The sequence below is a fragment of the Peromyscus leucopus genome, chromosome 4 (assembly GCF_004664715.2).
Source record: "Peromyscus leucopus breed LL Stock chromosome 4, UCI_PerLeu_2.1, whole genome shotgun sequence".
Lineage (NCBI taxonomy): Eukaryota > Metazoa > Chordata > Mammalia > Rodentia > Cricetidae > Peromyscus > Peromyscus leucopus.
In genome coordinates, this window is record NC_051066.1 from 23793370 (window position 1) to 23865458 (window position 72089).

The following is a 72089-nucleotide window of genomic DNA, read 5'->3' on the forward strand; positions in this document are numbered from 1 at the left end:
AAATAACACTGTGAAAATATAACTAAAGGATCATTGCATCCTTAGGGTGAAAGTGCCTCCCCTTAAAGTTATACCTAAGACACTATGCTATCATACTGTGTTCCTTCTCAAGCATCCTAACTTAAGATAGCACCAAACATTCTATGTCTAAGTCACATTCTCAGAGTATGTTATAACATTTTTTAAAGACTTGCCTTATTTATTTTATTTTATTTTATTTTACAATACTATTCAGTTCTACATAACAGCCACAGATTCCCTTGTTCTCCCCCTTCCTGCCCCCTCCCTTTTCCCCCAGCCACCCCCCCCATTCCCACCTCCTCCAGAGCAGGGTCTCCCCCGAGGACTGAGATCGACCTGATAGACTCAGTCCAGGCAGGTCCAGTCCCCTCCTCCCAGATTGAGCCAAGCATCCCTGCAGAAGTCCCAGGTTTCAAACAGCTAACTCATGTAATGAGCCCAGGACCTGGTACCACTGCCTAGATGCCTCCCAAACAGATCAAGCCAATCAACTTACCTATTCAGAGGGCCTGATCCAGCTGGGGGCCCCTCAGCCTTTGGTTCATAGTTCATGTGTTTCCATTCGTTTGGCTATTTGTCCCTGTGCTTTATCCAAGATGGCTCAGCCGTTAAAGGCTAGGCTCACAACCAAAAATATAAACAAAAGGTTTAAAACTAGTTAAAGTTGAATTTAGAGGAGAGGAGTTATATCAAATCTTCATAGCCTAACTGCTGACTTTTCATCCTGCACTGTACTGAAAGTGGTTTGTGATATTTGGTCTCGATAGTATGATCTTATTAGAGACCTGGCTTGAGTACCACAGAAAGGCCTTGTTACCTACCTCACACTGTGGAATAATGATTTGTGATTACAATGTTCATATTTATAAAATCCACTTTCAAATGTTGCCAGTATTGAAGTTATTGTGCGTTGTAGAAAAGAATTCTTAGTATGTAAATTTTAGAAAAATGGTGATATAAATCTACTTTTAAATGATTTAATAAAATGAATAATAGTAGAGAAAAGGCATCTGCTTGCAGCCTGTTGGTGCTGATCCCGTAAATGGAATGTTCTCAATGAGATTAATATCATCATACTGATAGTCTGTAGTGTCTGAGAAGAATTCCTTGATACAGTCTTCTGGAAAGATTATTACATATATCAACAGGGACCATTACAATCTCCACTGTTTAACTTCCATCTTTATTTCAAATCCCTGAACATGTTTTATGTCTGGCCTTTAAGTTAGTAACTGGAAAGAGCACATGATCAAATTCCTCTTTAACTGACACTATGCTGTATCTGTTTTGCCATATCATGTTAGCAGAAAGGGTCATTTGCTTCCTGCCTTTGAGGGCCTCTGACCATGTGTATCTTTTTGCACTCTCCTGAGATGCATTCAGAGGGGTCAGATGCTGAGCACACAGACTGATGGCATGAACCAGGTGTGAGAAATGGAGGCTGCTGGTACAGTTGAGCCCTTGATGCACTGGTTATTTCTGTCAGCTGCCATGATTAAGTATGCCACTTTTTCTAAGTCATTCTTTCCCAGAAGGCTCCTGGAGGATTACTTTGTGGTTCTTCTTGACACCTTTAAACTTTCAGTAGCCATTATACTTACACTTTTTTTTTATCCTGTCATAACATTTTCCATCAGAATTATATTGATTTCTTTTGTGAAAAATATAGTAATCCTCACAGCGACTGAGTTTTTCTATTTCTGCCAGAAAGAAAACTATTAAAATGCTTACACGTCTCCTTCCAACTGATACTATGCATTTAAAATGCTTTTGTGGTAATAAATACCACACAGACATATGTATCCAGTAAAGGCCTTCCATTTTTATGACACTTGCTTCTCAAGAGCAGACATATTCTTTAAAGAAAAAAAAAAGTAGCTAGCTTTGCATTGATTGACATTTGTTTACTTAACTCTCTCCTTTTGAAAGCCTGCACACCTATTTCAACCTTGAACAGTTTCCAACTGTGGTATACTGGAACATTTTTTCATTTATTAAGTTCAGTGTTGCCAACCCAAACAAAGTATAATCAGCGATGATCCGAGCAGACCAAGCTGTCTAGCACCATACAATGTATCTGCATACTAATTTCCAAATTCCCTCACATTTCCAGAGAACTAATGGGATCATTTTCATTCTGTTACAGCAACTCAACAGTTACTGAATCACCATCTGTGTTTTCGTTAACCTGAATCAGATATGAATTCTGTTATTGCAAGGTAGAGCAGCTTGTTTAATGATTCTTAATCTTTTCTTTAATTAAATCATGCAGCCAACCTGAAAAATCTATCTTAATGCAAATTAGGAGCTTTTTTGGCATTCGCTTACAGTAATGCACTAATAAGGTTAATTTATGAAGGTTCTCTTCCAGTCTGTACAGATGATATTTGTTCACTGCATATTTTTAGCATATTGTCCCTTTTTGTAATATTTTAAGTAATAAAAACATAGTTATTTTTCACTTACACAAATGAGAGATACTGTAAGCAGCACTCTCTGCTAACCAAAACTAAGTATGAAAAACAGGAAGACTCTTAGGTAACAGGAGGATTCAGCTTGCTGAATTTCAAATGCTAGTTGTCTGGAGATAACTGTCTCTCTCACCATTTTTGGTTCCAAAAGTCTGAGAGTGGAGGGAACTGAGCAATGTGATGAGGGGTTCCTTGAATTATTTTTATTCTTCTGGATATGAGTTCAGATGAAATATAACAAAACATTACAAATAATCACACCAGAATTTCCATTAGGTAATTAATGCTAATTACATCTTAAAAATCCCCAAATTTCTCCTTTTCTTAATAAGTACCATTTTCAAATAGGCATTATATTTAATATTCCTTATGGTAGGTGTCATGTTGTGTATGATAAAAAAATCATTGAGATGGAATGTATGATATGTCATACAGATAAACCAAATGGCATATAGTATAATGCAGTGGGATTAAAAGTGAACAAATTAAAAATAATTCTAATCTTACAGTCCCAAAAATTACCTATATGTTGTTTCCCTGTGATCTTGTCTCTAATAATATGTGACAAAAAGACTCAGGTCACAATGAATTTGCAATCAGCAGTTGTATTTTCTGTATTTCTTTCAAATCTAGAGGTCTCATTTGGATAAATGATGGTACAGATTATTAAGAAAAGATAACTGATAACACTATATATTTGTTGTGTAAGTGTAAGAGTTGATTGAGAGCAATACATTTACATGACTATAATATAAGATGGTAATATGAACAAGATACAACACTTGCTCTTAAACACTTCAGAATTTCCTGCAGTGGATTTTAGCTGTACTCTTGTATTCTAATGTGGTTTTCAGTCACGTGTCAGCATTTATTAGAGCATTAATGACTCCCTTATAGTTTTTTCCCCAATTTTCATGACTTCTCTATAGTTCAGTGGTCATTTAGTAGAAATGGATGAAATTTTCAATAAGATTATTAGTAAATGTCTTCTATACCACAGACTATGAAACAGCCTATACTAGGATGTTTTTAACTGATGAAGTAGAATTATGAACTATGTAAGATTTTTAAATTAAACTCATTATCATCTCTATTTCTATGATATGTAGGCTCAACTTCTAAATAATTGCCAGATTAAGTGTATTTTAATATTACAATATGTTTCTTTATAATATAACCGGGTATTGATTATTTTCAAAATACAATTTTCAAACAGGTTATTTTCTATTACATGGAAATGAAAGTTTAGAAAAACCACTTTGGCATATTTCATTGTGGATTTTTGAAGTATGAGTATGTCATCTATTCCCAAAAGCACTGGGAAACTGTGGGAGTAAAAGATGAGTGGTATGGCCTTAAGAACAGCAATAAATTGTAAAAGATGGTGCGTTGGTTATGACCAACCCCTTAAGCTTCCTTCCATGACACACAGTATAAATATATGCAAATCTTGACCCATAGTTTTATATCTCCTTGACTCTGAAAAGATCAAAACAAGCTGATAAATGGAGTGACAAATGTGTTCTTGCCTTTAACTTCTAAGGTCCAGGATGATTATTGAATCTATTTATTATACCCTCAGGTAGAAATAAGTCCAGAGGGAAATGCGCACGAACAAAACAGCATCAGTCACCTGAAGACTAATTATATGGTTTAATTATAATTAGAACTTAAGCAGGACACTGATGTACAATTGCCACCAGCAAGCATAGTAAAATATTTCAAATTCTTTGGATCTGAGATTAGAAGATCTATGGACATTAGAGATGCTCTTTGGCACCAAGGGGAGCATTACATTTGGCATCAAATGCCATAGGAATAGTTTTACTCAACAAATTGGTGAGTTACACTACATTTTTATTTCTTTGAGGCAGAAACTATAAAATACTGAATTATTACTTCACAGCAAAGCTGCTATTTAAAAAATTCAACTAATATTGACTGCTGTCAGATCAGTTTCTAGATTTATTGGCTTAAGAAGTAGATATAAACTGAGGTGAAGGCAAGGTCAGGTCAATATTTATCTTGTGAATCAATAGATTTGGATACGAATAAAAAGTAACGCTAAATACATGTGCATGGTTGGTGGGAAGATGAAACAGCAGATCAGAAAGTTTGTAGCTGGGAAATTTCCTTAGCACGTTTAACTTGTCAGACTTGAGGGTTATTGGATATGATTTACCCTAAGGGTATAAAGGAGTCATAATTCTAAGTAACAGTACCAAGAATATAGGATACATAATGGAGACATGCAATATTTGTGTCTCCAGAAGACAATCATTGCATTATTAGCTATTAAAATTCTTTTTCATGTTAGCTCTTATTTATGTCTTAGGAGAAAACAGAAACAAGTAGGAGGATACTGAGTTCTAACTTGGAATTATGCTCAATTTTTAAACCAGTGTCACTTGAAATATTGTTTCTCAGAATGAGCTATAATTTCTTGGATACTTATTTATCATTTTCCTAACAGCTCACTTCTGTGCTAAGATACCCCATATACTCTAGATATACAACTCTTTAATTACTTAAAGGGGATATTGTTTTCTGTATTTCCTAAGCACATTGTCACAAATTCTTTTTTTTTTTTGGGGGGGAGGGGTTTCGAGACAGGGTTTCTCTGTGTAGATTTGCGCCTTTCCTAGAACTCACTTGGTAGCCCAGGCTGGCCTCGAACTCACAGAGATCCACCTGGCTCTGCCTCCCAAGTGCTGGGATTAAAGGCATGTGCCACTAACGTCCGGCACATTCTCACAAATTCTAAGTTCCTCATATCAGTTCCAGATAAAATATAGTTGTCCAATATTTACTGAGTTTTAAGTAGAGAAATATATAAGAAAAAATGAAAATAACAAGTATTTCAGAATCCCCAGGTTCTATCTCCCCTGTTTTGGCGAGAGGCACCACACTGAAGACTTTAAAAAGCATCACATGGTGAAACAGAAATTGACATATTACAAGGAGCTCAGTGATACAAGAAAACATACTTTTGTGTTCTACAAAATAGAAATGGAGAATGAAATGGAGAATAGATCCATAACCCATCCTGTGTCAGTGTATCAAGAGAAGAAAGAAGAGATAAAATTCTAATCTATTACTGTGTTCTGAGAATCTGGTAAGAAATTATCATAGGAAAAATACTTTGAAAAAAATCATGGGAGGAACAACTGCAATTTTAAATATGGATGTATATGGAAAAGTCTTTAGAAGTCTAAGTCCAAAACTATCAGTTTTAGATAATTTGTAGCCAATAGAAAATTTATTCTGGGACCTGGGAAATGATGCAGCAGGTGAGAATGCTATCTGTGCAAGCCAGACTACCTGAGTTCCTTTCCCAGAACCCATATAAAGACCTGGATGGAATGGTATGAGGATGTAGATACAGCATGCCTGTGGTGAGGTGGGAGGTGCAAACTGTATTGTCATGAAGATAGCAGCAGAAACAAGAGACCCTGCCTTGGCAAAGTAGAAAGCAAGAACTGAATTCTGAAAGTTGCCCTCTGACCTCCACATGCTCATCTTAACACTCATATACCTGAAGTCTCTTTCTCCCTCCCTCCCTCTCTCCTTCCCTCCCTTCTTCTCCCTTCCTACTTCCCACCTCTCCCCTGACATACACACACATTAAAGAAAGAAATGAAGAATTTTTTTTTAAATTTAAATTACCTATTTGTTCATTCTTCTCTTGTTACATTGACACAGGCAGGGATGTAGGTCTATTCTCTGTTTCATTATCCAGAACTAGAATCCCTGGGTGAAGCTGCTTTTCCACACCACCTTTTTTACATTATGTTCTATATCATGTCTGTAAGTTTGTTGAAGCCAGAATCCATGATTTATGTCACCTGTTAGCTTCACTGCCAAAAAAATGTACCTTCCAAGTAGTAGGCTCTTCATCAATGTATATGGAAAGTTGAATGAAACGCTCAGGAAAATTTCATTTGTATATTATTTTGTTATAGTCTTCAGTAAGAATTTGTTAGTTAACGGATGCCCTGACAGAATGTCTTATTAATTGGATGTCAATGAAAAGAAGATATTAATGATTATTTAGAGTGAAACTTAAATTAACTAAACATCTTATGTGTTTCCATAGCATTTTTCCATATGACTATATGATAATGTACATTACAATGTATACGAAGACTTTACCTATTTACTTCTTATATTAAATTATCTTCTCAAGAATGGATTATGTTTTCTTCTGTGCTTTGTAGGACCTAGTATATTAGTTTTTCATTCAGTTTTCTCTTGTAATAATAGATACTGCACACTGGATAAATTAAAAAAACAAGAATTATTTTAATTTTATAATTTAATTTAATTTTACATATCAGCCACGGATTCCCCTGTCCTCCCTCCTCCCACCCCCCTGCCCTCACCCAACCCACCCCCCATTCCCTTCTCCTCCAAGGCAAGGACTCCCCTGGGGATTCAGCTCAGCCTGGTAGATTCAGTCGAGGTAGGTCCAGTAACCTCCTCCCTTCACCCAGGCTGAGCAAAGTGTCATTGCATAGGCCCCAGGTTCCAAACAGCCAGCTCATGCACTAAGGACAGGTCCTGGTCCCACTGTCTGGGGGCCTCCCAAACAGTTTAAGCTAATGGACTGTCTCACTTATCCGGAGGGCCTGATCCAGTTCCATGGGGATTCCTCAGCTATTTGTTCACAGTTCATGTGTTTCCACTAGTTTAGCTACTTGTCCCTGTGCTTTTTCCAATCATATTCTCAGTATCTCTTGCTCATATAATCCCTCCTCTCTCTCACCGATTGGACTCCTGGAGCTCCACCTGGGGCCTGGCTCTAGACCTCTGCATCTGCTTCCATCAGAAAATCTCTCTGCCCTCTCTTATACATAGATCCCAGAACACTGAGGGGAGGAGTATGATACAGACCTCCCATTTAAAGTTGAAAATTCAGAGGGCCTGATCCAGTTGGGACCTCCTCAGCTATTGGTTCATAGCTCATGTGTTTCTACTAGTTTGGCTATTTGTCCCTGTGCTTTTTCCAATCATAGTCTCAACAATTCTCGTTCATACAATCCCTCCTCTTTCTCGCTGATTGGACTCCTGGAGCTCTACCTGGGGCCTGGCTGTAGATCTCTGCATCTGCTTCCATCAGTCATTGGATGAGAGTTCTACCATGACAGTTAGAGTGTTTGGCCATCCTATCACCTGAGTAGGTCAGTTTGGGCTTTTTCTCGACCATTGCCAGTAGTCTAAAAACAAGACTTCTTAACTGCCTTACAGTTCTGAGCCAGAAGTTTAAAAGCACAGTACTAGTGGCTGGTGAGGCTGTTTCTGTTGTTTAATATAGCAGAAGGGAAAGTTAATCTATATGGGCACAGAAAGAAAAATTCTAGCCCAACTATACTATCAGGAGCCCATGCCGATAATAATCTACTCATTCCTATGATAATGGTAATAACCCATCCATGAGAGCAAAAACAGCTTATCAAGATAGCCATTTGAAGGTGCTTGTTGCCAAAACCTGAATTCAGTCCCTGGAACCCAGATAATAGAATTAGACAACAAACCATCACAAGTTATCCTCTGATCTGCACACGTCTTGGGTCATGTAGATGCCCTCCCCTCCAACAACCGTCATGACCCACCACCTCTTAACTATTGCAAAATAGTTATAATGAATTTTGTTCTGGAGGGGATATTAAAACATAGCACCTCCCATGTACTGTTGGCTCAATAGTTGGTGAAAAAAAAACAGAAGTATTAAATAAAAATTTGCATTAAAAGAATTATTAAAGTGAAAAGTACTCTACCTGAAAGGGAAACATTTTAGGACTGTTTTGTTGCTGTGAAGACACTTCTAGTTAATATGTGAAAAATGGGAGTAAAAGATACAAGGCTGTAAATTCCCATTATTAATGTATCTCTTTTATTTTGTTCTCACAGACATATTTATCAGGATCTTTTGCACATACTAGATTCACATTTAAAATTTTAATTTAATCAACTATGCCTTAGTGTGGACACTAGTAACTTTGACATGTACATTTAACTCCATAATCCCCATACACAACAACAGAAACCTGAGTGTATTGAGAAAGTGAGATGGTAATACAGAAGGTAGGGAGACAAGAAATAAAAAGGAAAAAGCAACTGTTTGATAGTTCAGAAGCTAAGACTGGTCCAGAATATAGTCCCAGTGTGCTTTCTACAAAACATTCGTGCTGCAGTGAAAGGTGATGATTCTCTGCTCTTTACAGTATGACCTAGGACAGAGCAACCATTTTTTTTTTTTTTGAGATAGGTTTCCACTGTTTAGTCCTGGATGGCCTATAACTCAAAGAGATTCACCTGCCTCTGTCTCCTGAGTACTGTCATTAAAGATATGCACTACCACTCACAGGCCAACCATTTTATTTACTATCTAAATAAAGAAATATTTTCAAGAACTAGAGAGAATCTCATAAGCAAAGATTTCATATTAGTATTGAAACTCTGCTGTAACTGTCTGGTCAAGTGATAGTTGGTTATATGTAGACCACTGGTGTATGGATATTTATGGTGATCCTTTTAAATTTTGAGTTTGGTTCTCCACTGCTTGTCCTGTGTATAAGAATTTCTAAAACTGGACTGGAACTCCACATTTGAGCAAGTGTTCCAAAAGGTATCAATGAACATTGATACTAGAGAAATTAGAATCCAAGCAATGTTTACCTCACAGTGAAGAGACTGATGACACATTTTATTTATGCTCACCAAGGGCATATACTTGTCCTTAGCATACCCAGAAATGTGTCATGATTCACTGAGACCTGCAAGTTCGTAAGGTAGAATTTTCAGTAAAACCTCTAACATCCTTTGATGTATTACAGACTCCTGTTTTACAAATGTAGTGCATAACATCTGCCTGAAAAGATATGGTAACTCAGGTCTTAATATAAACTGCAATGTTCTTCTTTATGCCACTGAAACCTCTAAGCAAACAGCATGGGAATTAAATGAGTAGGATTTAAGTAAAAGGATTTACTATTGCTTCTACTCCAAGTCTAGGAAACCCAGAACAGTCACTATAACTTAAATGGAGACAAATTTTATCCTTATATATTTAATTAAAAACTCCTGAAAGCACGTGTCTTAAGATCACATTTATAAGTAAATATAGAGGCTTAACTGTTCTATCACATATTTTAACTTAAAAATACATGTGAAAAGATTCAAAAAAATTATTATATTCAGAAATATTGTTCAGTCTCTGCTTGTTGCAACTGTTGCTCCTGTTTTAGGCAGACAGCAAATTCTAGACTGCAAATGGAGAAGATTACATCAGCCAGAATGAAAAAAGAATTAATTTCATTTATATTCAACTTTTCTAAAACATGACTCTTTTATTGTGGTTTTTCTGAAGAAGACGTATCTGCCAAGATATAAGCAAGGGTAAAACAACCTTCTGGAACAAGACGAAGGTTGTTTCTTAGCATCAGTTGTGACATATGCAGATTTCTATTTAAAATGAAAACATTGGAATTATAGCTGAAAGGATTAAATATTATTTGACCCAAAATAAAAGAAATAAATTTACCATTGTAATTTTTCAACACTGAAGGGATTGTTTCTCGTCCAGAACAAAAAGGCCCATTTGTTTGATATCATTTTGATGAATTATTAATTTTATCACAGCTAAGATGACAGCTAATATTAGAACATTGAATTATTAATTTTCAAATGTGCAATAAAAGCAGAATAAACATAAACTGAGATGTGTTTATGCTTGGGTTGCATTGCTTATGTATTCTATTTAAGAAAACTATCAAAGGAAACAGAAGGAGTTAAAAATCTTGTCAACACTTCTGACGAACTCTTTTCCTTTTTCCTTTTCACGCCACTTTAAAATATAATGCTCAAATAGCATTATGTGTTAACAAATAGTAAATGTGATTACTGAATGCTAAAAATATACATTGTCCATATCATAGATCATCTTTGTGTAGTCTTGATTAAAATAGCAAAGTACTTTCTAATGTCTCCAAGATTATTTCATTTGGAAATAAAAGATACTACTTGAGACTAACATAAAATAGTGGTGTGGCATTTTGGTCTGGTACAGTTATCCCTGATACTTCATGGACAAAAATCAGAGTTCCATTCTTCCTCACATGCTCATTGATGTGTAAGTTCAGTCTAAAGATCAAGGCTAGATGATGTAGCTCTCTTGTGTTGAGGGAGATTTTGATTGTGTTCTCAACAATCTCTTGATAGATATCCTTGAGCCTTTGAGCTTTCAAAGTCTTTAAAATGAGCACTCTGTAAGAGAATATCACTATGGTGTCACCTCCATAATTACTCGAAGAACACAGAACACAGTTGCTGACCACAGTCAGGGATAATAAGGAATGATGAGATTCGGGCTTCATGGGAACCCGAGTAATGGGCAAAAAATTTAAGAACTAATTTCATGGCAGGAGAAATGAAGCACTTGTTCATCACAGAGTTCACAGGAAGAAAATCTAGATGAAAGATGGATTTGCTCCAGCCAAAACACAACATGCCTTTGTTTCTTTGTTGCAATATTTTTCAAATTTAGATCCAAGGATGAAAGAACGAAAAATTCTCAAATTTTAGGATTTTTTCCCCTTTTAGAGGGACCCAATGATAAAATTGTATTTACCTAATTCAGATATGAATGATTTTACCCAGAATAGCATTTGTGATTAAAAAATATTCAGAGTAATGATGTTTAATCAATATTTTTATATCTCATCATTGTCATGTGTTCTCCATTTTAGGGTTCCATGTAAGCTGCTGGAAGACTATTAATAAAGTGTATTATGGTATCTAATAATAAAAATCATTATCTATGAAATACACATTATTCAATAACTAATTTACTAGTAATGTAATTTACACATGAAGCAGAATGTCCTGAGATACTTTGGTCCCTTCCAATTTAATATATTTTGAATAATACATTCCCTATTTATCTATAAATACTCTTAAAAAAAGTAATACTCTTAGAGAATATCTAATATTAGATCTAATGTTATACATATTAGAGCTTTTGATTGAATATTAGAGCTCTTATAGAATATCTAATATTAAATATTAGATTTAATATTAGATATTGTATAAGATTTAATAATAGATATTGTATAAGGGTATCATGCACTAAAAGTATCGAGGGTTTCTAATACTATACAACTAGTGTGGATTAAAATGAACATCTATATGAAACTGGATGTCCCCCTTTCTTATGTAATAAACCATCCTCCTGAAAGTTCAATATGAATATTAGGTTTCTAATATCTAAAAATTCTTAAACTATAAACTGTGAAGGCAAACTTGCTGTGGGATGTTCTGTATGTCCTGTGGGAGCCCTTCTTGGGTTCCTTGTGGCGTTACCCAGCAGGTCCGTATAGAGGATGCTTAGGACCATGGGCCTGAGTGCAGGTGTCTGAGATGGTCTGCACTTGGCTGTGCTGGGGGATGGTCTGTATGTCAAGTTGTTCTGATTGGTTAATAAATAAAACCTGATCGGCTGTGGCTAGGTAGGAAGGATAGGCGGGACTAACAGAGAGGAGAAATAAAAGGACAGGAAGGCAGAAGGAGACACTGCAGCTGCCTCCATGACCAGAGACACTGCAGCCGCCGCCATGACCAGCAGCATGTGAAGACGCCGATAAGCCACCAGCCACGTGGCGAGGTATAGATTTGTAGAAATGCGTTACTTTAAGATATAAGAATAGTTAACAAGAAGCCTGCCACGGCCATACAGTTTGTAAGCAATATAAGTCTCTGTGTTTACTTGGTTGGGTCTGAGCGGCTGTGGGACTGGCGGGTGACAGAGATTTGTCCTGACTGTGGGCAAGGCGAAAAACTCTAGCTACACAAACTTAATTTAGTATTTGTTTTAAAGGCTCTATGTTATTAAGTAAAGGAAGCCTCCAAAGCACCACCTAAGCTGGACACTTTAATTATCATACTTTTACTTGTGATGGAGATGAGGCATATGAGAACATGAAACTGTGAACTGCAATTACTGGATCTCTCAATCACGATATTGTTCATGTAAGATCATATAGTCTTAGACATATTGATGTGGCATACAATATTAAAACTGTTGGAAATTAAAAGGAAAAGAGACTGTCAGGTTATGGGCCTCCTGCTTTCAACAAAACGATGAAATTTGTGTGAAGTTTTGAGTTATTTCCATTGGAGTGCAGTGAGTTTGTGCTAACTCTCCCACTTGATTTCCACTACCAAGCACAGCCTCGACATTTCTTTCTGCATCCTTCCTCAAAGGCTCCACAGCAGCAGGAGCACTGAGTGTTCTCAGGAAGACCTGGGGTTCTTCCTAATTCTAAGTCCTGACTCATGCTTCAAGACCATCAAGGCTACTCTGCCTGTGACCTTTAGAGATGTTTACTTTGTTCACCACAGCATTCTCAAATTCAGATCATGCCCTTACCTTTATCTCACATATATGCATATATATATATATATGAATATATATATCACATATGTGATATTTGTATACCTTTATTTTTGTTACTTTTTCTGACTTCTAATTTTTCATTTTCTTCCTATTAACCTCTTTTAGAATCTCAGTTTTACACATTTTACTTACAAATTCATGTCTTATTTTTCTTTTCGTATAGCCCCCTGAATTCAATTAGTATTGCCCATATATACATGGGTATTGGGCTATCCACTGGATCATTGGCAACCTACAGTGGTTACATATGCCCCCCAAATTATTCTCTGCCCCTAGCATCCATCTACTATCAGTATCTACACAGCTTAGGATGGGACCTTGTGAAACTCTTTTCCCATCCATAATGGGATGTTGACTACACTGATCTTGTGCAGGTCTTCTTTATAACCACAGCTGCTGTAGGTTCATGAGACTCATGGCTATGCCATGCCCTGAAGACAGCGTTTCACAGAAACTCCTTTCATCCTTTGGTTCTATGTTTTTTTTTCTGTCACCCTTTTGTTATGTTCTCCCCTTCATCCCTCCCTCCTCGCCCCCCCTGTGCGCACGTGTGTGTGTGTGTGTGTGTGTGTGTGTCTGTGTCTCTCTCTGTGTGTGTGTGTGTGTGTGTGTGTGTGTGTGTGTGTGTGTGTGTGTGTGTGTGTGTAGTGATATGTATGTATGCAGTGATGATATGCATGGCTCATTTAGGGATGACTGAGCACTTACAGTGAGTTATTCTCAACATTTCAACCAATTATGCATATTTACACTGGGGCTACTCACTGGGAAAAAAAAAACCTTCTCTCATTGAAGTTAAATGAAGCACAACACATCTATAAATATAAACATGGATATTGAGATGGAAGTTTGACACAATCACCATTTAGCAAAACAATGATAGTATAATTACCCTTAGGGCCTATGAATCCTGGAGGCATGGGATTTTTGAGCAGGTTTACAGTACCAGGTATAAATTTCTTCCTGTTCAGCGGTCCTCAAATCTGATTAGAGAATGATTGTTTGCCCCAGCAAAGTTGTGCCACTACTGCACAAATGGTAACATCTTGCCAGGAAAATTGATATTATAGCATGTGATGGCCAACCTTGGGTAAGATCACTCATGGCTTCTCCCCAACAGCTCTTACAAAATCTTCCAGGGTTTTGAAAGCTAGCCAGCCAGGAGGTAGTTTCCTCGCCAATTAAAATTGATTTCTCTGTATCTTGCAACCAAATGTGTGGTGTTTTCAGAAGTACAGCCTTGCCATCCATTTGCAGTTGGCAACAAATATCAATTACAATAGCCTGCATTGTTGGCAGGGTGGTCTCTGGGGTCTCCCTGACCAATAACTCAAATGGAAATGTCTAATATCTGACATTGAGTGTTTTTTTAAGATTTACTTTTTATTTACTTTTTGAGTGTTTTGCCTGCATTTGTATATATACACCACATGTCTCCCTGTTGCCTATAGAGGCTGGAAGAGAGGGACAGATTTCCCTACAACCATAGTTACAGATGGTTGTGGGCCACCATGTGGGTACTAGGAACTGAACCCTGAACCTCTGCAAGAACAGCAAGTAACTCTTCACTACTGAGCCATCTGTCTAGTCTTGCCATTGAAGTTTTGTATTTGTTTGCTTGCCTGTTTGGGGAAGGTGTTATAAGATAGTGGTTTTCCATATGGAGTTTTCATGCTCTGCTTATTTTGTTTAATCCGCACCCTCCAACACACAGTCATCTCCCCAATCCTCCATTTCCTTTCTTACTGAAACGTCCTCCTACAATACTCTTTTCTTCATTTTCATTTTAGCTATGTGCTGTACTATTCCTCAGTTCCTTAAGTACTCTCCATATAGCAGCTGATTTCTAACTTGCTGGTTTCCACAGATGCTCCAAGTAAAACATAAAGCTCAAGGTTTGAGGCTAAGATCCACATATGAGAGAACATGTGGCATTTATATTTCTGGGTCTATGTTGCTTCATTCAGTATTTTTTATGGTTCCATCCATTTGCCTGCAAAATTTGTAATTTCACTTTTCTTTAAAGCTGAGTAAAATTTCATTGTGTATATGTACCACATTTTGTTATCCATTCATCAGTTGATAGGCATCTGGGCTGTTTCCATTTTCTAGCTATTTATAATTGAACAGCAATGAAAAGGAATGTATTAATATTCTGTAATAGGATATAAACTTCTTTGGATATATGGGATGTGTGGTAGAACCTTTCTAACTTGGGGAGAAACCTCTAGACTGATTTCCAAACTGGCTTAAACTAATTTATACTCCCACCAACAATATATAAGGGTTTGCATTTCACAACATCTGTGCCACCATCTGTTGTCATTCTTGATGATGGCCATACTGACTGGGGTGAAATGGAATCTTAAAGTAGTTTTGATCTGCATTTCCCTTATAGTTAAGGATATTGAAGATTTAAAGAAGTGTTTCCTAGAATCCATATTCATTTCTCTGTAGACCAATTCAACTGGATTTTTTATTTTCTTTGATGCTTAGTTTTTGAAATCTTTATGCATCCTAGATACTGATCCTCTGTTATATGTAGAGCTGGCAGATCTTTTTTTCCTATATTATGGGTCTGCTTTCACTCAACTGGCAGTTTCCATGGCTGTGTAGAAGCAATGAAATGTCATTAGGTCCCATTTGTCACCTGTTATCTCTCTTGTGCTCCTGGGGTCATATTTAGAAAGATTCTACTTGTGCCTATGTTGAAGCATAGTGCTTTTATCTCCAGCAGATTCGGAGTTTTTGGTTTTTTGTTGAACTGCTTGGTCCATTGGAATTCAGTTTTGTTCAAGGTAAGAGATAGGGATCTAGATTTATTCGTCACATGCAATTTTTCTAGCACTATGTTGAAGATGCCAATGCATTTTTGTCAAAAGCAGTTAGGTATAGTTGTGCATATTCCTATCTAGGTTCTCTATTCTACTATGTTGACACATGAATCTGTTTTTGTGCAAGGGCGATGCTGTTTTATTACTCTCACTCTAGAATATTTTTAAATCAGTCGTAGTGATACCTTCTTCATTGTTCTTTGTGTTCAGAATTGCTTTTGCTGTCCTTTGGTGCTCCCAGCTATATTTTTAAATAGTATTTTTTCTCTATCTGTGAAAAAATGTCCTGGAATTTTACTGAATGTATGGATTGGTTTTGATCGGATAGTCATTTTCGTAATATTTATTCTTCCTTTCTATGAGCACAGAAGGTTTTTCTACTTTTCTAGCATCTTTTTCAATTTCTTCCAGGTTTCAAAGTCTCCATTGCAGAAGTCTTTTATTTGTTCCTTGGTCATTCCTAGGCAATACATGTTACTTTTCTTTTAGTGGCCACACTAAATGGATTTTTTCCATAACTTTTCTCCATATATTTATCATTGTTATATACAAAGACAACTAATTTTTGTGAGTTAATTTTGTATCACATCAACATTACTCAAAGTATTATTACCTCTAAGAGTGCTTTTTTGGTATATTATTTAGGATATGTTATATATAGAATCATGTTATCTTCAAATGGGGGTAATTTGACTTTTTTCTTATTTGTTTCCATTTTATTGACTTATCTTTTTTTAATTACTCTAGTGAAGACCTCAAGCTTTAAACTGAACATGAGTAAAGAGAGTAGACATCCTTGTCTTATTCCTAATTTTAGTTGAAATGCTTTGAATCTTTCCCTATTTTGTATAATATTGGGTTTATGTTTGTCATCCATCCCCTTTATTATATTAAGATATGCTCTCTCCATCTCTAGTCTCTTCTGGATTTTGATCATGAAGTGATATTAGATTGTATTAAAGGCCTTTTCTGTATCTATTGAGATAATAATGTGAAGTCTGTCTTTATGTCTATTTATACGATGCATTGCTTTTATTAATTTATAAGTGGCAAACTATCCTTGCATTTCTAGTTTGAAACCAATTTAATCAGATGACTGATAGCATCTTAAATTCATCTTTCTAATTGGGATGTTCATTAGGGAGACCACTCTGTAATTTTGTATGTATATGCATTTATTTAGTTTTGGCATCAGGATTTAACTGAAATCATACAAAAAAAGAGTTTGGAAGCATGCCTTCTTTTTTCTATTTCATGGGGTAATTTTATTATTATTGGTGTCAGTTAACCTTTGAAGATCTAGTAAAATTCTGCAATAAATAAATCCGGGCTTTTTTTTTTTTTTTTTTTTTTTTTTTACTTTGGAGACTCATTAGGGCTACCTCATTTTTTTTTTTTTTTTTTTTTTTTTTTTTTTTTGCTGGTTATAGACCTGTTTCAATTACTTAGTTCATTTTCTTTAATTTTGGTAAGTCATAGCTATCTAAAAATTTGTCCATCATTTTATTGGATTACAGATTTTTAATGTGTGGCCTTGTGCTTTCCTGGATTTCATTGTCATTTCTTGTACTATCTCCCTGTTTATACCTAATTCTGTTCGTTTGGGTCTTCCTTTTCCTCTGGTTAATTTGACTAAGAGTTTTTATTTTTAATCCTGTTTTCTTTTAAAGGACCTACTCTACCTTTCAATAACCTTAGTAGTTTTTCATTTTTATTTTATTAATTCTTGACTTTTTCACATATTTCTCCCTATCTACTGCTTAAAAGTTTAGTTTTCTGTCTCCCCACAACCACTTCCCCACCTCAAGTTTCATCATTAAGCTACTTATTTGAGAGCTCTCAGATTTTGTTTTCTATGTAGTCATATTGAGCTAAAAACTTTAGGATTGCCCATTATATTTCAAATATTTTAGTATGTTATGTTATCATTTTCATTCAGTCCTGGGAATTTTTTATTCCGGTCTTAATTTCTTCAATGATTTATTCATCATTCATCATGTGTCATTCAGTCTCCTTTATTTTGTTTGCTTTCTGGAGTTTATCTTGCTGTTGATGGAGAGATTTCTTCCATTGTGGATAGAATATGGGATGCTATTTCAATTTAACTATTTTTTTTTTGATACTTGCCTTGTGTCTTGATATGTGGTTTATTTTGGAGAAGGTTCCATAATCTGAGAAGAATATGCTTTTGTGTAATATTCTGTAAGTGTTTGTTAAATCCATGGATTTATAAGGCTTCATTAAGGTACATTGTTTCTCTTTTTTTTCCTGCATGTTCTACTGGTGCTCAAGGGATATCTAAATCTCTGTTTATCAATGTGTTGTTTCTGTATGGCTTAATGTTTAGTAATGTCTGTTTTGTGAAACTGAATGTACTGATTATCCCTTTCTTAGCATTAACAACTTGTAGATTTTCATCTAAGTTTGAGGTCCTGTGAGATTTTCCCTATCTACATTGGTGTGTCAATTGGTATTTTCATTTTTTCAGGTTATGTTTTGGCAACCATATTGTTGCAATTTCCTGGGTACAGCTTCCCGGTCATATGTAGCAGACACTATCTAGAAGCAGGTGCTCTGGCTCCGACAATCTTTCTGTTCTCTCTTCTATGAGGTTCCCTGAGCCTTTGGAATAGGAGTTAAATTTGCACACTTACCAGTTGTGCCTTGGGGCCCAATGGCCATTATCCTATGCATGTTTGACAAACTGTGGATCTTGTAGTAGTTTTTGTCAACTGTGAAAAGAAGCTTCCATGATGAGGATTGAGAATTACATTTACCTGTGGATAAAGATAAGTTCTTATAATGAAGTTAGAAATTATACTGATTTAGGGAATTAGCAACCACAGGTTTGCCTCTAGGGACTATGAACTCACTAGCTATGGGCAGTGGGTTAACTATAGTATCTGGGAATAATTTCCTCCTATTCAGTGAACCTTAAGTTCAATTAGATGAGTTGGTTACTCCCAGGATAGAAGTGCCACTGTTGCACCTGATGGGATGGATATCTTGCCATTTTGATCAGTTGTTCTTCATAGATATTACAGCTGTATTGGACTATTGATTACTTTTCTCCACTGATACCTTGTATAGCTCTTTCTGGTACTATGAAACTAGTCTTCATAAAGAAGGCTTTCAGGACAGTTTCAGCTTGTTTCTTCCAAGTCCTCTTTCTGAATTATGCAATATCTTCAGCAATAGTATCTTACCTTCGAGTTCTGGGAGGCAATCAAGGACAACGGTAATAGACTATATTGTCTGGGGAGTGGCTTGGACTCCTGACCAAGAGCTTAAAAGGTAAGTTAAAGCACCATTATCAAGACTCAGGGAACAATGGTAGTAATGCTTTTGATTTGGAAACTAAAGTTTGCATCATATATGTATCACTAAATGTGCATCCCACATTCAATTTTGTGGTGTCAGGGTTGGCTTACTTTACTTCCCCATTTCTTGTCTTATTTGAACACATTGGATTGTAGAGCAGCACATGGCATAAATCTTGACACGTGCATATATTATTAGGTTTATATTCTTGCACTCCTGTATTTCGGCTTGAGAACATACCTTAAACATAGATGCATTTCAAAGAAGATCAGAGGCCTGTAGAATAATTGGAATTAGGCCCATTTATTGGAGTCAATACAAACTTAATTTAAGTGAAATCAAACTTCAAGACCCATAGCGCATGCCTGGCAGCAAATGCCTGTCATAAGGCACTGCCTTTGTAGGTCGTTTTAATACTAAGTAAGTATTATAAAGAGCACTAACTGATTTCTCTTTTCTTTTATTTTCTAATTCTCTCAAAAGAGATTGGTGATTGGCTGGAAAAGTCTTATTACTTCAATGACCATAATGAAAATGTTAAAAGTGTTACCTCCTTAATCGATTACTAAATCACAAGATGTTAAGCTATGTCATGTTGACTCTTGGTTTTCATAAATTCTCTTAGACAGTCCTTCTAAGATATCCATACTGTATACATGCATTAGAATGGCTATTTATATTTCTGCAGAATTACATATTCCAGTTGTAACCAAACTCACTTCTAATCATTGAAGTTGAAAATATTCAGCTGGACCTATAAGGATGATATCAGTTCAAAAACTGCTGCCTACCATCTGGGAATGCAGAAAGGTTTGGGGATAACAATAAACTGAACAGAAAAACAAATGGTAAAGATTGAACTTCTCTTAAATACCATCCAGTGTTTCTCAAAGAAGTGTGCCATTTATTTCTTTAAACACATTTAGTACAACATTCTTGAAGCCTAGGAACTTTTGACCATTCAAAACAGGATGTTATTCTCTTACATCTGCTGCCAGAGAGACTGGAAAAGCAATAGTCTTAAAGGAAGTGTAAACATCTTTTATTTAGCTAAATGAAGTGTGAACTAGCATTGCTATGTTAAATAAACCAGTACACACACACACACACACACACACACACACACACACACACACACACACACATCCCTATCTTTTGGTTCTGGCTGAGAAATGGGAAATTTGGAGGACTCACATGCACAGTTTTATGTCTTGTTTGTACTGTGAAAGATAAAACTTAACAGAATTCATTTTGTAATCATTATATTTCAGTTATAAAAGGAACATATAGTCCATTTTTGTGAAAAACTGAATGATCTATCAAAATTAACTGATTTTATTTTCAAAGTCATTTTATAACCTCTATTAAACAATAAAATTTACACTAATTTTGAGTGTTTAAAGAGCATTTTCTCAGACAGAGATGCTAGATCCTCAAACAGGCCTTAATGAGTTGAGAAGAGAACTAATATCAAGCATGCATTTTTTTAACACTGTGGTTTAGAAACTAGAAATCAACAGCAAGAGGGAATCTTGAAAATTTAGACTATTCCTAAAAGGAAAGTAATCTACTTTCCCAGTATGGTTTATGATGTAACCGTGACACGGGGAACTTAAGCAGTTTGTGAAGATAAAATTGAAAATGACAGAAGAAAAATTTTACCTCCCTCAATTCATATTCCTCAAAGTAAAAATCTTTTTCACATTTTTTAGTGTGAAATAGGACAGGTGTCAATGAAATTATTTAGACTCATAAAGGAATTCAAGTCTGAATCCCATGGTGTTGTAGCATAGTAGGAGGCAATAAAATTACCATGTTTCATATAGCTTATCCACCCATTGACTATTCAGGTTTTTCTATCTAATTATGAAAACCATTTGTGGTGTTCATAGAAGGACTGGCATGCTCCATGGAGGCCGGTAGCAGACCCAGAATGGCCCTCTAAAGCTGAAAGGGGTCGCAGAGCTCAATGGGAGGAAGCAAAAGGAAACAAACATAGGAACACGATGCTAGAGGGGATGATGACAAGCAAGTGGAGCAAGAAAGAGGAGGGGAAGCTTGACTAGACATAGGCATGCCTTCCCGGGCAGTCTTGAGGAAGACACAGGAGAAATGGCCAATCCAAAGAATCAGGAGAAGGCACCAAAAACCTACAAGCAGGGAGTAGAGACATTCAACTGAAACCTGGACGTGCTCACAGAGCGACTCTACAGCATTCTCACAGTCAGCAGGACCCAGTGAATACCCAGCCAGGCTGGCAGCCAGGGCAGCAAAGGCTAAGCCTATGTTGTTCCCATTGCTTTCTAGAAAGTTCTGCACTGTCCCCGGGCATCTGCTGACATCGAGCTGTGTGAAACTGTCCTGGCACCACATGACAAACTCTAGGATAGGAAGCTCCTCCCAGCATTATACCACCAGACCACCACAGGAGGCTTGACTCCACGGTGGTTCTCCATCTGGGCCAGGAGACCACACAGCTTGTAGAACAGAACAGCCACCTAAGGCAAGAATGGTGCAGTCTGCTCTCCTTCTGAGGATCACACGTTCTTTGTATTCTAGTAACCTCATCTCTGTGAGAATTAAGTATTGCTTTGAAGACTACAGTCCCTGACTGAACCCAACACATCTAAAGGCATGATTCTTTTTGCTGCCTCATCTTTTTCCACAACTCAACAGCTACCAGGAATGTGCTTAGTCTCCTCCCATACTGACCACCTCAAAACAGACGACTTACATGTTTAATTTTGAACCTTGCTACTGCTTGGAAAATATCATCTGCCCTCCAGTACCAGATCATACTCTTTGGAAAACAAGTCATTCAGTTTTATAAAGAGCAGTCAAATATGTGTCTCAAACAACAGCCATGTGGGCTGTCCTATTTGTTGGCTCTGGGTTTTTTTTTCTCCTTGTTTTCCTATCCCTTTATTTGGGCCCTGGAGTATTTGAGAATAAAGCCCACCCAGGCTGTGACAGGCTTCAGTTCGATCGCTAGCTGGAAACATGAAGAAAATCCACAGTGATGGAAACCTTTTCAAGTTGAACTTCTGTCAAGCAGTTGTAGGAGCTTGTGGTTTTGTGGTAAAATTTGTCAGAGAAGTTGTGGAAGTGGCTAAGTGCTGTATGTGGTAAATGACTACACCATGGTTCACAAGGGTGTGTGAAGGATGTCTCCTTCCTACCCGTCAGTTTTTGATCTCTTCTGAAGTCCAAAAAGGTCTGTCCATTATTTGACAATCAATATCACATGCCAAATTTTTATTTTATAAATTTTGTCATTGTTGCCTGTGAAATAAAGAATACAATTTGCTATCTATAACTATAGCTTCCTGATAGAAATTATTTTGCTGAAAAGTTCATTGATTTAATTGGCACATAAGTTTTTATTAAGAAGTTCGCTTTGAGGCATTAGATAATTATGAACAAGGACTAATTCTGAGGTAAGGGCTTAGGACACATGTTGATTTATAGCTAAGCTAAAGAAAAATAATTAAAATAAAGCAAAACAAATATGGCATCTGAATTTTTAAGTGACCGTGTTAAATTACATTTTGAAAAAAAAGCTCATAAATTGGAACACCCAAAGCATTCCGCATGGTAAAAGAGCAAAAAGCAGTGGTATGCTATTCTCTGAGAGACAGCGAGAGAGAAGACATTCTTCTGGATAATGAAAAAAATTTTAAGTATCAGCATCATAAAATTGATATTTAGTATACTAGGAAATAATTGTATTCATTCAGTTAAAGGATAAATAAGATAATTGAGAGTAGTGTGGTGATTTTCATTGTTTGGCTGATAGAGTAAACAGAGAAAGTTGAATGCAGACAATAGGAAAGTAGGGCTGAACAGACAACTATTTTAAAAAATGAATCTCTTAAATACTATATGTAAATACACACATATATATATGTATAGGTATATATATAATGACTTATCTCACTTTCAAATGACCATGTTAAATATATATAAATGTTTATTATGTATATATACATAATATATATTTATAATATATACATGCATGACTATAACACACAACCATATATTATATGTGCACATATATGTATGTAATAGATGCATCTTCATTATCTCTTCAGACCATGGTGGTGAGCTTTATCTCAAACCATCATTATCCTCTATGATTTCTGGTTCAACCATGGTGATTATTTTGTCACTTCTGAACCTTTGAATTGACAGTCTTGGGATTCTTTCATATTAAGACCCTCTACCTAGATAGTATGTCTTCTCTACCTCATGCTTCTAATTGCAGGTCTCCTGATGAAGTTGGTTCTGGTAAGTAATGAATGTTAGATGTTCCTGTTAAATATCCCCACCACTCAGTGGTCACTTTCTCTGTATTACCATGTTCATTTCCATTACACTCAAGAGCGTTAGTATGAAGGAAAACAGAAAACACTCCTGTCCACTGAAGCAGGGGTCTTGGTTTGTTTTCTTTTATATTCCAAGTATCGTTGTTTGTAAATGTCAGCAGCTCAATATATGCCAGTATGGTAGGATGACTCACATGACTGGTCTTTTTAATTTTGATTTTAATTTTATTTTATGAGTATATGTGTATACTCATATGCCTGGTATGTGTATACCATGTCTTGTTCCCTGTGAAAGCCAGAAGAGGGCAATGGATACCCTGGAGCTAGAATTACAGAGAGTTGTAATTATACAGAAAGCTGAAACCTGGTCCTTTGCAAGGGCTGCAAGGGCTGCTAACCACTGAACCATCTTTCCAGTACCTGATGAGTCTTTACATCTTTCCTAATAAATATATCCACCATTGTAAAGTTAATAAAAGAACAATTTTGGTCTACTTGAGTCTCCGCTAGAAGTGAGTGCTTGGTTATGAAATCACATATTTAATAGGAAAGGTTCATTCCCTCATATTGATAGTCTTTTCTGATTCCAGTGGTCGTGCATGGATAGTAGCATAAGTTCAACAGCATTTGAGAATACACAAGTCCTGTCTGAGGACAATTGAATCATCATCATTAGGGTGGTATTCACAGTTCCAAATGAATTTTACACAGCAATTTTCAGATACCATACATATACTTACCTAGTGTTTAAATATATTTCTAAAATCTGCTACTCAATCAGCTGCTTGTTTCTAGACAAAGATTCTTGGGAAGTTTACTCTCCTTCCTAAGACAATAAAATATTAGTGGCGGAAATCTATTAAAATGGTTTATTTGTGAGCCACCATGTGGGTGCTGGGAATTGAACTCATGACCTCTGGAAGAGCAGACAGTGCTCTTAACCCCTCAGCCATGAGGAGGGTTTGTATGAGTGAGAATTGTTGAGATCAAGGTTGGATAAAGCACAGGGACAAATAGCCAAATGAATGGAAACACATGCACTATGAACCAATAGCTGAGGAGCCCCCAACTGGATCAGGCCCTCTGGATAAGTGAGACAGTTGATCAGCTTGATCTGTCTGGGAGGCATCCAGGCAGTGGGACCAGGTCCTGTATTTAGTGCATGAGTTGGCTGTTTGAAACCTGGGGCTTATACAGAGACACTTGGCTCAGCCTGGGAGGAGGGACTGGACCTGCCTGGACTGAATCTACCAGGTTGAACTCAGTCCTCAGGGGAGTCTTTGCCCTGGAGGAGATGGGAATTGGGGGTGGGCTAGGGGAAGGCGAGGGGAGGGGGAGAGGGCGGGAGAACAAGGGAATCCGTGACTGATATGTAAAATTAAATTAAATTATAAAATTAAAAAATATATAATAATACATGAAAAAAATGGTTCATTTGTATATTCAGAGGAACTTGAGCTGTTAATATTTTCAATAACTGTGTAAGCTCTTGTTTTTGTTTTATCTTCTATTGCTGTTAAGTTCACACTGCTTTTGGTGCTTTTGTATCCTTTTGCCTTGGATCTAATATATAGACTAGCTTTTAAAATGTAATTACATTAGACATAATCACAAAATTACCAAAATTCTGCTGGTATTCTTTAGTCTGCTCCTGATTCCAGTGGTCCTGCATGGATAGTAGCATAAGTTCAACAGCATTTGAGAATACACAAGTCCTGTCTGAGGGCAATTGAATTTTTCCTTATTCAAATGTGGTGGAAGATGAAAGTGGATGAGGGAGCTTGGATGTTACTCTCCGTAGAAGAAAAAGCACCTTTATGAATGTCTGCATACAAAGTGGATTCATCAGAACTGGGGGAAATGGCTGTTCCACACCAATAGGTCCAGCACTCCGGAGGTTTATGGCAGGAGAACCCAAACTCAGGGTAAACCTTGGATACCAAGTATCAAAGAGAAAGTATAGAAGAGGGGAAAAGCTGATTCTGCTTTTGATGTTTCCTGGTGAGCTAGAACCTTTGCATTCAGAAGAGCTAACTTACAGTTAAATGCAAGAATTTAAGACTATGTCCACACACTTTGTTTGCCACCTTTTGTTATTTTATTAATAAACCTCAAAGTGCATAACAAAATATAATTTATTTTTGCAAGATTTCCCTCTGAATGAATTTAAATGAACTGGGTGTCCATTGAGATTTTAATATAGCTCTGTTTCAGTTCCTCAGCTTTATTCCTGGACATGTACATATCATCACTGATTTCTGATACATTCCTGATAAACATTTATATGATTATAATTCTGAACTATGGAGAATCGTTATCCTTCTATTCAGTTTATTGTGATTTCCACCAACACCAGAATCTCAGGCCTGCTTCCCTTCTCAACCCTTGCCTTATTCCTTTGTGCGACTTTTCCTTTTAGTTACATATCGTCATTTAATAGGATGATTACAGTTACCAAACCTTAGGCTTAAAGAATGAAAACAGTGGGGCGGTGGTGGCAAACACCTTTAATCCCAGCACTCGGGAGGCAGAGCCAGGCTGATCTTTGTGAGTTTGAGGCCAGCCTGGTCTACAGAGCAAGATCCAGGACAGGTACCAGAACTATATAGAGAAACCCTGTCTTTAAAAAAACCAAAAGAGAGAGAGAGAGAGAGAGAGAGAGAGAGAGAGAGAGAGAGAGAGAGAGAGAGAGAGAGAGAGAGAGAGAGAAGAGGAAAAAAAGAATGAAAACAATGTTTCTATGTTCGAGGGACTTATGCAAAATTCCTGGAGAATTTTCTTGACAGATGAGTGATTTTAAAATTTACCGTATTTTCTGCTGGGCTGAGGTGGTGATTCACACCTTTAATTCCATCACTCAGGAGGCAGAGACAGGAAGATCTCTGAGTCTGAGACCAGTCTGGTCTACAGAGTGATTTCTAGGACATCCAGTACTGCACAGAGAGACTGTGTCTCAAAAATTCGAAAGAAAAAAAAGTCTTTTCACAGTCCTTTGCATTCTTTTCTTGACCTAGTGTTAATAATGCCAAATGGGAATATGGGGAACTACAAAGAAAAGAACATTCCAGTTCTTAGAAGCTAAAGAAATCTGGATTTGGGCCCTTTCAGTTACTATACTTGAAGTTTTATGATGACTATCTCAACATTTCTAATCCTGTTGATTAATTCATAAAAATGCAATTAATAATTCATGTTTAATAGCATTCATTATATTTTAAAAATATGTAAAATTTTAAATATGGTCAAAATTTGCTGTTGCTTATGTAGATCAAATTTCCTAAAATTGTAATAAAATAATCCAAACATGGCAAGAGACTGTATAACAAGTATAACGATGACTAGTCTAAATATTTATTAAAGGTAATAATCCATTTGTACATGTGAGATGTTTTCTTAATTTATATTTTTTGGGGGTGGTGGTGGTGGTTTTTTGAGACAGGGTTTCTTTGTGTAGCCTTTGCTGTCCTGGAAAACACTCTGTAGATCAGGCTGGCCTTGAACTCATAGAGACCACCTGCCTTTGCCTCCCAAGTGCTAGGATTAAAGGCGTGCACCATCACCAATGAGCTATTTTTTCTTAAGTTCTTTAATGCTAACTCCATGAGTGTTAGAGTTCCTGACATACTGACATAGATTTTTATATTAACATGGACTTTTTTTCTGCTTCTCTTCTTTCTTGCTCTTTTTATTCATATAAAGATAAAATGGGGGATAAAGGCTGGTAGGTGTGTTTCTGTATTTTACATTTCCATCAAAGTTCAACACAATCATTTCTACCTCTTTCTCAGGGTAAGTCTGAATATCAATAATACAATGTCTCATAACTAAACCCTTCTAGAAAGTACAATGTAAATATAAATGATTGTAATTTAATTTTCAAATATTGTTTATGATAGTTAACCTAATCTATGTTATTAATACAAAAGTAAAATACTATAAGAAAAAAGGAAGTTAAAATGTCTGTATATGGACAGCTGTTTAGTCTTTAGGAGTTTCATAAGTTTTTCTTAATAATAGGTCTATTCCAGGTTCATTAGGTCTCCTTTAAAATAGGTGGACCTTCTAGAAAAAGAGAACTTCTGGCACTGACACTCTTCTTAAGGAAAATACAAACAAACAAACAAACAAACAAACAAAAAAACCTACCCTAGATTCTGTATGCATTAGGAAGACCTTAGTAAGTACTGACTCAAATATGTTTGTCTTACCTCTTCCCTCTCTTAGACTGGACTCCTGGATCTCGGCCTGGTACTTGGTTGTAGATCTCTGTATCTGCTTCTATCAGTTACTGGATGAAGGCTCTATGATGAGTTATGGTATTCACCAATCTGATTACTGGGGTAGGCTAGCTCAGGTACCCTTTCCACTATTGCTAGTAGTCTAAGCTGGGGGCATCCTTGTGGATTCCTGGGAAATTCCCTAGCAACAAGTTTGCTAGTGGGAACTCATGAACTTTAGACCAACAGCTAAAGAGCCTGCATCTGACTGGACTAGGCCCACTGCATAAGTGAAACAGTTGTGCAGTTTGGTCTGCTTAAAGGGCCCTGGGCAATGGGATCAGGATCTATCCCTGGTGCATGAGCTAGCTTTTTGGAGCCCATTGCCTATGGTGGGACACATTTCACAGCCTTGATGCCATGAAGAGGGGCTTGGACATGCCTCAACTAAATGTACCAGGCTTTGTACTCCCAATGGGAGGCTATATCTTTTCGGAGGAGGAGATGGGGTGTGGGGTTGAGGGGAGAAAGCTGGAGGGTAGCAGGAGGAGGGATGAGGGATCTGTGGCTGGTATGTAAAATGAACAAAAAACTTCTTAATAAAGAGAAATAAATAGACAAAAACCAAACCAAAACAAAAAAAGTAACAGTGAGCCCACTTTTGTTCCTGGCAAAATTCCATAGTTTAGAATCTGAGTATATCTCCATATAGAGACCAAATAAAGCAATATAATCTTAAGTAGTTATGAAGTAAAAGCATGGGATCAAAAGTGGGTAGGACAGATTTTCAATAAGTAAATACATCATGCAACAATACGTACCCATAAAAAGAATATATTCTCTCAGTGTATAATAATAGCCTAGAAAAACATTCTGCTAACTGTTGATCATTTGAGACCATTGTCTAAAGTATTGACATTCACTGTGATTAATTTGGGGTATCTTACAGAGAAGATAGATTGAGACATTTTAAGTTTTTTTTTTTTCTCTAGACTTTTAGTTCATGGTTAAATGAATATGGTCAAAAATTGAAGTGAAAATGAAATAAAAATGAAAAGCAACTACTTTGTGTGAATACACAAACATACTATACACACACACACACATTTATAACACCCAGAGGCCAGAAGAGATGTTGGACGTCCTGCTCTGTTTCTCTCTCTACCATATTTTTTTGAGACAAGGTCTCTAATTGAGCCTGAAAGTAGGCTAGTAGGAGCCAGCCCTACAGAGTCTCTTGTCTCTGTCCCAAGCAGCTCTGGGGGTAGGTTACATACTTGAGTTAAGACATAACAATCTTTTTTTTTTTTTTTTTTTTTTTTTTTTTTACATGACTATTGGAATCCAAATCCACATCCTCATGCTTGGGCAGTAAAGATTCTTACATTCCTACCCAATGAGATGCCTCAACCACCCTGGGGAAAAATTGATGTCAGTTGTGAACTAATAGTTTTTAAAATTAACATTTATTTTATTCTATATTTAGGATAGTCATGGAAGCAGGAAAATACACCACTATACACATCAAAATTCCAACATTAAAATAAGTAAATAAAAAACCTGCCTGACTACATACAACAAAGTCAAATACTAACATCTTTGTGCATGGATGTCATATCTATTGGTTGTTTCTCTCTGTGCCCACTTTCATGACAGTATTGACTATCATGTCACGTGCACTTGGAAAACATTAATAGCTTTCATTCAATCTCCTCTTCCAGTATTTTATACAAAACAACAAAAAAGATGAATAGATAACACAATAAATGTTGCAGCATCTTTCATTTCTTTTTATTATAGCTTTTATTAATTCTTTGAGAATTCCATACAACATATTTTGATCATATTCCTCATCTCCCCAGCACCTCTCATATTCTACCCCACCTCTCTACCACTCAAACTTCTTTCCCAATCTTCCCAACCTTCCTGTCACTATCTGTCTGTCTGTCTCTCTTTTTCTCCTTTGAATCCAGTTTGTGTTTTTGTGTGGCTCGAGCTTCTGCAGACTGTGGACATTCTGTCCCTGTCTCTGTGAGTTCATATGTACATCTCTCCCTTTGTGTCAGGAAAATACTGTTTCCTTGAAGCCACCAAATACCTCTTGCTCTGAAAATCTTTTACCCTCTCTTATACATAGATCCCAGAACACTGAGGGAAGGAGTGTGATACAGATCTCCCATTTAAAGTTGAAAATTCAGAGGGCCTGGTCCGGTTGGGGGCTCCTCAGCTATTGGTTCATAGTTCATGTGTTTCCGTTCTTTTGGCTATTTGTCCCTCTGCTTTTTCCAAGCTTGGTCTCAACAATTCTCACTCATACAAACCCTCCTCTTTATCGCCAACTGGACTCCTGGAGCTCCACCTGGGGCCTGACTGTGGATCTCTGCATCCAGTTCCCTCAGTCATTGGATGAGGTTTCTAGCACAACAATTATGGTGTTTGGCCATCCTATCACCAGTGTAGGTCAGTTTGGGCTTTCTCTCACCCATTGCCAGTAGTCTATTGTGGAGACAGTTGATTAGCTTGAACTGTTTGGGAGGCATCCAGGCAGTGGGACCAGGTCCTGTACTTAGTGCATGAGTTGGCTGTTTGAAAACTGGGACTTATACAAAGACACTTGGCTCAGCCTGGGAGGAGGGGACTGGACCTGCCTGGACTGAATCTACCAGGTTGAACTCAATCCTCAGGAGAGTCTTTGCCCTGGAGGAGATGGGAATGGGGGTGGGTTGGGGGGGAGGCGGGGGGTGGAGAACAAGGGAATCCGTGGCTGATATGTAAAATTAAATTAAATTATAAAATAAAACATACAACAAAAAGAAAAAGAAATAAATTAAAACAAAGTTGAAAATTCTCATGTATCTCATTCTTTGTACATTGACCAATTCTGCATTTCTGTTAATTGGAATCTACTCCAAAATGAAGCTTCTCTGATTAGGTTTCAGCAATGATATGGTAATATATGATCAGAAGCCATTATTATTGATATATCCAATTAGCAGAACAATAGTAGATTTTATCTGAGGATGCATGACTTATCCAGCCACAGTTCCTGGTCTCATTGTCAGTGTTGTATATGGGTTCTATCTTATGGAATGAGCCTTAAATCCAATCAAATAGTAGTTGGTTTCTCCTATAATACTTGTGCCGTAACTATTGCACCAGTGAGTATATTCTATCAGGCAGGTCATTTATTATAGCTTGCTGTGTTCACAGCTATGTAACACTGATGATTGCTTTTTCTCCCCAGGTAGAGTACATAGCAATTCCCAGCACTATGAAAGCTAGTTAGTAGGGATGAAGCTTCCATTTGAGCATGAGCTAGATTTTCCCATGTTTCATGACTCAAGTATGTGATGTCCAGTTCTAGAGGGTAACTAACAGTGTTGGCAATATCCTGTAATATTTTGGCGGATCTATAGACTCTACTGGCCAACAACACAAAAACAGGTAATCCATTCCTGGTACTTGGGGTGTGTGTTGTTGAGTTAGAACTTTCCCCCCTCCTCCATTTTAGGGTAACTCTTGAAATTCCATCTTTCTTAATCTATTACCTTTCATTGCTTCTCCCCGACTGCATTTTTCATAATTTATTCACAATTATATTATCAAAGCTTTGGTTTGAATTGTCACAATAAAACCCTTTTTTAAATTTCTTGCTATTCATTATTTTTACCCTGAGAATATTTGATGCTAAAGGAAAAGTCTTCAGTGTCTATACAGCATCCTTCAAAGTTTAGACAATGTTGTTTCTGTTTAAAGTTAGTACCAAAGTTTAAAGAGGAAAGGATAAGATTAAACACACAGGCTTTCTTGACTAGTAAAATCTGTTTGGAAAACTAAGGACAGTATCTCCTGAAATATGTTTCTGTACCCAATTGTAATATGTTCTGGCTCACAATGATTATCTGGATCAATTAGATTCTTTTGCTGTGGTGTATAAATTATCAGTGAGGAAAGATGGATGGGGAAATCCACAGGTGTCAAAACTTAAAAGGGCACCAGCTCTGATTGGACCACATGTTTTCAGAATGTAGGAATGAGGAGAAACAAAACATAGTTAAGGCAGCTATGAAGCCAAACAGAATAAATATATACACATAGTCACACCCACTAAATTTTGAGCAGGGAAGTGGGGGTAAATAAGAATAATGTGAAGAGTAGACTCATAAATTTGCAAGTATAATTGAGTGACTTGGAGCAGTTAGAGACCAAGAGAGAAGAGCCCCTGGCTGAGGCATTTGTGCTGACTTTAATCCAGAACTATGGCCACATTTGTGTCCAAGCATCTGGTTTGTAGTTTTTCTTACAATCCCACACATTTGTATCCTTAGAGTAAATGATTTTCTATTTGACACAGGTTAAATTTGCTCTTCTTTTGTAATTGGTTAATAACTTCCATTCCTCATACACTTAAAAAGAGAGATGGAAAATTTGTAGACAACCAGTTCATCCATTAACATTAGATCTTCAGTAATATTATCAATTCTTAACACCTACATCACCTTATAACTGAGAAGACTTTCCAGGTGATGTGTGAAAATTAATAATGCATCCCATTTTTGCCTATGTAATTAGGTAATTAAATTTAGCAAGCTTGTTTCAAGTGCTTATTAAATACATGGCATTATGTTAGTATTTATAGGAATAGTCTCACTTTTTTCAGGGTCTGATCAAGGGTAAAGGTATACAATGTGATGAATAATAATGCCCTAAGAATTCAATAAAATGCAAGACTTATGAATAGAACAAGATGCAGGGATCAGCTTAAGTCAAAGGCTGAATATAAGAAGCAGTAGAGTTGAATTATCTTCCTGGTAATATAAAGAAAAGACAACCTTTTTGAAAATATGTAATGATCACTTAACTCATATAAGTACTCAGTCTTGTTATAGTGATAAAATACTCTGACAACCACAAATTTAAGTGAGAAAGGGTTTATTTTAGCTCACAGTTCCAGGGTGCCATGTGGTGGTAATCTAATTGTACTGAAATATTATTTTGATTGTATGTTAATAAATAAAGTTGTCTGGGGGTCAGAGCTATTAGAGCCATAGCAAGAGTGTGGCGGTGGTGGCACACGCCTTTAATCCCATAAGATCTCTGTGTGTTCAGGGATACAGTCAGCATTGGAGACATATGCCTTTAAGACCTAGGGGGCTGTACATTCAGACAGTGACGAGGCAGTCATGTGTCTGGGTTTACAACCAATGAGAAGGCAGAACGACATACTATAAAAAAACGAACCGACAGGAAGTAGGTCTCTTTTCGCGAAGCTGGGACAGCAGGAGGAAGGGTGAGATTTTAGCTCTGAGCTCTGACCTCTCGGCTTTCTCTTTTACATTGTTTCTGTGTTTCTTATTTAATAAGACGGTTGGATACATCAATATCTGGCGCCCAACGTGACAAGAATCCATTAAAAACTGCTTGGCTTGGCGGCAGGTCCGCTTTCCCGCAAGGGCGGCAGGCGGCCCGCGGCGGCGGCGGTGGCACGCGGCGGCCGCTGGAGATCGGCTTCTTAGTCCGAGCAGCGGCTTCTTAGCCTGGGTCTAGTTCTGCTTGACCTCAGGCTGGACTATCGGTGAGCTGCTTGCTTAAATCCTGCTTGCTTAAAGCCGGTGCTACAAACAACTCAGAGTTGCCCTGCCGAACAGGGCCCTGCCTGTAAAGCCAACGCACGTGGTCGGAGCTTAAGGAAGCCAGACCCAAGCCTTGACTTGGCACAAGAGGGAACACGTGGCTGCATTTAAACTTTAGCCAGCTACGCTTTCTTGTTCTCTCTCTCTCTCTCTCTCTCTCTCTCTCTCTCTCTCTCTCTTTCTCTCTCTCTCTCTTTCTTTCTCTCTTTCTCTTTGGATTTACACCTGGGACACTAGGTGGCTGCTTTGAAAATCCCCTCGGATTTCTACTGTTCTACGCAGATTTGGTAAGTCATAACATATCAGATATTTTAAAGGAAACTATCTAAAAGAGAATTTTTTCCACATTAAAAAACAAATGGGTTTTATGTGTACATTGGAAGAAAATTGCTTTTTGTTCGAAATTTTAGGCAGTCTGACAATGGAACAACTATATAATATTAATATTGGTGGAATTATGCACTTATCATTATGCTAATCCAAATTTTAATATTTAAAAAGATAGTCAATTTAAGTGCCAGGATAACAGCTTTAGAAGAACTTGTTAAACCTGTAAAAATTCAGACAGAAGAAATTAACAGTGAAGTTGTTTCAAGTCGGGATCATAAGGTTGCAGAAAGAAAGCCTGTTTTCACACAGTCACCCTTAATTTATCCTGTAACCGTACAGCAGATGCCTGATCAAATGGCTACACAAAATACTTGGGCTCCAATTGAAATGTTGGATTTAAAAAGGTTTAAGGAGGCAATAGTATCTTATGGCATGCATTCCCCATATGTAAAGCAAATGTTAAACTCTTGGTCAACATATAATAGGATAGTACCACAGGACTGGCGGGACCTAGCACAAGGTGTTCTAGAACCCAGCCAGAGACTTCAATTTCTGACTTGGTTTAAGGAGGAGGCTAAAAACATAGAAAAACAATGGAGGGATAAAGGAATACAAGTTTGCCAGGATCAGCTTATGGGTGAAGGCCAATATGCTTCAGCACAAACACAATGTTTATATGATGTCCAAACCCTAATTTTATGTCGAACGGCAGCCTTGAATGCATGGGACAAAGTTGAGGAACCAGGAAAAAAATCTGAGTCATTTACAAAGGTGAAGCAAGGCCCAAAAAAGTCTTTTACAGATTTTTTACAAAGACTGGCTTCAGCAGTAAAGAGAATGGTCTCGGATTCAGAAGCTGGTAAGGCAATAATTGAATCTTTGGCCTTTGAGAATGCGAATGCAGCATGCAAAAGAATAATCAGGCCATTAAGGGCAAGATCTGCACCTATGGAAGATTGGATTAGAGAAACAATTAATGTTGAAGCTGATGAGCATGATGATACATGGGTAGGAGAAGTAATTTCAAAAGGTTTGAGGAGTGTTAGATGTTTTGGATGTGGAAAGCAAGGACATTTGAAAAGGGACTGTAGACAGGTCATTCCCAGAAACAATGTTTCTTCAAGGAACAATGGCAACAGAATGCCCCTTCCTTCTGGAGTATGCAGAAGGTGTGGTAAGGGAAAACACTGGACCAATGAATGTAGATCAACAAAGGACAGACAGGGTAATCCTTTGCCTCAGTCTTCGGGAAACTCCCAGAGGGGCCTCGCGCAGGCCCCCAGTGCAAATCCAGTTCAAACCTTTCCTGCAGCCATAGAGGAAATGCCTGCTCTGGAGAACGATTAAATAACCAAATGCCTATTGGAATAAATCATGCTGGTCAGGTTGATGAAACAGAGAGAATAGAAAATTCAGGAGAAAACATAAAGAAAATTTTTTGGCAAACTTCTATTAATGAACAAAGACCAAAATTAACGATAAAAATAAATGGTGTTTTGTTGTCTGGTCTGGTAGACACAGGTGCGGTCGTTACCATAATTGCACCAGAATTTTGGCATCCAACTTGGCCTCTTCAGGAGGTAAACGTTCAACTGTTAGGAATTGGGACATTATCTCAGGTGAAACAGAGTGCAAGATGGCTCGAATGTATAGGTCCAGAAGGACAGAGAGGAAAATTAAAACCATATGTGGCTAACATAACTATGAACCTGTGGGGTCAAGACTTGTTGCAACAATGGAATACTCAGATTAACATCCCTCCAATCTCAGAAACAAATCATAAACTAGCACATGTTACTGAGAGAAATATTAGAAGATATTGTTCTAATGAGTGGTCACCAGCCATCCATATTATACAAGAACAGGGCACAATAACTGATGATCTTCCAAAGACACCAACAGCTCTACCTTTAAAATGGTTAACAGACAAGCCTGTATGGGTCCAGCAATGGCCTTTAACAACAGAGAAACTCCAGGCTTTAGAAGAGCTGGTAGAAGAACAGTTAAATGCTCAGCATATAGAAGAATCAACCAGCCCTTGGAATCCTCCTGTATTTGTTATTAAAAAGAAATCTGGTAAATGGAGAATGGTAACAGACCTTAGAGCAATTAACAAAGTAATTCAGCCAATGGGCTCTCTACAATCTGGGATGCCTTTGCCTACTCTGTTACCAAAAGGATGGCCTCTCATAGTTATTGATTTAAAAGACTGTTTCTTTTCAATACCCTTACAAGAAAAAGACAAAGAAAGATTTGCTTTTACAGTGCCTACTTATAATAATTCTCAACCGGTTAAAAGATTTCAATGGAGGGTCCTCCCTCAGGGAATGTTGAATAGCCCAACTCTGTGCCAATATTTTGTACAACAGCCATTGGAAGTGATACGTAAAAAAATTCCTAAATCTATAATTTATCATTATATGGACGATATTTTACTAGCTGACTCAAATGCAGATACTTTAGAAATAATATTTGAAGAAGTAAAGAAAATTTTGCCTTGCTGGGGATTACAAATTGCTCCTGAAAAGATACAAAGAGGAGATTCTATTAATTATTTAGGATATAAAATAGAGCTACAAAAAATTAGACCCCAAAAGGTGCAAATTCGGAGAGATAGACTACAGACTCTTAATGACTTTCAAAGATTATTTGGAGATATTTCTCATCTACGAACTATTGTTGGGGTAAAAAATGATGAACTGACTAATTTGTTCAAAACCTTAGAAGGTGACAAGGACTTAAATAGTCCAAGAGAATTATCACCTGAAGCTGAGAAAGAATTAGCCTTGGTAGAAAAGAAAGTGCATGAAGGACACGTGAATCGTATTGATCCAAAGCAGGATTGCATTTTGGTTATCTTACCTTCTAGGCGTTCTCCTACTGGAATATTAATGCAGAGGGAAGATATTATATTGGAATGGATATTTTTACCAAATAAACCAAATAAAAAATTAAAAACTTATGTGGAAAAAATCTCTGACTTGATTTACAAAGGAAAACTGAGACTTCGTCAATTAGCAGGCATAGACCCAGCAGAAATTGTCGTACCATTAACTAAGGAGGACATTGAAAAATTATGGACAGAAAGTGAACCTTGGCAAAGAGCTTGCAGTAATTTTTTGGGAGAAATTAACAGCAAATATCCCAAAAGCAATAGAATTGATCTTATAAAGAGAGCTGATTGGATCTTGCCTCGAATTGTACGGCAAAAACCCATATCTGGAGTTTGTACATTTTATACAGATGCCAACAAAGAAGGAAAGGCAGGTTACAAATCAGAAAATTTAAGTAAAGTGGTTCAAAGTCCGTATAATTCAGTTCAAAAATCAGAATTGTATGCTATTCTGTTGGTATTAATGGATTTTTCAGAACCTCTCAACATAGTAACTGACTCTCAGTATGCTGAAAGAGTGGTGTTACATATTGAGACTGCAGAATTTATCCCTGATGCTTCAGAATTAACTTCACTATTTATTCAATTACAAGATACAATCAGGAAAAGGAATCATCCTTTATATATAACTCACATTCGATCCCATACTGGTCTGCCAGGCCCTCTAGCACAAGGCAATGATGAGATTGATAAATTATTGATAGGAAATGTGCTGGAGGCCTCAGAATTTCATAAAAAACATCACGTCAATAGTAAAGGTTTAAAAAAGGATTTTTCCATAACCTGGCAACAAGCCAAAGAAATAGTAAAGAAATGTCCTACTTGTTCCTTCTACAATCAGACGCCATTACCAGCAGGATGTAACCCAAAGGGTACTCAGAGAAATGAAATCTGGCAGATGGACGTGTTTCACTTTGCAGAATTTGGAAAATTGAAATATGTACACCACACTATCGATACTTATTCAGGATTTCAATGGGCAACTGCTTTGAGTTCTGAAAAAGCTGATTCTGTAATCACTCATTTGCTAGAAGTTATGGCCATCATGGGTATACCTGCACAAATCAAAACTGACAATGCTCCATCATATGTCTCTGTTAAAATGAAACAGTTTTTTGCTTATTACAATATAAAGCATATTACAGGCATACCACATAATCCTACAGGTCAAGCAGTTATAGAAAGATCAAACAGAACTCTAAAGGATATGCTAAATAAACAGAAATGGGTAACAAAAACCCCCAGAAATAGACTGCATAATGCTCTTCTAACTTTGAATTTTCTGAATGCCAATGAGAAAGGAACAACAGCTGCAGAAAGACATTGGATAATAGAAAAAACTACAGAATTAAATCAGCCTATATACTTTAAGGATGTGCTGACCTCAGAATGGAAACCAGGGTATGTATTACATTGGGGACGAGGTTTTGCTTTTGTTTCTACAGGAGAAGATAAGCTGTGGGTACCATCAAAATTGATAAAGGTTCGATTTGAACAAGAGAGACCTCTTAATTAGAGGAGGTGATAGTTCATCAACCAGCATGAACATCCAATTTAAACTAACTTGTATCAATAACACATGCCTTTTCATTTAATCAGATAATAACTTGTCAAAAGGAAACATCCCCAAAATTAGTCTTGGGGAAAGGTTTTTGTTTTTGTCTTTTAGAAGAATGAAGGTTAAGGAATCTGAAGAACACTGGACAAATGAGACAACTGAAGAAAAGGGACAAATCATCTATCCCAAGAAACAGAGTGAAACGGTGTATGGGTATATATTATCTAAAAAAATTTTATGTCTTCCTAAATGTTTGTTTCTGCTTTTCTCTAAAGATTTAACACTATTGGTCTTCTAACAGTCCCAGTTCAATTAAAATTTAAAGCTGACTTTGGAGTTGGAGAATGGCTCTCTCCTTCTTTAAAATCAAGCATGTTGTTAAAAGGTAAATGCAAACTCCCTGTATCATGCCAGAATAAGAGCCATCTTCTGCTATGGTACAGGACAAAAGCAAAATTAATTAAGGGACTATTCTATTACTAATCTCAACTCTTTGATTCTATTCTGATTCTTTAAACTTTTCTCAAAGTATAAATTTTATATCAAAATTTACAAGATTAATATATATATACATTTTAAACTTTGTTAAGATATGAATGGTCACATAGAGTACTAACTAATTCTAGAAAAAAGGCTAGCTGCATATATATGTTTTTGTGTTCGAGTCTCTTATCAGTTTTCTGCAGGAAATCACGGCCAGGCCTAACATCAACTGAAGTCTCCAGAAAGAAGATGGGGCCCCACAACAACAACAATTCCACGTGGACAATAATAATATCATTAAGCTGACAAACATCATCCACAGATCAGCTTTGAACTACAAGGTGCTCAGAGTAATTTTGAGATGACTAGCTGAGATGATCCAGTCTCAAAGACTACTTGAATAAGGACTTGAGATAAACCCTGAACTTTGGCATTATACACAGACTGGATAATGAAGGATATAGTTACCTCTCCTAGAATTTGACAATTAACCTAAAATTTTTCTTTCAGGATAAAGAAAACTTCGCCCATACCCAGCAGGAAGCAATTTTAAGAATACGACGCCCACATTCCCAAAGAGGTGGTGTGGGGCAGGTGGTTTTTTGGTCTTTTTAATGGGTTTTGGGTCTGGGATAATTTTCAGTGTTTAGGGGGGTTGGTTACAAGTTATTGTCAAGGGTTAGGAAAAAGGCTAAGCAAAGGAGATTAGATTTAAGGTTCTTGTTTAAAAAAAAAAGAAAGAAAGAAAAAAAGACAATTACTAATTTTAAATACTTTACATTGGATTGGATTGTTTTATATTGTATACAAATTTGAAATTGATATTGTTAGAAAATGCTATATGTATATTTCTAATTGTATTTATTCCATCCATTTAACAATGTAATGCAAATTTCTGATCCTTGAATGTTATTATTATCAACTATTAGGATATAAAGAAATGAAAGCTAGTAGTTAGACATTATCATAGAACTTGTAGTCATATTAGATATGTTTTAAAATTGAGCAGAGATGTTTTAGACAGGTCATCTTCAAACCCTTCAGAGATCTACAGAATATGGCATTTAAAATGTTTTAATAACTTAGAAAATTTTTCTTTTTTGAGACATGTCGGCTCCTGGCAGTACCAATCTACTTTAGAGAAAATATGGGCATTGAAGAAACTGCATATGGAGTCAACTTTCATTCTGGCAAAAGTTAGCCACTGGACAACAAAGTATCCTCGAATCAGCAGGACAAAATGGACAGACAGATCACGAAACAAGGGACTACTGATTCTTGCCAAAACAAGTGTGGTTATGGCTTTATCAAAAGGCATCTTCTGAGGCCAGGACAATATGGCCCCATCCCTGAAGTGGCCTTCGCATCTGGAAAAGGTACAGTGCCCTTTTCTTCGAAGGCAGCTTAACAGGCAGAGGGCCGATGGATTCTGTTGTACAATGGAACAGCAGCTGAAAGCTCATGCCTCTCAAAAGTAGACTGGCATTTAATAGAGGGATGTGGAGAAGAAGGGGATGCTGAGATGAAGCCATATATACACAGTCAAGAAGAATGGACAGCTGAATTAAAAAACTGTCAACAATTTCCAGAATTTAAAATCCTGAATCATGACAGGACACTAGTGGAATTCAGGTGTTTCTGGTACGTGGACTGCTCTCACCCAATGTGAGGTTGAACTGTTGACCTTGTGTACATCCTACTTCACAAATGAGTCTGTCAGATACACTAAGCCTATAGGCTGAAGATGATGCCCCAACACTGCGGAGAAACCTCAGGTGACTGCCCAGGCAGCTGGCTGTTTCTGTCAACTCACAAAATTTTTTGGAAGTTGCTTGCATGCACTTCCTGTTTTTATTTTTGTTAGTTAATATTATTCCCTTCTTGGGTCTCTGAGGGAGTTGAAGATAAGTTAGTTATAGTTGAAAATTAATTAGGATATAAAGTACATTAGATACATCTTGGAACTACCAAAATAGGATAGATAATGGAATTATTTTCTCTGATTTGTCAAATACCTGTTTAGGTATTTATTACTTGTATATATTGTATATAGTTATTGTACTTTTGTATATAGTTTTTCTTTTGTTAGTTATAACCTTTTGCTTTTTTTCTTTTTATTAAAATAGAAAAGGGGAAATGTGGTGGTAATCTAATTGTACTGAAATATTATTTTGATTGTATGTTAATAAATAAAGTTGTCTGGGGGTCAGAGCTATTAGAGCCATAGCAAGAGTGTGGCGGTGGTGGCACACGCCTTTAATCCCATAAGATCTCTGTGTGTTCAGGGATACAGTCAGCATTGGAGACATATGCCTTTAAGACCTAGGGGGCTGTACATTCAGACAGTGACGAGGCAGTCATGTGTCTGGGTTTACAACCAATGAGAAGGCAGAACGACATACTATAAAAAAACGAACCGACAGGAAGTAGGTCTCTTTTCGCGAAGCTGGGACAGCAGGAGGAAGGGTGAGATTTTAGCTCTGAGCTCTGACCTCTTGGCTTTCTCTTTTACATTGTTTCTGTGTTTCTTATTTAATAAGACGGTTGGATACATCAATAGTGCCACTTATTGTAGTTGGAAGATTTTCTGTGTCCTGATGGTCCTATGACCACTCAGACCCAAATAAACATATAGAGGCTTCTATTGTTTTTAAACTATGGCCATGGCAGGCTTCTTGCTAGCTAGCTCTTATATCTTAAATTAACCCATTTCTAAAATTCTATACTTTGCCATGTGGCTTGTGGCCTACTGGTATTTTACATCTTACTTCTCCTGGCAGCAGCTAGCAGCATCTACCTCACTCTCCTTTCTTCTCTTCTATCTCTCTTGGATTTTCTCGCCTGGCTCCATCCTGCCCTGTCATAGGTCAATGTAGCTTTATTTATCAACCAATCAGAGCAACACATATTCACAGCATATAGAAAGACATTCCACAGCAACCTATTGTGGCATGGAAATAAATGCATGCATGCTGGTGTTCAGCTTCCTTTCTCCTTTCTTAGGTAGCTCAAGATCCCTTCTCTAACCATGGTAAATGAAGACCACATGAGAAAAGGAAGAAACAAAGATCTAAAGAGGCCCACAGAAATCCACAAAGATACCCCCACAAAAGACTTCTGGCAATGGCCGAGAGACAGCCGGGACTGACCTACTCTGGTGATGGGATGGCCAAACACCCTAATGGTTGTGCCATAAACCCCATCCAAGGACTGAGGAATCTGGATGCAGACATCCACGGCTAGGCCCCCGGTGGAGCGCTGGGAGTCTAATTAGTGAGAAAGATGAGGGTTTATATGAGTGAGAATTGTTGAAACCAAGGTTGGATAAAGCACAGGGACAAATAACCAAATGAATGGAAACACATGAACTATGAACCAAAGGCTGAGGGGCCCCCAACTGGATCAGGCCCTCTGAATAGGTGAGACAGTCGATTGGCTTGATCTGTTTGGGAGGCATCTAGGCAGTGGTACCAGGTCCTGGGCTCGTTGCATGAGATAGCTGTTTGAAACCTGGGACTTATGCAGGAACGCTTGGCTCAATCTGGGAGGAGGGGACTGGACCTGTCTGAACTGAGTCTATCAGGTTGATCCCAGTCCTCAGGGGAGACCTTTATCTGGAGGAGGTGGGAATGGGGGGGTGTGGTGGGGGGAAGGGATGGGGGGGCAGGAAGGGAGAGAACAAGGGAATCTATGGCCATTTTGTAGAACTGAATAGTATTGTAAAAAAAAAAAAAAAAAAGATCCCTTCTCTAGTACATAGCACCACCCACAAGGGACTTTCAGGCCTTCTTTTGAGCATTGTTATTCCTTACTATTCTTTTTTTTTTTTTCTGGGAACACTCGTTTGATTTGACTTCATGGCAGGGTCCTGCTGAGATTTATCTCATTATCATTATCATTATTATTATTATTTTTTACAAGTCCAGCCATTGGAATGTGAAGATATTCTGCTATGTTTTCAGCCCATCTTACCCTTTCATTTTTCCCGGTTTTGAGTCAATAATTGTATCCCTGTGGTGATGCTTCTTGTCCTGATTAGATATTTGTCAATTTAAAACAAGCTAGAGTTATCTAGGAAGAGGAACTTAAAATTGAGACAATGTGTCCATCAGATTGCCTTAGGCAAGTCTGTGGGAACATTTTCCTGAATAATGATTGAAGCAGGAGGACCCAATTCATTGTGGGTGGTACCATTCCTGGGCAGATGTTTGTGGGTGGTATAAGAAAGCAGGAAGAAGGAAGCCAGTAAACAGAGGCCCTCCATGGTCAGTGCATCATCGCCTTCCTCCAGCATTCTGCCTTGACTTCCTGCCCCTGCTTCCCCTCATAATGGACTTTGACTTGTTAGCCACATAGATCCTTTCTTCCCAAAGTTGCTTTTGCTCATGGTGTCATGGTCTTTATCATAGTAATAAAAAAATTTAACTAATACACACATGCACCATGCACCATGCAAACACACACACACACACACACACACACTCACACACACACACACACACCAAAGACATAAAGCACTGCAGGACTGTTAATCCTTCCTGGAATCTGAAGTTAATTAAACTGAATTTACCAGTCTAATTGCTGACACATGGATATTTATCCACCTTTAACACTTGTTGAAACCAGGTAAATTTCAGATCACCAAAATAAGACATACCACCCTTAATTTATTCATAATTATCAGAAAGCATAGACAGATTTTTTTATATGATTCAATCTTTCCTTTGTTTTTATAAACAAATGAACAAGTCTTACTTGACTGATTTCTAAATACATCTTCATTTCTACAATAACAATGCAAGGCCTAGATTTAAAGCTAATGTGTTTCCCTCATTGGGAGAGAACAAAGTGACTACTTAATTTGTCCACCATATTCTATGTGGTCTCTTAGCAAATCTTTCTGAACGTTGAAGGTAAAACAATATTTTCAAAATTTTAAACTGAATATATTACTTCAAGTCATTTCTTTCAATTCCTTTTATTGAATTCTAGTCATCTTAAGATAAATTCCAAACTGCCCTGTGCAATCTTTCCAGTGGATGTTACATTGTCTGCTTGCCATTTGGCTCATGTTTTGGAGTTTTGGCCTTCAGACTTATCTATGACTTGGGAAAACTTTGCATAAACTATCCCTGCTTTTTATTAAAACACTTGCCAGTTCAGCCCCTTTATGCACATATATACCTACTCTTTTTTAATATATCAGATACAATGACATTTATATAGAGACATGCCTTCATTCTGGACCTACCTCAGTTCTCTGGCTATAAATGTTCACCAAATGGTATTTGTTTTCTTTGTAATTCTTATTTCTATTGTTCAATATTCAATTTCCTAGAATAAATTCAGGAAATATCTTTTCACTCAATTTCAGCTTTAGGGGAAAATGAATTAATGTTATTCACTAGGTTTAAAAGAATGTCCATGTGGTAGTTTGAATGTAATTGGCTGCCATAAGCTCATAAGGAGTGTCATTATTAGAAGGTGTGGCTTTATTGGAGTAGGTAGAGCTTTGTTGGAGGAAGTGTGTCACTGTGGGGGTAGGCTTTGAAGTCTCAGATATGTTCAAGCCACACCCCTTTCTCAGACCACTTTCTGCCTGCAGTATCAAAAAGTAGCTCCTTCTCCACTTTCAGCTACTCCAGCACCATGTCTGCCTACGTGCTGCCATTTCTCACCATGATGGTAATGGACTAAACCTCTGAAACTGTAAGCTACCCAAGTAAATGTTTTCCTTTATAAGAGTTGCTGTGGTCATGATGAACTTTTCACAGCAGTACAAACCCTCAGACAGTCCAGTACTAAGCAGGGTATCAAGTACTATCCAATGCATACTTACTGAGTATAAGATATTATTGCAAGTGTAACAGAGAACAAGCAAACTAATGTATGTATGTCTGAGTTTCCCTGGGGACTGAACTTGGAGCCTGAGAAGTTAGAAAATAAAATCAACCTCTCTTTCTGGAACTGCTTAATTTCACATATTATTTAAAAAATTGCTCTTACAATTATTTACTTTACATGAGTATATACAAATTGCAGCATAGACACCATGGCCTGCAGGTGAAGACCAGAGAAAACTTGCTAGAGTCAGTTCTCTCCTTTCATTATTTGGGTTCTGAGTTTTAAACCCAGGTCCCCAGGTTTGTTATAGCATCTTTACCCATGGAACCACCTCATTGGCCCAAACTCACATATCTTTGTAACAATTTAGCTTCCTCTTCTTTAACTTTTTTTTTTTTAAAACCAGAAAAGGCTACTATTTCATTACAATGGCCAACCAAAAGTAGAGATGTGTGTGAATCTTCTACTTCACATTTTTGAGGAATTTTTTTTTTTTACTGATGAATTTTAAGTGGAGAATTTATTGAAACATCATAGCCATAGTGCTAAGATCAGTAACATGGCTTCTGCTCTTGCCTCATTACTGTAAAAGTCATTCTCACAGTGAGCTAGGGTACTCAAGCAAGAAAACAGAATGAACATGGGGCATCTAGATAGTCCAGAGGTGGTAATAAGTCTAACATTTACAGATCCGGTCATTTTGGAGACTGTAGCACCATTGGTAAAACTGGAATGTTAAAAAGTAGAAACTGGATTGGAGAGAGTTAGAAGCATACACACTAAGAGTGACACTAATTTGGGTTGAAGAAAGTAGCCATTTATCGTTGAATTCTAAAGTTTCGATGTGTGGGAAACTGGCTTGAATAAGATATTGCATAAGTAAAAGGCCCCAGAAATGTTTATTTTCCAGTCACATCTATAGCACTTTCCCTTTTCTCTAAGATGTATGGATGTAAACAAGAATAGCTTTTCTTTCCTTTAAGTATAATTGCCAAAGTTCACTAACTGACATCTGAAATTGAACAACATATGGGCAGTTGTGAAAATTTAAGCCAACTACGAATTGTACTAAGACAATTTTCTGAAAAGAAAAGTAATTGTGACGTAAAATACTCATTCCTTGTGCTAAGGGTAAGATTATAACTGTATGTAACATTTTAAATATAGAATGTACTAGACAATGTTCCATGAGTCTAGGAAAATTGAATGCAATATCAAACATCCTCATTTTCCTTGAAAATGTGGTTTTATTACTAATGTGAAGATAGGTGCCAGAAATGTTTGACTTGGCAGTGAAAACCATGTGTATTATAGACAGCTGAGCAAAATGACTCCTGGGACTTTTGAGGGAAATTTTCAAAAGTTCAATTGCTAATGACTGAGAAACTCAGACAATATATGATAGGGAGGTACCAGGCATGCCTGTCATACTTCATATTTTATGATGCTTCTTAACAGGATACAATATTTATACTCAAAATAATGGCTTTGGTTATGTTCATTTTTAATACTACTGAGGTAAAATTCAAGGAATTCATCATAGAATTAAATAATAACATGACAAAGTATATCAGAATTGAGATGAGAATTTATACACAGTAGCATGTGTTTTGTGGGTAGCCATAGCCCACTGAAATCTAATTTAATCAAATATTTAAAGAGGTAATAATTAATTTTTAAAGAATCAAAGTGAACCATAACTAGGGAGAAATGTTATTGTTTATTTTTAATGCCAGAAGAGTATTCCTGATGCAATTTTAATATTTCATTAAGGCAGTAACTTTCATATTGTGGGTTTTATCCCAGGATTTTATGTTTGATGATATTTTTTTTTCTGCTTGAAAGGAAAGTTGGAATTTTATGGCCTAGCAGTGGTGTGGTGGAAGTGCTACTTGCCTATTTGCTTAATTACTAGGTCCTAATCAAGTAAATATGAAGTGTCCCAGCTTATGTTAGAAACAAAACACACACACATGTATAAATGCACAGTTCTTCATCTTTCTGAAGAAAATGTTTTGTTTCATGTTTTTCATCAAAATCCTTATGCTCAATGACAGGTATATACAATAAAATGTTTAAACTCCTATAAGCCTGGCTAGTTTTTTGTTTTGGTGTTTTTTTTTTCTTTTTTTTTTTTGTCTTAAAAGATTGTAGTTCTCTCATTTTTCTCATGTGACATTTTTCAGAAATTTAAATATCTCACATTTGAGCTGTAATCAAATATGCACACTACTAAAATTAAGAGACTATATACATATTAACACGGTAGAAGGATGAAATTAAAAATGAATGTGGGACACGAGCCATTTAATGTAACAAAGGCAGAAAAGAGAGAATAAAGAAAAATACTTCTAAGATTATTATAAAAAAAAAAAAAGTCTTAAGCTATAAAGGGCCACGGACACAAACTGTGTTACTTTTGGTACCTAACCTGCTTTTCACATGACTTTTCCTCAATTCCTAACTGTAACTCTTGCATTTCCTCACTTGTGCATTCTTACCCTGCCAGACTGACTACATGGTCATGTATAAAATTTGGTGCTTAATGTTCTATAGCCAACATGTCATAGATTGGTTTGTTTTATACAAAGACATGTTATTCCTTCACAGGGCAGATCAAAATCTGGCCTCAGTATGGGGGAAATTAGATGCATATTGAATATCTTTTCGGTCTTGCCTAACAAACCTCAAAAATAAAACTTCGAACCATTTGATTCTATCAGAATATATCTTGAAAATATTTGTAGTATTATGATAAATATACAGCATTCAAAAATTTACACATATCAATTATATCCTCAAAATAAAAAGCTACATTCAAGGAATCTGCTATATCCAATAATTTGGTGGTAAGTCAATCAATTTGGGCTGACCACAAAGTTATATTCTTAGAACATTAATAAAAACATTAAAGTGATTATTATAACATATTCAAATGCTTATGAGATTTAATCATGAAAGAAATACATGAATATCCCAAACTGGACTTTCAGATGAATATTTTAACATGTAAGAAAGGTGTCAGTGACCAAAGTATGAAATTCTTGTATAATATTAGAGGGACCATCCTTAATATTATACATCCCAGGGGCTCAGGAGAGAGAACTACTAATGGTGAGGACTATTTTCGGGAAAATGGAATCTCAGCACACTGAGCTCTATAAGTCCACTTGCTTTAATTCCTCTGGCATAACATCCTTTATACACAGCTTCATTTCTGTTCTCATGTCTAGCTCCTTTCTTGCCTGATTTCTCTCTCTATTTATCTATTGCTCCCTCTAAGTTCTATCTTAATTCTCTCATCTTAATTCTGCTTCATCTAGGTCCTTTTCATTTCATTCTTACCTAGCTAATACTTCCCTATCTGACTCTTCCTCATCTTCCATCTCGTTCCTCTAGTACTCTCTTCTAGCCCTTCAATCCAGTTCTTCCCCATCTCAGGTTGTTCCTTTCAAGTTCTTACCCATCTATTTCTTCCATTCTCTTTTCTCTTCTCCATCCTCATGCCCTGGAAGTCCTGGTATATAAAGCCAGGCTTCCAGGGTCAAATGGAGGGTTGATAAGAATCACATTGAGAGGCAATAACCATTAACTATCATTTGCAACCCCAAAGGGAAGTGACCAATGGGGAAATGAATTAACTAAGGGCTAAATTCGGGTAGTATCTAAGAAGAGGGGATCTTATGTGCTCAACTATAGTCTTAAATGTGATTAGTAGAAAATGTTAAGAATCTATAAGTTGCTAGGTCAATGGGAGAAAATAAAACTGTCTTCTTTTTTCCTGTGGCTCCTATCTGTCCAAGCTATCTACCATTTTTCTGCAGGGTGGAGAAAAGTGTGCTCGGTCACTAGGCAACCTGTGTATAGCTAAATGCCTCTGGTGATAGTTAAAGGGAGATCTGGAACTAGAGGTAAGGTTTGGCAAAGAAGGAAGTAAAGCTTAATTGGCACATCCGCCAGGCCTTCTCAAACGGGTAGTCTGGATGCTTAAGTCTGTTCTTAGAGAGTACAGAGGTATCTCTGATAAGGTACTTTTCTCCATCTGGGGATGGACCTGGCCAGATACTGCCAATGATGATAATAACAGGGAGGCTTGAACTGGGGTTCTGGCTGAGAGTAGCTGTCAGCATAGAAAGTTATCTAAATATTCCTAGAAGTGGTTAGGAAAGGAGTCAAAGGTCTATAAAGTTAGTAAGGCTGTAAGAAAAAAGTGTCCGAGCTAAATTGTGTAAAGCTATTCCTTAACATCCACCTGACCTAGGTGGTGTCTTCTTGTGGAATTTACCTTAAATCAGGAAGTTTTCATGTGGACTGTTATTACTGCTAGTCCTTGAAAGTGGCTAAGAGAGATATCTGATTCCAGAGAAAGCCTTTCCTGAGGCTGTTCTCCAAGTACCTTTAATGTGTATGTCCAGAGAGTGATCAGTCCACACTGTTAGCCCATCTTAGGGAAAAGTCAATTGGGAAAACAAGGAAGGCACACATGATTTTCATAACAGAAGACAGCTGATATATAACAAGCCAAGTAACACCAAAAGCTCCTTGGAATTTGGCTTCCTCTGGAGGAATTCCTTGCTCCCTCCAGGTAGTGACTTTGCCATAACCAGCTGAGTTCTTATGATATATTCCTGTGGCCTGCAGCATGAAATGAAATTCAAGTCAGGTATAACAAAACAAAATGTCAGCAAACTTGAAGATACACCAACAGAGACATGAAAATTAAATACAAAAAGCAAGTAATAATAATAATAATAATTTAAATAAATAGCCAAATCATTAGGGTCCTTTTGGCATTTCAAAGTAGTTGATTTGTATATAATTAAGAATTTCTGAAGAGCGATATTAGACAGAATATATTTAAAACCAAATGGTCCAAATATCTCTCAAATCTGATAACAAACGAAAGCATAAAACAGTACTCTCTAGAGTACTAAGAAGCTCACTGAAAACCAAGACTGCACATGTGAAACTTGGCATTTTACAAGAAATAAACTTATTAAACCTTCTTAAACATAAGTAAGAAGAAAAGATACTACAGAATTAGAAACAGAAGATTTTCCCCACCCCAGGAAAAATATGGCTAAGGGAAAGATATCAGGGCAACACGGTGGAACGATTTAGCAGCAAAGCCCTGTGACCTAGCATTCTATATCAAGTGATCACTTTCAAAACTATGAACAAATGAAGATAGTCTAACACACTATTTTTATTAATTATCTAAGAATTTCACACATAAAAATAATATATAATGCATTTTGATAACATTCATCCTCTAACCCTGTTATTGTTTGTGTTTTGCTCTTTGTATGGGGGCCAGGGCACCAACCAGCTCCCAAATAAATCATACATGGAGGTTTATTCTTTCTTATGAATGAATACCTGGCCTTAGTTTGGCTTGTTTCTTGACAGTTTTCCTTGTTTCTTTCCTTTTCTTTTTTTTTTTTTTTTGGTTTTTCAAGACACGATTTCTCTGTGTAGTTTTTGGTGCCTCCCGAGTGCTGGGATTAAAGGCATGCACCACCACCACCACCACCACCACCACCACCACCACCACCACCACCACCACCACCCAGTGCTTTCCTTGATTTCAATTATCCTGTCTACCTTTTGCCTCTGGGTTTTCCCCGTTCTCTTACTTCTGTAAATCGTATTCTTACTCAGTGACTTGTTGTATAGCTCATGGCTGGCCCCTGGTGTCTTTCTCCTTCTCTGGCTACTTCTTTCTCCTGCCAGATTTCTCCTTCTATATATATTCTCTCCCTGCCAGCCCTGCCTATCCTTTCTCCTGCCTTGCTACTGGCCATTCAGCTCTTTATTAGACCATCAAGTGTTTTATACAGGCACAGTAACACAGCTTCACAGAGTTAAACAAATGCAACATAAACAAAAGTAACACACCCTAAAATAATTTTCTACAACACATCCCTCCCTCGTCCTGTGATCTCCAATCCACACCCCCATTTCCCCTACCAATTTCATGTCTTCTTCATTGTTTCTGTTGTTATTGCTATTATTATTATTATATTTATTATTATTATTTCTTTTTATAATCCACCAAATCAAATTTGTGCTCATGAATGTGAATGTGTGGACATCCACTGGGTCATGGTTCATCTAACATGAACCATTTCATTAAAGAAAACTGCCAGCCTCCAGCAGTCATCAACCATCAATATTTCACTGGCTAGGGGTAGGCATCCTAAGTCTCTCTTCCCTCCATGTCTGAATAGTTACTAGCTTGATTTTTTTAAAAACAATATTTTTATTAGTTCTTTGGGAATTTCACATCTTACACCCATTCACTTCCATGTCTTTCCATGTCTGCCCCCTATCCTTGTGATCTCCTCCCACTAAAAAAAAAAAAAAAAACAACAATAAAAAGGGGGAAAAACAAGTCCAATTTATGTTATTATTATCTCACTGGAGTGGAGCATAATCAAACTCCCAGTGTACTACCTCTTAAATAAAACTGAGTCCTTCCTTTCTCTCACCCCTGTCAGAAACAATTAGCTGTAGAGAGCTACCCTTCAGCATCATTATCACACTTTTTTTAAAGAGTTCTCTTCCATGGCTTCCCATTTAGATTACCTATTTTGGGGCGGAGGGGATTAGAGGGGGGGTAGGGGTTGTCACAGAAGCCTTCCATGTCCCCCTTTATCAATCTGCAGTCATCAATGTCACTGCAAAAGTAGCCTCCTTGCTCTTTACAGTCAGTGAGGACGTGGATCATGGGCTTGAACACTGCTGCTGGCTTGCAGTAGGACCATGGACCCAGACAAGGTCCTCAGAGGCAACTTGGACTACAGGGATCAATATGACCTCAGATTACTACTCACATCAACATGATCCTCTTGGGCAGCATGGCCCAGAGACAGGAACATGACTTCAGGCAGCAGCGCAGGCCATGGGCATACACACAGGATATGGATATCAACACAAACCCCAACTGCAATAGGCCTCAGACCCAGACAGGCCTTTGGTGGCAGCAAGGACTTAGACAATACCATGGCCTCAGTTAACAACACAGGCCACTCAGATCAATATGGCCCCCAGCAGTGGTATGTCTCTCATGGACATCAATATGGTTTCAGGCTGCAGCCCAAAACACAGAAATCTGCATGGCCTTTGTTAGCAATACAGGACATAGACATCAACACAGACCCAGAATGGCTGCAGTAGGGTCTCACGACCTGGACCCAGTCATAGCCCTCGGCAGCAGCACGGAGCTGGAAATCACCATGGCCCCAGTTGGCAGCCATGGCATAGACCATGGACATCAGAATGGTGTTAGGTGACAACATGGACCTTGGACATCAACCTTGTCCCCAGCTGCATCAGGACCACTGACGCACACATGGCTCTCAGTTGCATCACTGATCATAAGTGGTCCTTAGAGAAGGTCCAGACCAGGAAGTGAACTATTCCTCACCTCAGGCCTCCATTATCGCCAAGGAGCCAGGACAATTACATGGCCAGACAGCATGTTTGGGGGTTGAGACCATGTCTGTACAAGCTCCCGGCTGCTGCATACCACCCCACTAGCCCCACTGGTAGTGACATGTTCCGCGATCGACCTTAACCCTATCTCACACCTGTCATCACCCTCACGACTCCAGTTCCATCTCTCTCCACAGCCCATTCACCACTCCTCTCTTCCATCTTTCCCATCTCTCCATCACACATTTCTTCTTAGTGGCACTCAGTCAGCCTGGGCAGCATTTGCTCTCTCCCGTGCCCACTCAAGGGCATGGCAGGCTGGCTTGGACATCAGTAGAGTGTGGGCCACAGTTGGCTTGGGTGGTTTGTACCACCCTCACTAGCTTGAACTTATTGAGGATTTGTAAAGGAAACCACAACTGCTATGAGTTAATGAGGGCAGCGGTCATATCATGTGCAGCAAACACTGTTTTCTCCTGGTCATTTAAAACTTCTGGCTTCCTCTTCCCCCGTGTTCTCTGAATCTTGCTTGGGAAAAGTGGTGTGACATGGATTGTTCCATTTGTGGCTGAGTGCTGAAGCAAAACTTACTCTCTTTGCTACATGCGATTTTCTGAATTAGACACCTACAGCAAAAACAAACAAACAAACAAATGAAAAACAAACAAAAAACCTTCTGTAATGAAGTTTGAGAGCTTCATTAATCTATGGGTTGAGAGAAATAAATTTAAAAGGCAATTAGATCCTAACCACTCAACAAAATAATTGTAGATGGTTCATCCCCCAGAACTGATGAGCTTTCCAGCCATGGGTTGTTGGCCAGATTCACAAAACCAGGCAAATGTTTACTCCTGTGGAGTGAATTTTAACTTCTATCAGAAACTACTTTGTTACCCTCATGACTTTTATGCAACCATTTCATCAATGGGCATTTCTTGCTACACTGACAGTTATAATTTTCTGGATTCACAGCTGCTTAAGACTGTGGGTTGCCTTTCTCTCCCAACAACTGGCTTAGCACCTTCTAGTTCAGTGAAAGTAAGCCAACAGAAAGACAGCTGCCTGGTCAGTTCTATTATGATTTCTCCATGTCCTGTGACCAAAGTGTGTGGTGTCACCACCAAAACAGGTCTTGTTGTAAAGTTCTGGTGGGTCACCAAGAGCAATGACAAGAGCTTATATTGTTTTAGAAGTTTCACTGATCAACAACATGAGGGAAGGTCCCCTCATATGTTCCATATCTGGCAATGGGATTTTTATTTGGTAACCTATGGTTCCTTGGAGTATCACAATCCCCATGTGCAGGGTAAAACCAATTTAATATATAAATATTTAAATATAATATAAAATAGTAGGTCTCTATATGGCTTTTTCATATATCCTTAATTACTTATCCTTCCTTCATCTCCTCCTCTATACTCTCCCAACATGATCCTTCCAATTATTCTACATTTCCCTTAATATCACCTGTGTTCTCTCCTATCCCCATTCCCTTAAGATCTATCTTCTGCCTCCTCTACCAACAGTCCCTTTCCATTTTCCTGGATTTTATAGCTACTCCAACTTAAACACAGAAATATAAAGCTTTGACACTAAGATCCATATATGATTAAGAACACATGATGTTTGTCTTTCTGGGTCAGAGTTACCTCACTTGGTATGTTTTCTGGTTCTACCCATTTATATACAAATTTCATAAATTCACTTTTCATGGCTGATTAAAGTTCAATTGTGTACAGATACGACAGTTTTATTATTCATCCATTAATTGATGGCTATCTAGACTATTTTTATGTCCTAAATATTATGAATAGAACAGCAATGAACATGCACAACATAGTGGAGTCTTTTGGGTTTATCTTCAAGAATGGTGCAGCTAGGTAATATGATAGATCTGTGTCTAGTTTTTAATGAACTCCCATACTGATTCCCATCGTGGTTATAACAGTTTAAACTCCTGCTAACAGTGAATGAAGATTTCCCTTTTCCTACATGTTCCCCAACATTTGTTTGCTCATGTTGAACAATTCAGACTGAGGTGAGATAGAATCTTAAAGTAGTTTTAATTTGCATTATCTGCTAGCTAAGGATGGTGAACATATTTTTCCTTGTTTTTTTATACTTTCTCTTAACTTTTTAATTAAAATATAATTACATCCTCCCACTTTCTCCCCCCACCCCACCCCATGTTTCACCCTACTCCCTTTCAAACTCATGGCCTCTTATTTGGTTATTATTGTTATATAAATATATAAGCAAATAAATACATAAATGCAACATGCTGGGTCTGTATAATGTTGTCTATATTTATATTTTTAGGGCTGTCTACTTGGGATTCAGTAACTATTTAGGCTGTTCATCTCTGGGCAAGACTAATTCTCCTTCTCTCAGCAGGTTTTAATTGCCTGCAGATTTTCAACTAGGGGTGGGGCTTTGGGAGATTTCCTCTATCCATATTGACATATCAACTAGTGTTTATATTTCATTTTCTGAGAACTCTCTATAGAGTTCTTTAACCCATTTATAGCTTGGTTGTATGTTTTCTTTGTTTATATTTCACAAAGGTTTTTTCATCGTTTTGTAGGCTGTCTCATCTTTTAGTTCAGGTCTTGTTTACACCGTCATATTTCTGAGAGTTCATGTTCCATTGTCATATCTAGAAGACATATTCTTGCAGCAAACTTCCTGTTCTTCATCTCTTAGAATCTTTCTGTTTCCTCTTCTTTGATGTTCCCTGAACCTTAGGTGTAATATGTGTAGTTATATATGCTTCAGTTTGGTCTGTCCTTCCAGCTGCCATTATTTTCTACATTTTAATCAGTTATGAATTTCTATAATAGTCTACAACTACTGTGAAAGGAACCCTCTATGATGAAGGGAGAGAACTTAACAATCTGTGGATGTAAGGGCAATATCTATATGGATATTTAGAATATGATTAGAATATATACTGGCTTAGGAAAGTAACAGTAGCAGGTTCTCCTCTAAGATCTATGACCTCATTAGCTATGGGTGGTTGTGTAGATTTATAGTACTAAGCATGATTTCCCTCCAGTTAAGAGGGCCTTAGTTATAATTAGATAATTGTTGGTTAGCTCCAAGATATAAATGCCACTATTGATCTTTTAGGGTTATCTTGCCATATTGGTGATTGTGATAGCTCAGGCTTCACATTGGATAGAACATTGGATGCATTGGATGCTTTCTTTTCTTGACAGCTTACACAATATATTCTGATATTATGAAAGCTAGTCTTTAGGTTTGGTTCAGATCCAGCCTTATTCCTCTAAATTGTGTCTTTAGCAACAGTGACTTAACTCCAACTTCTAGGAGGCAACCAGGACAAGAACAATACTGTATGGAGGTTTGGAGTTCTTGATCAACAGCCTGAAAGGAGGTATCTCATGCCTGGAACTTGGGTTTTGTTAGATAGTCTATGAAGTTGAAGGGGACACTTTATTTACCTCAAATGTAATAATTTAATTTAAACTATATACATATGTATACACATGTACTTATATGTATTATGTGTAATTCTAGGTAAATATTTTTTTAACAATTTGTATTTTATCTCCTGTGAACTCTCTATTGAGTTCTTTAGCCAATTTATAGTTTGGTTGTATGTTTTCTTGTATATGTCTGGCTAAGGTTTTTTTCTTTTTTTTTTTTATCATTCTGCAGTCTGTCTCCATTTTTGGTTAATAGTTTCCTTTGAAGTAAAGAAGGTTTTTAATTTCATCAGGTCTCACTGCTTGATTATTGGTTCTATTTCTTGGATGACCATAGTCATAGTCAGAAGGTCCTAACTTGAGCCTTTATCCTGAAGTGTATTCCCTACTCTTTCCTTTAGAAATATCAGAATTATGGGTCTAACACTGAGATCTTTGATGCAATGAATGCATTTATTTTAATAGATTAAAATTTTATCACAGTGTACCCCTTCCTTAAGAAACATTAAGGGATATTCTTCTGATTTTAATAAAAGGGTACAAGATGAACATGAATTTATGAGGGGATAAAGTATCCCAATAGCTCTTCTCCTGAACCAACAAATGCCATGCAAACAGGGAATCAGAGGGTGTCACGGAGAGCTGTGCTCTCTCTGTCCCACCAGCTCCCTAATAATGACCTGGAGACGTATTAATTATGAAAGATTGGACTTAGCTTAGGCTTGTTCCCAATTAGCTCTTAAAATTTAAATTAACCCATTATTAATCTACATCTGCCACATGGTTCATTACCTCTCCTGAGTACAATATGTCCCACTTTCCTCCATGTTTGGCTGGTGAATCCTCATACCTCAGATTCCTCCCAGAGTTTTGATTTCTCTCTAGAAGTCTTGCCTATCCTCTTCTGCACAGCTATTAGCAATTCAGCTCTTTCTTAAACCAAATAGAAGGTGTCTTTCACACGTGTGATCAAATATTCCATAACATTTCCCACATTTTGTCTAAGTAAAAAGGAAAAGTTAACTCTAATACAATAAAACTACATACAATAAGAACAATTATCAGGTAAGAGTTATATTCACAATGCCCGGTCCATGTGTATTTGATAACTTTGGAAAAAGTATTCTATTATATATCCTATCTTGGTGAATCCAAAGTTTTATATCTAAATTACATTCTGTCATAAATTGTATTACCAACCTAAAAATATCCTTTTAGACCTTAAACCTGGACAGTCACTCAAGGTTCTTCTGCAATGTTGTGGCATCCATCTTCAGCCTATAGGCATAAAATATGCAACAGACTTTTCTGTGAATCAGGAATTTTGAAGTACTGACCTACCTTATGTTGGCAAAGTATGGCACCTAACTTCCTTTGTGTCCTGCTTATCACGTTTGAACAGCATACTGTCAGCAGTCCAGGAAAGGGTAGTTTCTTTTCCAGTGGCTAGCTTTGGCACATTTAAAGCAAATGTAATATGGAGGTTCTTTTATACCCATCATCTTTTAAGTAGATTGGTGATGCCAGGAGCAGATATATCTCACTGTCATTAAAAACCTTATGTTATTAAAACATTTTAAATGCCATATTCTGTAGAACTCTGAAGTGTTTTGTGAGACCAAAATGAACCATCTTAGAAATAAGACCAAAATGCTTTCACCCTAAAATTAAGGCCTAAGATTTCTCCTTTTGGGAATAGGCCATTAGTTACTGAAACCAGTCAGTTCAGATTCCAGAAACCAGGAAGTGTAAAAGTACAGAGTCACAAGATAGTCATGAGGTAATGCCTGCCAGACTATGGAATGTCCTCTCCCTGGTTTCCAGGGTAACTGACCACAGAAGTGCCCCCACCTGAGGGCAGCCAATGAGAAATGGTGGCGGGCAACCACTCCCTTAGAAGTAATTTCTAGAAGTCCCTAGAAGTGAGCCAATCAGAATTGTATCCATACTAGCACCCCTAAATGATGTAACCTTGTGACTTTTCCCTTTAAAAACTGAGCTTGCAGACAGGCGGGCACTTCCTCCAGCCTCCACTGCATTGGATGTATTGGACGAAGTCCCTGCCTAGGCTTATATTGCTTTTGGATATCCAGAATTAAACCTTGCTTTTGCATTCGGCATGCTCGTCTTTGGTGGTCTCTCTGGGGGTCACGATCTGGACACAACATTTGGGGGCTCTCCGGGATCCCCAGAGACACCCCGCCGGGACCCCTAAGAGCTCCGGAGGTCCATCTGCACCGATCGGTAAGAGCGCTCCATTTTCTTGTCTTTGCTTTCCTTTTACTTTCATTTTCTTATCCGAAGCCGGTGGTTGAATCTGACAGGCTCACCTTGGCGGACGCGCCTGTAAGGTGACCCTGGAGGAGTTGGAAGATGTTCCAACCCCTCATCAGGACGCGGGGGTCCTCACAGGTCCCCCCGTCATAGGATGCCTGAGAGGGGTCCGTCTGTTAGGATGCCCATGAGGGGTCTGTCTGTTTGGACACCTGTGAGGGGTCAGTCTGGGGATCGGGAGTGAATTGTCCCTGTCCCATCCGTAGGTCTTTGGCATTATCGAGGATCCCTCTCTGGACTCTCATCTGCCTGGACCATCTGTAGGGCCCTTGTTCTTCCTTTTTGTCTGCCTATCTTGTTCGTCAGTGTTATTTGTTATACCTTCATAAATGTATAAATGTGTGAGAACTGTGGCCACATGCGTGAGTGTTTTATGCCTGAGCTTGTGTATGCATTGGAACTTGTGGGCCGGATTGCCAGCCGAAGGGGTGGAGACCCCTTCGGTGGTTGAACTGGCACAGACTAACCTAACATTGCTTCCTTGCTCTCTCTGACCAGAGCACAGGCAGCAGGCAGCAGAAAGCTTGCAATGAGTCCGGCAGGCAGCAGCTGCACAGCTGCTACTTCTGGGACCCAGGGCGCCACTGAGAGGGCTAGGCAGCCAGTGAGCATCACAGAGCCTAGATGCAACGGTTTCAGGGGCCCCAGCTCGCTCAAAAAGCTGTGGAGTAGAGGCTTGGCTGCATGGGAAATAGGCATGGCTTTGTGCTAGAGCGGGCTGTGAGCACTGTGGGGCCAGGATATGGCCGGCAGGTTCTGGCTGGGCTCCTGTGTGGACATGGGGCAGAGCTGGCAGGAGCCAGCAGGAGCCTCAAGGAGTTCAGTGTGGGGGCTGGTGGAGAACTAACTGCCCCTCCAGGGTCACAGCTGAGGAGTGGCCTACAAGTCTGTGGGCCCAGCCAGGGCGTGGAGTCATCTTTTGTCTCCATGGTGCATGCCTTCCCCGTTCTCTTCCATGCTGTTGGGTGGGGCTCCCAAGACCTGGCCTGGAGCTAAAACCTAATCAAGGTCTGGCTCCAAGAATGGAATGTCACCAGCAGTTTGTCTGTGGTACAGTGCTGATGCAAATTGAGTTATTCTTGTTATGGTATGTGCATGTATTTCTGTTCTTGTCTAAAATATTGTAACTTTACAATATATTCTAGAGTACTGAGGGAAATCACAAGAAAGACTTTGGTACGAGTTTCTGTTTTAAAGGAAAAGAAAAAAGTGAAATTTGTCTAGAGTAAATGTCTGAGGGATCAAAGGAACAGACTGAGGGTATATGGAAGTTGTAGAAGGACAGAAGGGATGTGATGCAAACTGTTTGTTATGGTTTCTTATACCTGCAAATACTGAATTTGAAAGTTAATTCTTATTGATTTTCATCTTAAAAATGGCTAATGATTCTGCAAACTGCTTATGTGTGTGTATACAGGTATGTGACTTGAAAATGAAAGCAAGCTTTAACTGTATGTATGTATGTGTGTAACTTGGATCCAACTGTGTGTATGTGTGCAAGTAATTATTGTTTAGAAAAACGAGCTTTAAACAGCAACCACGTGGCTCCCTCCATCTTGGCTGGTGACCTCATGGGCAGCCATGTGGCTGGCAGCCATCTTTTACTAAGGTTATAAAGATCTACTCAGGTTAACACCTAATACTTATGTCTTTACCAAGTGTTCAACAGCAAGTTTCTAGAGAATTTAAATAGATGGCAACATATGTTTAATAAATAAGTTATTTGATTAATATTAAAGCTGCACATCAATGCTTTTATTCACAGGAATATACCTTGCTCTGGCAGCCAAACTTTGCAACATAAAGGAATCATAGGAAACAGCTGAGGTTTGCAAGTGTATGGCAGGACTAGAGTTCCAAAAAGAGTCTAGTTGCAGTGGTGGAAGACATTTGAGAGATATCAGTCTTTTATGAACAGTTTTTATAGTTAAAAACCAATGGATTAAAAAATGTTTCTTCTTACCCAAGGTACGTTCAGGCTTAAGAATGTTGTGTATAATGATATTTTGTTTTGGTTTCTTTACTGAACCTGTATTTGATGCTAGAAGAGCTTCAACTTAAAAGCATTGTTTTTAGGCTACTTTTGTAGACTGTTAGAGAACATAAATAGTCAGTCATAAGTAATCAAGTTTTTTAATTGTAGTCAGGGTAAGTAAGTACTGATGTAAGTTTACTCATTTACTCAGTCTCTTGCATATGTTTTTAGGGTTGAGTTTGAAACAAGTAATTAGAAACAAAGTTTGTCTATTCAGATATGCCTGGACAGCCCTCATACTTCAGAGATCTGCAGAATATGGCATTTAAATGTTGATCTAAAAGCTTACTATATCAGACAGGCTTCCAGATCCTAGCAGTGAACCAAGGTCTCCAAAGAAGATTACATATGAGGCACCACAACATCTCTGCCTGAAATATGACAACGCTGACCACAGGGCAAGATGCCCCAATGCAACGCCTGCCACCAAGACCCAGCCCAGACTGTGGACAAGCAGTAGGACACTGGAATTGATTGCACCCTTTTGTGTGATCAAGGTCAGTCTTCCATGTCCCTATTCCACAGGAAAAATACTCTGCCTTATGGACCTGATGGTGGAAGAAGATTGATGCTGTTCTGACTGGTGCCTCCAACACTATGGAGACCTGGGTAGGGATTGGTCCCTGTAATTTATAGGATTGGAAACTTCTTGGTCTGCACTCAGATATAGTTTATCCTTCTCAGATCTCTGACAGTACTGATGGCCAGGCTAGCTCTAACTTTGTCAGCATGGCAGCATCAACCAGATCCTCATGCAAGGCTATAGCTTTCTTGTTAGCTCACTTTTAGGAAAATGTTCTAAGATATAAAAGTTTAAGTAAGTCATAAATGCTGTGGGACGGTCTGTATGTCAAATTGCTCTGATTGGTCAATAAATAAAACACTGGTTGGCCAGTGGCCAGGCAGGAAGTAGGTGGGACAAGGAGAGAGGAGAATTCTGGGAAGCGGAAGGCTGAGGCGGAGAGACACTGCAGCCACTGCCAGGAGAAGCAGCATGTAAAGACGCCAGTAAGCCACCAGCCACGTGGCAAGGTATAGATTTATAAAAATGGGTTAATTTAAGATATAAGAACAGTTAGCAAGAAGCCTGCCACGGCCATACAGTTTATAAGTGATATAAGCGTCTGAGTGATTATTTTATACGTGGATTGTGGGACTGCGGGGCTTGGGGAACCTGGAGAGAAGCCCTCCAGCAACACATAAAGGTTCAGATATGAGTCCAAAATGAGATAAGTTTCAGATTACTCTCCTGTTCTATGGTTCAGAGCTTAACATTTAGGAGTCCTGATGAGCTGGTAGAGCAATGACTACTTACTGTTCAGTCACAAGCTCAATATTTTGGATTTGTTTTAGATGTCATATTTAAATGTAACTTGTTGGGACTCAAAGGTATGAGTCCACTTCTGCTGTTTTACAAGATACCCATTACCTGCTTTGTCTACAATATGGATTTCAGTACAGATTGGTAATACTAATGTATCTAAAACTTTTATGTCATTTTGTAAGTAGGCCTCAAAGGATCAAAAGAGCCATAAAAACCTAGACCCATTTCACAGAGGTTGAAAGGACCCCAGATAAGTATTCCTAAAGATGGTATTTTTCCTCTCTCCTGGTCTTGGGACTACTGCTTTTCCCATTACTAAGGGTATGGACCTAAGGGTTCCAAATAAGTTCATAAATTTTAACTTCTGTTCCTAACTTAAATTTGTCTCAACAGATTTCCACTTGGCTGGCAGTCACCTCCAGGTTTCAGTTGCTGACTCCACTGCTCCAGACGACTGTGAGCTCCAGACTTGCTAAAAGCTGACATGGACCAGCCCATGGGGTCAGGCAGCTACAAATGCCCCCTTGCCCAGTCTTTGACTAGCATTTCAGCCTTCTGTGGGCCCCTGACAGCAGCGCCCCAATGCCAGCTCGAAGCAGTTCCAGAAGAGAATACGTCACCCATGTTCCCTGTTCAGAAAAGGCTGAAATGCTGGGTCAAAAGAAAACTCCCTGGCATAGAGATACATGGCCATTATTAGAGAGGGATACTTATGATCTAACTGTCCAAAACCCATGATGGGGTTTAATTAGGCACATGAGAAGGGGGAAATGTGAGACCAAAATAAGCCATCTTAGAAATAAGACCAAAATGCTTTCACCCTAAAATTAAGGCCTAAGATTTCTCCTTTTGGGAATAGGCCATTAGTTACTGAAACCAGTCATTCAGATTCTAGAAACCAGGAAGTGTAAAAGTACAGAGTCACAAGATAGTCACGAGGTAATGCCTGCCAGACTATGGAATGTCCTCTCCCTGGTTTCCAGGGTAACTGACCACAGAAATGCCCCCACCTGAGGGCAGCCAATGAGAAATGGTGGCGGGCAACCACTCCCTTAGAAGTAATTTCTAGAAGTCCCTAGAAGTGAGCCAATCAGAATTGTATCCATACTAGCACCCCCAAATGATGTAACCTTGTGACTTTTCCCTTTAAAAACTGAGCTTGCAGACAGGTGGGCACTTCCTCCAGCCTCCACTGCATTGGATGTATTGGACGAAGTCCCTGCCTAGGCTTGTATTGCTTTTGGATATCCAGAATTAAACCTTGCTTTTGCATTCCGGCATGCTCGTCTTTGGTGGTCTCTCTGGGGGTCACGATCTGGGCACAATAGTTTGAAGACCACTTATATATCTAAAATATATCTTTGTTTGAACTTGAAAAGATACCCATCATGACTACAAGTTTGATTGTTATAGATACTATTAACCTGCATTTCTTAGTTATCCTAAATAGTTTGTAATAATAACTCTTAAAAGGATTAGAACTTTACTTTACATTTTTAAATGAACTGATAGATACAATACCTTAAACAAGAGTAGGAACATACATACAATATGTTATAACAAAAATAATCTTAAAATTGTATCAATATAAAAAATCCATACCAATCTAAAATATTTGAAACTATTAGTTGTTTTTTTTTCATCCCCCATCCCCATATGTTTTAATACTAGATAGAAAGGAAAGAAGGAAGAGAAAGAAAGCAACCTTTAATCTAACCTCCTTTGTTTAGCTTCCTCCCCTGACTATGACCAATAACAACTTTCAGCTAATAACCCCTAAACAATGACAAACATCCATAACCCACCAAATGACCAAAAACCATCCTCCACACCTCTTGGGAATGTGAATGTTGTGTTCTTAAAATTACTTCCCATTGTCTGGGGTAGCAACATCTTTAGAGGACCCTGAGAAAATTGTGATAATGCACAAGTCCTGGGAGATGGAGCTGTATCATCTGTTTTCCAATGTGTGTGCAATGGGAAAGTGCAGAGCTTATCTGAAGTTGTAGCTGGAGTAGTCTATGAAACTGGGCCATCTTAGCTAGCCTCTTTAAAATCCTAGATGCAATTTCTGAGGAAACAACAATGGAGGCATTTGAGAGGCTGGATCACCTGGGCTATTTGTCTTCCTTGGTGTCTGGTCCTTTTTTTCTGAAAACACACAAAATTTTAAAGGTAACATATATATTTAAATTAACACGAGTGTGGAATGTGTGCTGTACACAAATCAGCTAAAGATGATATTCTGTTCTATATTTGAGCAGGTAAAAGGCACCTATAAACTTTATAAGTCCATTTGGGCCGCATAACAAAATTGTAATATAAATCTCCATCCACACCATATGAAAGAATGACATGTAATAATAAGTCACAAGGATTCAGTATCCAACAAGATTTATCATGTCTCATCCAATTCAGAGCTGTTCCAATGTAGAAGGACCAGCATATATACATCACCTGTCTTGTAGTTTTCCTTGATTTCCTCCTTTATGTCTGAAGCCCAGATCTTCAGGTCTCCTGAGTCAAATCTGATCTTTATTAATTTTGAAAAATATCCACAGCTTTTTTCCCCCTGTGGAAACAAGGGCATAAACTCTCCCCCAATGCAACACATTTCCTGACTTCCAGTCTGAAATTAAGACATCCTTAGAATAAATAAGAGGGTTTAATTCAGAAGTCTTTTCCACAACCCAATGCCCCTCAGTAGCTGCTGTTTTCTGCTCATTCACATTTAAAAAACTTAAAGTTAATAAAGCACTATATAGGATCCAGATGCCCTGTGTATTTCCCACCCTTACGTGGCTTAATATTTTTATATTACTTTACTCTTTTATTAAAGATTTCATTTTATTATTTTTAAGTTAGTTATTTTTAATATGACTGTCTATATTTCTTTTCTTTTCTTTAGGATCTAAGCACATTTTCAAGCATACAATACCTATTCAGAATTATTTTTTGGTCTGGACCTGGCTTTCTGCATAACTGCTGCCTTTTCTGAACACATGAGCCAAACCTTAAATGGCCAGGCTACCTGCCACAGAACTCTACTTAGCACATGGCATTGTTAGTTGGTTCTGCCTCCCTCTGGTGGGTCCAGAAGGCTACCACATTAGTTCTGATCTGTGCTGATGTTTGCCTTTCCATGAGAGCCTAGCCTCATGCCTGTGGGCATTGTCAGGAGCTGTGTCTATCTGCTCCAGCTCCAGCAAATTGGTGGGTCTGTACTGATGTAGATATTTCTACCCAGTGCTAAGTACCACACTTGCTGCTTGAATGCTTGACTGGATATCAGGTCCTCTTAAAGGAGCTATACCTCTGTACAACATGAGCAATAAGCCATGTCTGACTCTGCATCCAGAATGCCACCTATTTGCCATTCAGCTCTTTATTAAACCAATCAGAAGGTGCCTTTCACATAATGTAATAAAATATCCCATAAAAGTCACTAAGCCAAATAAAGCGATTAGTTGGAAACATAAAAAATATTAGGTTAATACAAAAGAAACATTAATTTCAGTTATTAAGCCAATACTCACTTTAAAGTATATTCACCATAAGGGTCAATCAGATACTCAAAGCAGAAATTGTCATACCATTCTTTACACATTTGCACATGGGAATCAATGAAAGAGCAAATGATCTAAAGAGAGCTGACAGAAAGATATCAAGTTAGCGCAAGAATCATGACTACAGATCTGCTACAAGTAGCTTTCTTGTAGATACTTTTTAATATTTGTGATTTTTACTATTTTCTTCACAATGGATTAGGGTGGTAGAAAATATACAATATTGATACTCAGATTACATGTAAACAACACATTATCACATAAAAAGATATATATTATCCAAAGAATTCTAAAAACCAACTAATGAACAAACAAACAAAAATGAAACCCATGTTACATGCTGTGTGAAATCCACTCTCGGTATAGAGACAATATAATTAGAGGCGAGTGGGAGCACCGGGGAGCACTACTGTTGTAACCTGACTCAGGCGTTCTAGCCACTTTTCTGGGAGAAAATAAAACTTGATTTGAAGTCTCTTCAAACTTTAGAGACAGATAATTTCTAGAAAAAAAGTTTAGAATATTATAAATAGAAAGATGGATGGACAATCAGACTAATCACATTATCACTTAAGTAATTGTATTTGTTCCAATTTGTACTACTTCCATGACTGGCCAGGTGCCAAGAAGAGGTCCGTCCTTCTGAGCAAGTGCTATGGTGGGAAAGTGCAGTAAAGGGATAATGAGAATTCCAGTATGGATGCTTATCCTCCTCAGGGTATACCTAAATCCTCAGAAGAATTTTACAGCTCACACCAGTGCGTGGAGACAAGAAGCAGGGAGATAAACATATAGAAAGAGGAAGATGAGGCATTCCAAGATGAAGAATAACAAGGAGGGCAGCAGAAAGGAAACTTTCAAATGCATTTCAGAAGACTAAGGAATTGCACTCCAAAATTTAATCATTTTCTGAAAATAATAAAATAAAATACAATTAAAAACAAAACTGATATATGGATATGTAAAAGCAGATCCCTGGCCTGAGCTAAATTCAAATGCAGAAAAAGACCACAACAGCTGCCAGCTGCCAAAAGAATTTGCCAGCTGATCAGACATAAGACTTTTGTATTAGGAAAGCACAAAACATGTGTAGATGAGAAGATCCAGACAGACAAACTTCTCTGACACTTTTGAGTGACAATTCACCTTGGAAATTAAATTTTCTCATAATATTTGACCTGTCCAGAGCTTATAAGATTAGTTGCAGACTCATAGCACAAAGCATGCATGAAGGGATGTGTACAAACCCCCTAACCTAATGCCTGGATTTAGTTCGTTAATTCTAATTTTATTAATCTTATAGTATCTTGTTTGTGCCTGGCGTTTCTTGTTTGTATCTTTTTTTATGAAGAAATTCTTCCTTTGTATCCCAGGCTGGTCTTGGCCCTACCTTTTTGATTACTAGGATTCCAAGACTGAACCATTGCACCTGGTACCAGTGATTTACTTTTCTCTATTTTAATGCTAGACATCCTTTCCAGGAAGTTAAAGTAAGTGCAAGTGTGTTGATGTTCATCAGTCTTCTCTTTCCAGAAACCCCCCAGCTCTCCAGTTATGGGTATGCACAACCTGCCCCACAAGCACCGTGAGACAGGCAGTCTCATGTAGCCCTCCTCACTGTCTTTCCAGTGCCAGAAAAATGGTTGCACATTTACTGAACAACAGGAATGATGCTAATAAATTCTGCATTAATATAGCAGCTTAAATTCTGCGTTAATATAGGAGCTTCATGACCTGAGTAAACCCAACTGCTTTCTAGTGGAATCTTACCTAGTTATGCTAAGGTCTCATTTCTATTTATAATTGAGCTTGAAAATAACATAGGCCTATGAGCTCTCTGAAATTTGGAATTCTACAGAAGTGAGGTTCCCCATATGTTTTAGCAATCAATTTATTTTGAATCTTATAAATGTACTTATTTATTTTATATATGTATGTCGGTAGGTAGGTACTTGCATGCCACGACATGTGTCTGAAGATCAGAAGTAAACTCGTGGGAACTGGTTCTTGCCTTCCACTGAGTACATTCTGAGGATTGTGTTTGATTGCTGGGCTCGGCTATAAGCACCCTCACCTTCTGAGCCATCTTGTCATCCTAGTAATGTATTTTAAAGAACAGTTTTGTTATGATGTTTTATAATCACAAGTAGAATCTATAATTGCATGAAGGTATATACATATCTGAATATCTATGTACATATTATGTATATTTCTACACATTTTACAATAAGTTATCTAAAAGATGAACTACCAATTCAGCATTTTGTCTTTCTTTAATCCTAGAAGGTTTTTATTTTCTGTTATATATAAGTAAAAACATGTCTTTGTATGAGAAGATGAATGCATAATGAAGGATATGCTCATTAATAATGAAGGATATGTCACTCACATATCAACACTTTGTCAGTTTTATATTTATAGAAGTTATTTGCAATAAAGTAAAATAAACGAATACGTGTAATCATTGCACATTTTACTATTTGCAGCATAAAATACGATAATTCCAGGGCTGAAGAAAAGTCCTCATTTGCTAACTTTCTGCCATAGAGTTGGAGGAGGCCTCACTGTCTAATCAGGATTTTGAGCCTCTCAGTTGCTGAACTGGCAAAGTGTTTGTAAGTTACATATGGGACCAGCCAGAACTGCAGACTTTGCAAGACTTCCCAAGAATTTCAGAAATATCACAAAAGGAAATATTAAATGTATCCAGTGGCAAAGGTATGATGAGGAAGACACATTCAATGCAAAGCAAATTCACTCAGAAAAGGGAAGCACAGGCAATCAAGATAACTAGTGTTACCACATTACCCCCGAGAAAGGTATTGAACATTCTGGTCTCCATCTTAGCTAGAGATAAACTCATCACTTCAAAGCTCTAGCCTTCTGAAATAGAAAATGCTTGATCCTTACTCTCTCACAAATGGGTAAAATAACAAACCAAGTAAAGGAAGCATTTTTCAATGGTCAGAAAAGCTACCTACTACCTTCCCTTACTGCTCTGAGAAAATTTTCAAGCCAGTCCTTGTACCACATGAAATTAGATGCATTAAATTATGCTATAAGATCTTCACAAAAGCTTTGGGCCCTCAACTTAGCAAACTAATGGAAATTAACTTCTGACTTGAAAACATTTCTTTCCAATTGGAAATTTTGCAGCCTGAGAAAAAAATATTTTTGAAAAAAAATAGGAAGCAAATCATGGTCTTTCAAAAGTATGAGAAATAAACCTTGAGTAGAGCAATATGTCAGTGATGAAGAGGAGGGAGGCATGTGACTGATCTTCCACCTCCTGGGTAGCAGGGGTTCTTTGAGAAACTGAAAGTGATTGGATTGCTTAACTTATTTGGGTGTGCATGGAGATTCCTGTCAGCTGGCCTGAAATACTGTGCTCTTAAGCAGTTTCAGTTGGAGCATCCTTCTTCTCAGGAAGAATTTAAAGAAGATCTTGACTTGAGCTGATTGTGGGAGGAATCATGCTGTGCCATGCAATATAAAAATACCATCAGTCTTATGCCACTGGCACATTCAAGCACCTAGTGGGATAAGCCAGGCATCAATGTTCAAGGTTTTATATAAGGTAACAGCTGCTTTGGTCAGACAGTTAATTAAATATGTTAATTTCCCATACAACCAACAGTCATGACAACAGATCAAAGAGAGATTTTATGACATTTCTAGGTTCTCTTCTGTACCCAGGATGATGGCTTGTGCCCACATCATCTAGCAATTTACTTTGTACAAAAATGCTGTTTCTCCCCCTCAGAAACAACCTTGTTCAATTGCACTGCAAATATTATACTTGCTCTGGTACCACACCAAGCCCTGCCAATTGTCACCATTCCAGTCTTAACTGTCGATTTGAATGTGATACCATTGCTAGCATTGGTTAGACAGGGAATGTAACAAATCATACTGAAGTGGGGAATGGGCTCTTTCTGCATTTGGGTCACTTTAGCTTGGCATTTATGTTTTCTCTTTGTGGAATTGATAGGGCACAGGTTGTAAATCACTGCAAGAGTAATGGACTAATTCCACCTTAGGTATGAATGCTCTAGTGTTTTTAGTTAACCACACAGAGTGCACAAAACTGAAGAGCACATTATTTAAATATGATACTTCAATAAGCTTTCTGGTAATGTGTCTGGATGTGTAACGAAGAAAATATTCTTGTGCAATTTATGAGAAATAAAAATCATAATATCAGGGAACTTTAAATATAATGATGACTCAAAATCACTTACAGATTTTCAGGCACATGTGAAATGCTCTGAGACTTTCTATTTTGATTTCATTCTCTCTTTGATGGTATAACTGCTTCTCCTGGCTCACCACCACACATCAGAATGAAGACTTCACAGATCCTATGCTGTGGAGTAACAACTGGCTTACATTAGGGTTCTGTGGTTAGCACTATGATAAAAGTATTTATCCATCTCAAAGTTTCTCAAAAAATTTCTACACACTCATGGTTAAGACATGTATCCTGTCATGTCTAATGTAAATTTTAAGCAGCAGTTAATGGCTGAAATACTTAAATTGGTGTTATCAATAGTTTACATTAGTAAGTTAAACACTGTGTCCCAAAATTCTTTGACCATAAGGATATAATCTATATAATATATTTACTGGAGTACACATTTCTATAACATAATAGCTATTAATATTTCAAGATTTAAAATTCTACTTTAAAGTTTTTTATTTCAGTCTTTTGATAAATGATAAATGTTTGTAGGACAAGAGCAAATATTTGAGAAGAATGAATGAATATGAGTTGGAAAATAGAAATAGTAAGATGTATTACTCGGGGATGAAGACAAAACCTTCAGAACTTTGTGATGAGAAAGCTAATGTGATCTCTTAAGCAAGAATGAAATTTCAATAAATTACACTTTTGTCTGGGAAATGACCACTCTATTAAGTACCTCTAGACTGTTGAAAAAAATGGAATTGGAGCTATGCACAACTAGATACATGGAAAAGACAACTCTGGAAATCCAGGCATGAGGTTTTCAGTGATTTATAAAAACAGAAACAACAGTGATACTTGGGAGTAAGCTACTCATTTCCCAGGGATATATAGAGAACAAATAGATATTCTTTACAGGGATACACTGTAATGTAACCAGCAGTTAAACTATCCACACACTCCCTAAAAGTCTACCTTTTTTTTATAGCTGCATGTCACATAACAGTTGATTTGTCTTGCTAAGAAGTGTGTTTCGATTCTGGTGAAAGAAGCAATAAGCTTACTGTGTAGTTGGATTAATTTCCTACTTCCAAGTAGTTGATGAAGTGAGTATGGTGATTATTTCAGGAATATACAAGCAGATATTCTTTGAATAATTTCCTTATTAACCAAACTTAAGGACAGACTTCATCTCATGCCCAGCAGCAGATGGCCAACACAAAGCAAATTCAATGGTATTTTTGTAGAAATTTTTGTCTCAGACTGCTTTTTTGGGGAACTATCTTAGTGGTCTTTTGCTTGTGTGCTATGTTTTCCAGTTTTGTGGTTTTGTGTTTCACTTGTATGTGTATTAATATTTGGTTTTTGTTATTGATTATTTATTTCTATTTATTTATTTTTCTAAAGAGAGGGAAAGAAAGGGCAAGGAGTTGGGAGGGTGGAAGTTAGGAAGAGTTTGGGAGGAGTTGGGGGAGGGGGAACATGATCAGAATATTTATGATTTTTTTGCAATAAAACAACATTCTAGTGTTATAAACAAATATCTTTAGTGATAAAAATTTAGAATATTTTCTTAGGAAAACAAGATTTTTTTAAGATTTTAGAGAAACTATTTGTAAGGTGTCATGTCTTAGAATGACAAGGAGAAAAAATAAATCCTGATGAATCCTTAAATATTTGTTTTTATTTAGTCACAAATAATTAAAATGAATAAAAACTTTATTGAAGCTGCTTGAGATTTCTGGCTTCCTGTCTGGCATGGAGGAATGTAGAAACCAACACTTGTTGCCAACAGAAGTAGAGACAGTGAACAACTCAGCTAAATAGAAGTTCAATGTCATACAAGTTCAAAGCTAGCATGAGCTACCTGAGACCTTGTCTCTAGGCAAAAGGAAGGGGGAAAAAGTCAAGAAAATGAAGCTTGCAGACTAGAAAACAGCATCTAATTTATTGACCTGCTCTAACTCAAAGGATATCTGTTATCTCTAGATTTTGTATTTGGTAAACCTATAGAGATCAATGAAATATTTTAGTTGTGATTACAGTTTTATTTTAAAAGCCAGAAATCAATAACAACTAAAAGTAGAGGCTTACACTTCAAGCCTATGTGGAGCAAACCTAATCAAGGCTCATCCATGCCTTCCCCAGCAAGATCTAGATGTATTACCCCCACATCAACATATTTGCCAACTAGTGAACTCCACTGAGCCTTGCAGTCTAGAATCTGATGGGATTTCTTTAAGTAGACATGACTTACAACATTGTCAGCCACCTCAGTGAATTCAGGCTCCAGTTTGTTTTCCTTTGGGCTGGCCAAAGTTTAAGTTCCCTAATCACAAAGCTGGTTTTCTAAAATAAACTTTTCTGAAACTATCTCAAAATCCCAGTGGTTACTTCATTATCCTTAAAGACAGCTCAACTTCTAGGGAGAGTCAAAGATTTTGTTGTTGTTTTGTTTCTCTCTCTGTCTCTGCCTCTCTCTTTCCCACTTTTCCTCTCTCTATCTCTCCCTCTACCCTCTCCTCTGTGTATGTGTGCTTTAAGTTCTGTGCCATAAACAGAAGGAAAGAATAATCAAATGATATTCTCTCCCCCATTCCTGTATCTCTCTTCTGTCATTCCAGTTGCTTGATGTGATTTACTATAAAAATGGGACCCAAGAAAACCAGGAAAATAGAAAGAGGTGTGTGGAAGGAACATAGCTTAAGGGAGAGATGTGGGAAGAGGACGAAGTCTTGAATGAATGTGTATTGCTGACATGAGCATGGCTGTCAAGGACTCTCATGACTCAAAAACATGGAAAAGGCAAGGCCTTCTCCAGGCTAAGTTCAGAGGAATGGCTTCCCTGATCAGAGTTCAGATGTTGATGTAACATTTAGCTAAAACCAATATGTACAGAAAATATGAACGGTACCTTCCTTTTCTTGGATGCCTATAATATGAGACTTCAAACCTCATACTGACATTAGCTAATTGTCTTTCAGTCCTCAAAGCTACACATAAGCACACTGAGTTTCCAGGATTCTTCAGGGGCAGCAGAATACCAGAAACTTGAAAGTATAGAGTGGAAATATGGGATATAGGAAGGTTTAAGTTGGGAGGGTATGGAAATAGAAGAGACAAAGGAACAGGGTGGAGTTAATTAAAATAAAGAAGATGTTGGATGGTTGTGGTGTATACCTTTAATCCTAGTACTCCAAAGAAAAAAGCAGGCAGATGATCTCTACACACACACACACACACACACACACACACACACACACACACAGAGAGAGAGAGAGAGAGAGAGAGAGAGAGAGAGAGAGAGAGAGAGAGAGAGAGAGAGAGAGTCCCAGAACCACCAGGGCTACACAGAGAAACCCTATCTCAAACAAA